The sequence below is a fragment of the Saccoglossus kowalevskii genome, chromosome 6 (genome assembly GCF_978046115.1).
Source record: "Saccoglossus kowalevskii chromosome 6, keSacKowa6.1, whole genome shotgun sequence".
Classification (NCBI taxonomy): Eukaryota; Metazoa; Hemichordata; class Enteropneusta; family Harrimaniidae; genus Saccoglossus; species Saccoglossus kowalevskii.
Genome location: NC_140646.1, coordinates 13,555,602 through 13,627,690, shown reverse-complemented (window position 1 = coordinate 13,627,690; position 72,089 = coordinate 13,555,602). Strand labels below are relative to the sequence as shown.

At 35.1% G+C, this 72,089-nt stretch overlaps 2 protein-coding genes across 2 annotated transcripts; both read right to left on the bottom strand.

Annotated features, from left to right (window-relative positions):
• Positions 1 to 13,108: 13,108 nt before the first annotated feature.
• LOC144356785 (glycine receptor subunit alpha-2-like) lies at positions 13,109 to 35,629 on the bottom strand. The gene is made up of 9 exons (XM_078011501.2): positions 35,353 to 35,629; positions 19,666 to 19,844; positions 18,284 to 18,351; positions 17,618 to 17,835; positions 17,285 to 17,367; positions 16,953 to 17,087; positions 16,526 to 16,755; positions 14,372 to 14,506; positions 13,109 to 14,128 (listed from the first exon to the last, which is right to left on the bottom strand). Exons 1-9 carry the CDS (start codon positions 35,454 to 35,456, stop codon positions 13,877 to 13,879), a joined length of 1,404 nt encoding a protein of 467 aa, XP_077867627.2. The 5' UTR covers positions 35,457 to 35,629; the 3' UTR covers positions 13,109 to 13,876.
• A 10,918-nt stretch (positions 35,630 to 46,547) lies between these two features.
• LOC102810175 (glycine receptor subunit alpha-4-like) lies at positions 46,548 to 65,143 on the bottom strand. The gene is made up of 9 exons (XM_085500573.1): positions 65,025 to 65,143; positions 60,057 to 60,169; positions 59,673 to 59,740; positions 56,146 to 56,372; positions 54,113 to 54,195; positions 51,781 to 51,915; positions 49,183 to 49,412; positions 48,424 to 48,546; positions 46,548 to 47,487 (listed from the first exon to the last, which is right to left on the bottom strand). Exons 1-9 carry the CDS (start codon positions 65,141 to 65,143, stop codon positions 47,194 to 47,196), a joined length of 1,392 nt encoding a protein of 463 aa, XP_085356699.1. The 3' UTR covers positions 46,548 to 47,193.
• Between the last annotated feature and the right edge of the window lie 6,946 nt (positions 65,144 to 72,089).

Below are 72,089 nucleotides of genomic sequence, written 5' to 3'. Positions count from 1 at the left end.
TCACTGTCTAATATAAAATACCTAGATGTAACACATTACTGTCTAATATAAAATACCTAGATGTAAGACATAACTGTCTAATATAAAATACCTAGATGTAACACATCACTGTCTAATATAAAATACCTAGATGAAACACATCACTGTCTCATATAAAATACCTAGATGTAACACATCACTGTCTCATATAAAATACCTGGATGTTACACATCACTGTCTAATATAAAATACCTAGATGTAACACATCACTGTCTAATATAAAATACCTAGATGTAAGACATAACTCTCTAATATAAAGTACCTGGATGTAACACATCACTGTCTAATATAAAATACCTAGATGTAACACATCAATGTCCAATATAAAATACCTGGATGTAACACATCACTGTCTTATATAAAATACCTAGATGTAAGACATCACTGTCCAAAATAATATATCTGGATGTTACACATCACTGTCTCATATAAAATACCTAGATGTAAGACATAACTGTCTAATATAAAATACCTAGATGTAACACATTACTGTCTAATATAAAATACCTAGATGTAAGACATAACTGTCTAATATAAAATACCTAGATGTAACACATCACTGTCTAATATAAAATATCTAGATGTAACACATCATTGTCTCATATAAAATACCTAGATGTAACACATCACTGTCTCATATAAAATACCTGGATGTAACACATCACTGTCTAATATAAAATACCTAGATGTAACACATCAATGTCCAATATAAAATACCTGGATGTAACACATCACTGTCTAATATAAAATACCTAGATGTAAGACATCACTGTCCAATATAAAATATCTGGATGTAACACATCACTGTCTCATATAAAATACCTAGATGTAAGACATAACTGTCTAATATAAAATACCTAGATGTAACACATCACTGTCCAATATAAAATATCTGGATGTAACACATCACTGTCTCATATAAAATACCTGGATGTAAGACATCGCTGTCCAATATAAAATATCTGGATGTAACACATCACTGTCTCATATAAAATACCTAGATGTAAGACATAACTGTCTAATATAAAATACCTAGATGTAACACATCACTGTCCAATATAAAATACCTTGATGTAACACATGACTGTATAATATAAAATATCTGGATGTAACACATCACTGTCCAATATAAAATACCTAGATGTAACACATCACTGTATAATATAACATATCTGGATGTAACACATCACTGTCCAATATAAAATACCTAGATGTAACACATCACTGTCTAATATAAAATACCTGGATGTAACACATCACTGACTCATATAAAATACCTAGATGTAGCACATTACTGTCTAATATAAAATACCTGGATGTAACACATCACTGTATAATATAAAATATCTGGATGTAACACATCACTGTCCAATATAAAATACCGAGATGTAACACATTACTGTCTAATTTAAAATACCTAGATGTAAGACATAACTGTCTAATATAAAATACCTAGATGTAACACATCACTGTCTAATATAAAATACCTAGATGTAACACATTACTGTCTAATATATAATACCTAGATGTAACACATCACTGTCTAATATAAAATACCTAGATGTAACACATCACTGTCTAATATAAAATACCTAGATGTAACACATCACTGTCTCATATAAAATACCTTGATGTAACACATGACTGTATAATATAAAATATCTGGATGTAACACATCACTGTCTAATATAAAATACCTAGATGTAACACATCACTGTCTCATATAAAATACCTTGATGTAACACATGACTGTATAATATAAAGTATCTGGATGTAACACATCACTGTCCAATATAAAATACCTAGATGTAACACATCACTGTATAATATAAAATATCTGGATGTAACACATCACTGTCCAATATAAAATACCTAGATGTAACACATCACTGTCTAATATAAAACACCTGGATGTAACACATCACTGACTCATATAAAATACCTAGATGTAGCACATTACTGTCTAATATAAAATACCTGGATGTAACACATCACTGTATAATATAAAATATCTGGATGTAACACATCACTGTCCAATATAAAATACCTAGATGTAACACATCACTGTATAATATAAAATATCTGGATGTAACACATCACTGTCCAATATAAAATACCTAGATGTAACACATCACTGTTTAATATAAAATACCTGGATGTAACACATCACTGACTCATATAAAATACCTAGATGTAACACATTACTGTCTAATATAAAATACCTGGATGTAACACATCACTGTCTAATATAAAATACCTAGATGTAACACATCACTGTCTAATATAAAATACCTGGATGTAACACATCACTGTCTAATATAAAATACCTAGATGTAACACATTACTGTCTAATATAAAATACCTAGATGTAAGACATAACTGTCTAATATAAAATACCTAGATGTAACACATCACTGTCTAATATAAAATACCTAGATGTAACACATCACTGTCTCATATAAAATACCTAGATGTAACACATCACTGTCTCATATAAAATACCTGGATGTTACACATCACTGTCTAATATAAAATACCTAGATGTAACACATCACTGTCTAATATAAAATACCTAGATGTAAGACATAACTCTCTAATATAAAGTACCTGGATGTAACACATCACTGTCTAATATAAAATACCTAGATGTAACACATCAATGTCCAATATAAAATACCTGGATGTAACACATCACTGTCTTATATAAAATACCTAGATGTAAGACATCACTGTCCAAAATAATATATCTGGATGTTACACATCACTGTCTCATATAAAATACCTAGATGTAAGACATAACTGTCTAATATAAAATACCTAGATGTAACACATTACTGTCTAATATAAAATACCTAGATGTAAGACATAACTGTCTAATATAAAATACCTAGATGTAACACATCACTGTCTAATATAAAATATCTAGATGTAACACATCATTGTCTCATATAAAATACCTAGATGTAACACATCACTGTCTCATATAAAATACCTGGATGTAACACATCACTGTCTAATATAAAATACCTAGATGTAACACATCAATGTCCAATATAAAATACCTGGATGTAACACATCACTGTCTAATATAAAATACCTAGATGTAAGACATCACTGTCCAATATAAAATATCTGGATGTAACACATCACTGTCTCATATAAAATACCTAGATGTAAGACATAACTGTCTAATATAAAATACCTAGATGTAACACATCACTGTCCAATATAAAATACCTGGATGTAACACATCACTGTCTCATATAAAATACCTGGATGTAAGACATCGCTGTCCAATATAAAATATCTGGATGTAACACATCACTGTCTCATATAAAATACCTAGATGTAAGACATAACTGTCTAATATAAAATACCTAGATGTAACACATCACTGTCCAATATAAAATACCTTGATGTAACACATGACTGTATAATATAAAATATCTGGATGTAACACATCACTGTCCAATATAACATACCTAGATGTAACACATCACTGTATAATATAAAATATCTGGATGTAACACATCACTGTCCAATATAAAATACCTAGATGTAACACATCACTGTCTAATATAAAATACCTGGATGTAACACATCACTGACTCATATAAAATACCTAGATGTAGCACATTACTGTCTAATATAAAATACCTGGATGTAACACATCACTGTATAATATAAAATATCTGGATGTAACACATCACTGTCCAATATAAAATACCGAGATGTAACACATTACTGTCTAATTTAAAATACCTAGATGTAAGACATAACTGTCTAATATAAAATACCTAGATGTAACACATCACTGTCTAATATAAAATACCTAGATGTAACACATTACTGTCTAATATATAATACCTAGATGTAACACATCACTGTCTAATATAAAATACCTAGATGTAACACATCACTGTCTAATATAAAATACCTAGATGTAACACATCACTGTCTCATATAAAATACCTTGATGTAACACATGACTGTATAATATAAAATATCTGGATGTAACACATCACTGTCTAATATAAAATACCTAGATGTAACACATCACTGTCTCATATAAAATACCTTGATGTAACACATGACTGTATAATATAAAGTATCTGGATGTAACACATCACTGTCCAATATAAAATACCTAGATGTAACACATCACTGTATAATATAAAATATCTGGATGTAACACATCACTGTCCAATATAAAATACCTAGATGTAACACATCACTGTCTAATATAAAACACCTGGATGTAACACATCACTGACTCATATAAAATACCTAGATGTAGCACATTACTGTCTAATATAAAATACCTGGATGTAACACATCACTGTATAATATAAAATATCTGGATGTAACACATCACTGTCCAATATAAAATACCTAGATGTAACACATCACTGTATAATATAAAATATCTGGATGTAACACATCACTGTCCAATATAAAATACCTAGATGTAACACATCACTGTTTAATATAAAATACCTGGATGTAACACATCACTGACTCATATAAAATACCTAGATGTAACACATTACTGTCTAATATAAAATACCTGGATGTAACACATCACTGTCTCATATAAAATACCTAGATGTAACACATCACTGTCTAATATAAAATACCTTGACGTAACACATCACTGTCTAATATAAAATACCTAGATGTAACACATCACTGTCTAATATAAAATACCTAGATGTAACACATCACTGACTCATATAAAATACCTAGATGTAACACATCACTGTCTAATATAAAATACCTGGATGCAACACATCACTGTCTAATATAAAATACCTAGATGTAACACATCACTGTCTAATATAAAATACCTAGATGTAACGCATCACTGTCCAATATAAAATACCTAGATGTAAGACATAACTGTCTAATATAAAATACCTAGATGTAACACATCACTGTCTAATATAAAATACCTAGATGTAACACATCAATGTCCAATATAAAATACCTGGATGTAAGACATCATTGTCTCATATAAAATACCTAGATGTAACACATCACTGTCTAATATAAAATACCTAGATGTAACACATTACTGTCTAATATAAAATACCTAGATGTAACACATCACTGTCTAATATAAAATACCTAGATGTAACACATCACTGTCTAATATAAAATACCTGGATGTAACACATCACTGTCTAATATAAAATACCTAGATGTAACACATTACTGTCTAATATAAAATACCTAGATGTAAGACATAACTGTCTAATATAAAATACCTAGATGTAACACATCACTGTCTAATATAAAATACCTAGATGTAACACATCACTGTCTCATATAAAATACCTAGATGTAACACATCACTGTCTCATATAAAATACCTGGATGTAACACATCACTGTCTAATATAAAATACCTAGATGTAACACATCACTGTCTAATATAAAATACCTAGATGTAAGACATAACTCTCTAATATAAAGTACCTGGATGTAACACATCACTGTCTAATATAAAATACCTAGATGTAACACATCAATGTCCAATATAAAATACCTGGATGTAACACATCACTGTCTTATATAAAATACCTAGATGTAAGACATCACTGTCCAAAATAATATATCTGGATGTTACACATCACTGTCTCATATAAAATACCTAGATGTAAGACATAACTGTCTAATATAAAATACCTAGATGTAACACATTACTGTCTAATATAAAATACCTAGATGTAAGACATAACTGTCTAATATAAAATACCTAGATGTAACACATCACTGTCTAATATAAAATACCTAGATGTAACACATCATTGTCTCATATAAAATACCTAGATGTAACACATCACTGTCTAATATAAAATACCTGGACGTAACACATCACTGTCTAATATAAAATACCTAGATGTAACACATCACTGTCTAATATAAAATACCTAGATGTAACACATCACTGACTCATATAAAATACCTAGATGTAACACATCACTGTCCAATATAAAATACCTAGATGTAAGACATAACTGTCTAATATAAAATACCTAGATGTAACACATCACTGTCTAATATAAAATACCTAGATGTAACACATCAATGTCCAATATAAAATACCTGGATGTAAGACATCATTGTCTCATATAAAATACCTAGATGTAACACATCACTGTCTAATATAAAATACCTAGATGTAACACATTACTGTCTAATATAAAATACCTAGATGTAACACATCACTGTCTAATATAAAATACCTAGATGTAACACATCACTGTCTAATATAAAATACCTGGATGTAACACATCACTGTCTAATATAAAATACCTAGATGTAACACATTACTGTCTAATATAAAATACCTAGATGTAAGACATAACTGTCTAATATAAAATACCTAGATGTAACACATCACTGTCTAATATAAAATACCTAGATGTAACACATCACTGTCTCATATAAAATACCTAGATGTAACACATCACTGTCTCATATAAAATACCTGGATGTTACACATCACTGTCTAATATAAAATACCAAGATGTAACACATCACTGTCTAATATAAAATACCTAGATGTAAGACATAACTCTCTAATATAAAGTACCTGGATGTAACACATCACTGTCTAATATAAAATACCTAGATGTAACACATCAATGTCCAATATAAAATACCTGGATGTAACACATCACTGTCTTATATAAAATACCTAGATGTAAGACATCACTGTCCAAAATAATATATCTGGATGTTACACATCACTGTCTCATATAAAATACCTAGATGTAAGACATAACTGTCTAATATAAAATACCTAGATGTAACACATTACTGTCTAATATAAAATACCTAGATGTAAGACATAACTGTCTAATATAAAATACCTAGATGTAACACATCACTGTCTAATATAAAATATCTAGATGTAACACATCATTGTCTCATATAAAATACCTAGATGTAACACATCACTGTCTCATATAAAATACCTGGATGTAACACATCACTGTCTAATATAAAATACCTAGATGTAACACATCAATGTCCAATATAAAATACCTGGATGTAACACATCACTGTCTAATATAAAATACCTAGATGTAAGACATCACTGTCCAATATAAAATATCTGGATGTAACACATCACTGTCTCATATAAAATACCTAGATGTAAGACATAACTGTCTAATATAAAATACCTAGATGTAACACATCACTGTCCAATATAAAATACCTGGATGTAACACATCACTGTCTCATATAAAATACCTGGATGTAAGACATCGCTGTCCAATATAAAATACCTAGATGTAAGACATAACTGTCTAATGTAAAATATCTGGATGTAACACATAAAATACCGTGATGTAAGACGGCACAGCGCAGCATAGCATACCCATTAGTGTATCATTGATACTTTGAGTACAAACAATATTTGTGGTTAATTACTCTCACGACAGTGAACCATAGTTATTATACTCCATACAATCCCTCACTGTATCATCGACCGGTCACGTGACACAATATTCTTGTAACATATCTCCATGGCGTGTTCAAATCTCTCGAGAAGAACAAATAAGCTGCATGATTAGGTTTGTTTAAATTAAAGAAATTGAAACCCTTTTGATAGAACTAAACACTTTCGTCTAAAAATCAAATACAACAATACATTATTCTTTTATGGCCAATCTGATCACTTGCATGTTACTTCTGTTTATAATAACTACTGACCGATCACTGCACGTATTTTACGCAATTCGGGTGCTTACGCGGTGTGTGCGTTTTCCCCAATCTTTTGAACTCGAGTAATGAAATAAAAAACATAATATTTTGAGGAGGAGAAAACTTGAAAGTGGAAACTACCACAGCACTGTTGGATGTTTGTTATTTTGTATCTGAGCCAGTCCATTGATCGCCCAGTTACGTGAAAAAACAGAGGCGTGATCAATGACATGTATTTAACTACATTCCCGATTCACAAATCCTTGCGTTTAAATCAGTATATCCGAGTGTAAACTAACGCACTACGCAAATCGAATATAACTAGAAACACCGTCGAAGTCAGGAGAAATCGAGCGCCGAATAATAGATTGATCTTCACTTCTCCCCATGTTGCAACTGCGACAAATATTGACCAAGGCATCACGATATTTGGATGAAAATATCCGATTTGCAAAAAATAAAACGCATCTCTGAAATTGATGTTTGCCCAACGTGTGGTAAACGTTGTATTTTAAATGTTAAACGGTGTCGGATATAAAAAGTATGTAAACAATTGCACGCATCAGCAGGTGGGATAATTTTTATATATGATCGATATGACACTGCAGCTCTAGGGGGTGTGTGGTTTGCTTGCATTAAGGCGATTGAAACATTATTACTTAGATTGGAAAAATTACATTGCGGCTGTCCCTGGAAGGTAGCATAAAGATTGAATGCAGCTCGCCGCAGGGAGAAGGTATAATTTAAAAAAAAAAGACGAACGGTCGTTGGTGAGAACTGTTTCTTAACGGTGACGTCACTCGTCTTCTTCTAAAAAACGAATAGAATTTCAAGTACGCGTGTGTGATATTTTGTTCGATTACGTCAGTGCCGAAGCAGGCTCGTTCACGCATGACGCACATTGTCAACTAAACATATTCCACAGATTTGTATAAAGTAACACCACATTGCCAAGCGTGCACAATACTGAAAGTATAAAGTTAACATGTCAACATTTTGTGTTATATCAATGCATACTTAGACGATCATTTTAGTTGTTTTATAACAAGCGGCTACGAACAAGGACGACAAAATGGCGGATAATTATAACCTATTCGTACGACCATACCACGTGACAATGAAACCCGCAAATGGCCTATTCTATGGACTATGATTACTCGTAATTGAGTAAATATACACACCTTCAATACAAACACAATGTTATTCAAACTCAGATTTCATTGCAAATTAGTGTATCTAAAACACTGATACGAAAAACAAATTAGCGTACCCAAATGCGACGAGGTTATCTGGCCTGAATATATGAAGCACGGTGAACACGCAATTAATTCATATTTTGATATATACTTTTAAAACGGCTATTTAGCGCGTCTGTTCCCGTCTACGTTGTGAGTGGGAGATTATAAAGCACGTCTTTAATGCAGGTAACATGCGACGATACTCGTAGGTGAGTATATGAGATATTTACTCTGTTTGATTGCCAGTCTATTTAATTAATTGTATTGTAAATTACTATAGTAAACAATTACATTAATTCATAAGCAAGGTTTTAAAATAACAATGAATACGAGAGTACATCTTTTGACGACAATAGTCGTGGGGTGTGCCGGGTGTGTGTGTTGCGAACGTGGTTTTATATGAGATATGTGTTTAAAATTCGAGGGATGATTTGATTCGTATACTGCATGGAATGTTACGTATATGATGTGTATCCTGCCCTCAACGGTTGGCGAATGACATTCTTTCTGGCGTTTTGACGTGTTCTCGGTGGCACACTGGTAAGTATCTCTGCCCGATGATAGCCTGCTATTTGACGTACTATGGTAAATTACATAAATTTTATTATCTGGTATCTAACTAAAATTTGCATAAGGCGAGCTAATAGTTGCATTTGATTATATTTGAGTGTAAAAGGAATTAGAGGACCTAATATACGCAGTGACGGGTGCACCAATTGTTATCAGCGTTTGATAAAATAAGCCAGCTATTGTATAGTAACGCGGAGTTTGCTGGGTGAGATCATTGCCTACAGCGATACAAATGTGTAGTTAGATCATCGTGTTTTGACCTAAACTACATTATACTCTATCAATTTTAAATTATATTCAGATAGAGTTCGAGTGTGCGATCTAACACGGTGTATACATGAGTGAGTGTCCGCTAGCACTAATGCCTGAACGTGTTGATTATTTTAGTTAAATTAACTTTAAATCCAGTACAATTCCATCGTAGCAATTCAAACCAAATCAGATCAGAAGCGAGCGGTCTTCGCCTGGTCTATGAGGTCAATTTCTTTACGTGCCGTCAGCAACGGAGTAGAGAACATGCGCCTGAGCGTCGCTGGCTGGCGTCTTGATGTACCAGCCGTCTCCTTGACTGGAGAGTGTCTCCCTTGATCGTTCACCAGTTTCGTTGAATATTTACTTGAAAACTCCCTGCTATTTAGACGACTTCCCCGTTCCAATCTTGGCTGAGTGAGCTTTGGGGACGAAATACTAGTAAGTGCTGGGACGATGGACGTGTCTGACGGTTCTGTGTAGCAGCCTGTTACGAAATTGGGAACTTCAGTTTTCATTCTGTCGTTGGCGGCAGTGCTCATAGATTCGCAAATGCGCACCGGTGTTTGTGGCGAAGCTAAGTCTGGTGATACGTCGTTGTTGTTTTCTTCTGTATCTAGTGCCTGTAAGTATATAACAGATATGCAGAATGTAAACATTAGATTACTTACAAAACAACGATGAAGCAAAGAGACGGTTCATAGTGTTTTTGTTAGAGATGTTTTTTTTCATATAATCGTCGAAGCTCAATTTTATCATTGAATAGTGACATCTCTTAATAATCAACTGTATATGGTTTGGTTGCTGTAACCATGACAATTCAAGATGCGTTCGTTTTAAAGCGCATCAGTATTCAGCAGCAAAGCCACTGGCCCTGCGGTCAGTCACCTTGTAATGATGAAGAAAGCGAGGCCAGCGACATTCTTTTCTTTTGGAAAGTGGCTAATTGGTACATAATTACGAGGACCTGTTTCTAACAATAACTCGCATTGTTAAAGTACCCGTTTGTTTATTGTACGTCGATGTCATTGTATAGTGGCCTGGCATTATATAGTCGATTCCATGGCCATTGACATCTAAGTCATCGCCACTTGTTTACATATGAGATATATAAGTGCAATGAATAAATGAATATAGCCTTCGTCGCATCATTTGACGATTTTTTATGATATCAGGTTTTCATAGCATTTATTGATAAGTAAATTATAATGTCTATTTCAAGGAGATTAAGACCGTTTGGATCGATCGTTTTAATCATGATGTACTAGTGATTATAGTCAATATTTTTTCACATTCTATATGATTGATTTGTTAATTATATCTTAAATAAATAAACACCGCCTTACCATGAATGAAGACACTTTATTTTCAACTACGTCTATTTGGCGCCTTAGTTGAATACTGCCTTGGGAATCTGCCCTGGAAAAGGAAGACTCTGCACGGCCGCTGGGAACGTAACTTGCGTCAATCGCATTGAACCGGGCGATGGTTTTGTGTAACGTGACTTTATCGTACATATGTCCTCGTTTTTCCATACCACTTTGGGCTGAAAACACGTCATCATTACTCGGTATTGCCCAGGTATCTTCATACGCATTCTCTATGCTCGAGCTTGAGCTGCTCCTACGCCGTTTTTTCTGCATTTTATAAAACAGTAATTTGGCGTTCATTTGAAACTCCCCGTTTAGTTGTCGTTCTCGGGCTTTTTTCTGTTTCTCTAAATCTCGGAGAGTGTTTTCCAATATTCGTGCCTGATTTTTCCTCTCTTTTCGACAGGATGGAGAAGTCTCACTCCAGTTGCTTACTGTGAAACCCGTTTTGTCACGACGATCCATGGCGCACAGAGACCTAGTGAGCCACCTTGGCGAAAATTAACTCAGTACTGTATGAGAAGACGACTCCCTTGCCAATTCATTGAAATCATGACGGTACAAGTGACCTAGCTCATCAACAATGCCACTTTCAAAATAATGCACCACCGCGAACAAAATAAATGAATAGACAGAAAGACGCAACAAGGCCAAGTCATCCTTGGGCAAATCAGTCATGATTTTTCTTAACAATCGCAGCCTATTCTGATGGTACCCCAAGCGACTAATTATTTACTTCTAGTTCCAGCATGTTGCATTACTCATCAGCCACATCGATTGACCTCCTCGGATAGAAGACCGATAGTTGACCATCAACAGAAATTAGTATTAATTGTATTTCAACAATTCAATGTATTAGGTTCTTGGAAAATATATTAATTGATTATGGACACAGACATTTTTTTATTCTGTCTGTAAATGCAGTTTTTGTAGCTGTTGTCCACAAGATCCAAGTTCCTAAGTTTTGATTGTGATCGAATTACCACTGCGCAGCGGTGAAACATTACATTTCTATCGGGTGCTGGGAAAAATGGGCCGTCGATCTCTGTGTTATTATATGTGTTTTACTGGTTCTATCAGTGTAAAAACACTCCCGCGTTCACATGTTTGTAGGTAACTACAAATTTAACATTAATATAATTAGAATTTTCAATAAGCTGATACAAGGAAAACAACAAAGGAGAAATTATTAAAAATTACACGTTTGAAATAAATAAGTCGGCGATAGAGGGCGCTAAACATCGGCGCTGGTGTTGACGACATCATAATTCGAACAGCAAAGCATGACGGGATTTATTGCATCGTATGCAATAAATATCATAGTAGATAAGCAGCTCAATGCGTCAAAGTTACGTCACGCATTTATCACGCAGATTGTCGTCATCAGATCTGATTCTTCCAATCAGATTAAACTCGTAATTTTAACAATTACTGCATTTAACACTACACTATTTCTTTAAACTGAGAAAGCATATTTTGCCTTGTTTTTATTTTTTTGCAAAATGTGATATTGCACCGTACATACTTATTTTTAAACTTAATTTATTCACGATTCCCACATCTGTGAATGGTCGCCTGGTTATCTCCGAAGTTAACGACAAATAAGCTCTTCCGAGTTGAATGCATCTCGGATGACATCTCGGATGACACGTAGTTCACAAAGAAAAGTGTCAACTAGTGCTGCGAAATCACCTCCCCTGATTTGTCTCCGGAAAGCAGTGAAACCACTGGCATGCATGATGGCATAGTGGCTAGTGCCCGACGCGTACATGGTACCACGTGACTAGAATTACCTGAAACGCGTCATTATATTACAGAATATTGAAACGCCTACATCCCAACATGAACCACGATCCAAACAATCCAACTACCATACACATGCTTAGTAGATTACCCCGACCACCTGAAATGACCCACCCACTAACAGTTAACATAAATAACCAAATCAACTTTATTACAAAAGATTAAAACAAAATATTGCAAAACTTAATTGTCATAATAGGGACAATGTTAGTACTGATTTTAGTCACGTGCTTTTAAAGAATTAGCAGTGAAACTATGTAATCACTCGCTTGATCAATCGAACAATCAATTATTATCATTATTCTAGTCTTAGAAACCGATTCAAAAATCCAGGAATAATTGCACAATACGCAAACGTATTGCTACATGTTCTCTTCTACCCACGAGATGCTGATTTGTTCGAGTTACGGATATCGAGTTACGAACAAAAATGACCACGCCCATATTTTAAAAACCACATCCACTTTTGAAAAACCACGTCCAATTTGTTTTATTTTGTTTCAACGTTTTATGTTCCCCCTAACTCGAATTTCGGTTAACTTAAAAGATCGAGTTACTAAATGTGGACGGTCAACAAAAACAAAAATGTATATTTCCCGTAACTCGATGTTTTGCGTGGTTATATGGGCGTATGATGTTTTCGTAACTCGATGCTCGTAACTCGAACAATTCAGCATCTCTCTAAGAATTCGAGGTAAAACGTGCATGAACCGCATTCTTAGTCCGTCAAGGAGGGCGCCCTCATGCAAATGTTACAACATAGCCGCGGTTTAAAAACAAAGCGGCAGGCAATACTAGTATGTCATCAATGATGTCCTGAAACGCGTCGCTATGGTCCGTATCTTTGCATTACATCACTGAGACTTGATTGAATACGCGAATCACATGCGACTCACAGCTCCGCTAGACGGTCGTCATAGTAACCGTGAAAACATACTGGCCAGTAGATAATGTTGAATAACCCGAAAGCTACCGGAAAAAGTATTCTTGAAACCTTGTCAACTGAGCGGTGTCTGACTGTTTTCACCAACCAGGAACGGACGTATTCCGTTTTACTTGCGTCATCGTCGCCATCTTTCTTTCTATCTTTCATCTGTATGCCCTCGTTTAATGTGTCCATTTCAACATTGTCTATGCTCTTCTCCTGTTTTAGTAAATACAATGAGTGAATGGTATAGGATATTTTATTTGACTTGCAAATGTAATTAAAACTATTATTTTCAATAGAAAATAAAGGTGATTCACACAAAAATCCACAAACATGATAAGTTTGAGGTTTTTTATCGTTTCGATAGCCAAAAAGTGTAATAAATGCCGAATATTGACATTCGCGAACGCTTACGTCATGAAAAAAATCGGTATTTTATTTTAAGTGTAATTTTCTTACCTTAGAGGCTTTCGACAATTTGTTTGCCTTCTCCTTCCTGTTTTTTTCTTCGGTGAGTAAGTAGTTGACGAGAGCGAATTCAATCAATGCACCGAACACAAAGCCCAGGCATGCGGTCATCCAAACATCTATCGCCTGCAACAGAGGTAAGAATTATGTGCGTTTATAATATCAATGCCCTTCAGTCAAACGATTTGAAGACAGCAAGTTTACAAAAATGACCTCACGTGTTGAACAAAGATAACAGCGAGTGAAGGAATAACCATATTGAAACCATGGGTATAACACCGTACTGACAGTGAGAAATATAACGTGGTTATTGTAACCGCCTTCAAGTGACCCTAATAGTAAAATTATGCTTAGTATATAGCTATCCAGAGTTCACCTTTTCTTTTTTACTAGTAATATGTATGCAGCAACATTTACGTTATATTTACTGTTACTTAAGATACCGTAAACAAGACCCGCTTTACTTTTCAGTTTTATATAACATATTAATATTCGCTGGGAGGGCGGGACTAGGATTCCTACAGCGGACTACATCAACCGATTCACGTTTATGAAGAAAATATAGCTATAACAGGATTATGTGTAGTGTCCTATTAACATCGGAATTGGCATTATGGATCACTCACACAAAACGAAGGTAGAGGACGATAAAACTGCGAAACCACTACGATTGACGCGGGATATTGGTGGACACAGATCACTTTGTAATACGACACAGTATCACAGAATAATTACTTCGTAAGCCGTAAATATTTATGATCTACCATTTCATATACAAGCCTGTATATAAATATCCATCGGATTAATTATACTGCTTTAGAGTGCGATTATGTTCTGTTTATTAGAATTAATTTGAAATAGATGAGTGTTACAACAAATTATAATACCCTTTGCTGTTCATTATTGAAACGTTATCTTGTCAGACAATACCTGGGTAGTGCTTGAGGTCAATGTACGAGCGTACAAACAAGACTGTGTTCGCCATATACAGTGCTTTTTCCCAATCTTTTCACGAATTGCAATAATGCACAGTACGTCATCTTTTATTTAAGGAATAAAGGACGACGCGCAGCCCATTATTGCGTGTTATATATCACCACAGTCAGAATATGACGTCATCAAAACTTTACATTATCGCACGATAATGCATATTTAAAGTGAATTCGTTTCAACAAAAAGCCTCCAAATTGAACTAAATTTGTTTAATTCTGCCTATTAATAGTAGTGGCAATTTATAACTACAATAATAAATTCCTCGCAGCGTCATTTTGGGTCTAAACCAGATAATATGTTCGGCTTCGCTTCACACTTTAACTTGTCATGGACCATCCTTCTTATCCAATATAATGCTGTTGGGGATTTATTACTTTTTAATTAGTAAGGCAGGGTTTATTATTCAAGGTAATATCACTGTCCGAGCCTTGTTGTCACGTATTAACGGCGATGCGGTGTGCATTATTATTGTCATACCCTAAAATGCCAAATAATTGAACAACAATAAGTGCCACGGGACACTTGAAGAAAATAGCGTGCCAAAACACGCACAAATGTTGTAGGAGAAAATGACAAAGATGTATAAACGTGATGCTTTTGTTGTTTATAAATGTAGGCAAATATTGGACAATCTTGCTCGTACGTTTGTGCTTTGTTTCCAAGCAAAGGGAGCGTGCCGTTGCAGCGCACGGTATTATAATCTCTCAATAACACAATTAATAGCATTGTGCTATGCGGTTAGTCAAGCCATCGGTTGGCCGTTATTGTTACATAGCACCAGAGAAAACATTCACTGCTCTCTGGATTACCTTGATATAATAGGAGACCCGTGGCAAGTCACCTCGTATACCGGTACATTGCGTCGTCGCCGTCGGTTCAGTCGTTAGGACATGTACGATGTGGAAATCGTATATACGGTGCAGCCAGAAATAGGGTTAAGTAAGCTGTACTTACCTATGGTGTATAAACATAGGGTGAGAAGAACGGTGGTAATATGGACCATGCTAACGTGTCATGTTACTCGTTGCGGTTTAGTTCAAGCGTTTGTGTATTGGTAGAGATTATTAGTCGGGTTTGGGTTGGAAAAGCTGGTGGCAGCACCAAGCAGATGGAAGCGAAGACAGCACGTAGCTTGCTGACTGTTTGACGTACCTTGACGTACGCCACTTTTGGCAGCCCTGCGCGTACACCACCAGATAACGTCGTCACTGTCAGCACTGTTGTAACGCCAAGAGTAACCCGGGCGGGGACGCTTTCTGGATTCAGCCAAAAAGATATCCACGATATAATAACCATAAGAAAAGTAGGAATGTAACTCTGGATTATGTGGTAGTCATATATACGGTTCAATATGAAATAGACACGGAGTGAACTGAAGACGCCTGTGAGTGAAATTAACAATGAGGAACAAGAAATAAATACCACACGACATAACTATTCATTGCGAATTTTTCCATGATAAAAAACAATAGAAACAGTGTCCTTTGTCATATACATGTACTTGTTCAATACATATGTATAATAACATAATGTATAATTTTTGTATTTACACAATATTAATGCCATAGAACCTGCTTACCAGTTACGTATGTCGCATTAAACGAAACGTCTTTGAACTGCGGGGTAGCAAACTCGGCGATTAGAATTTCATTATTCAGTTCTATTGGATTGTCTTTTGCCCACTTTAGTTGGACGTCGTGCGTTCGAAATCCAACTGCAAAAATGGAAAGCGGGGAGTGAGTCAGTAATCAAGATAGATACATAAATTATTTGAATGCATTAGCCATGTGAAATTAGAGGACGTAATAACTTGATTGATACAATAAGAAATGTCATGTCGGACCGCAAAAGCAGATACCACGGATACGACCATCATCGCATAACTTAACAAAATCATCGAATTTTACTTACAACTTTCCATAGTTAAATGACATATCTGTACATCCATTGGATACTTCCGCAAATTCATGTTACAGGCAAGAGTGAGACTAACTCTACAAGGAAAGAAAGCAAAAGATTTTCGGGTTACCATTTCAAGATATCGTAATACGTGAAAACTAAACTAAACTAAATTAAACTAAAAGCATGCTTGGAAGACAACTATACATGTGCCACAGCTTGAACATTTTGATGATCATAATTAACTTCAAGTCTAAAAAAATAAAAAAAATAAATTGCAGGTATAACCATACACATATTGAACTATTTTGAAAAATAAGAATAACGCAATCGTTAAGGGGTCACCTCATGCTCAGAAGAATGTCTCCCCCGGGGTAGATGCGCAACGCTTCGTTCCTCACTGTCAATGAGTGCATTTTACCATCTTTCTCGTTGGTAATGTACATATCTGGAACCCACAACAAGTCAACAACTCTAATGTCGACGTTAAGACTAGCTGTGTGATTGAACTTCAATCGAGGGTCGTTCCATTTCTGACGGATGAACGCCATTATGTTATAGTCCTGAAAGAGAAGAGATAAGTTATTAACGTGTTTAGCACCGAGAATTTGTTATAGTTATCTATGAAATCAGTGAAAAAAATCTATTGGAGTAAAACTTCTCCTTTATTAAATCAAGGGGGGTAAACTTGACCTTATTATCAATCTGGATGTTATATTTTGGGAGGACTGTACTAAACGTGATTGATATAAATCTCGCGAGATCTCGTCGCACATCTAACTGGATATATAAATAAGTGTTGTAGCTCCACGCCAGAGTAGATGTATTGATTTATCGAAACAATTCACGGCCTTATTAGTACATTCCCAATTCTCACGTACATATTTATATATGTCACTCGTATTGGCGGAAAGCTATGTATTGAAATAGACGGTTTAAATAAAATCAGTTGGATAACATTAGTTGGCGTAAAAGCAGTTCTGAAATAGAGATATATATTGCAATGTTTACCATTGTAGCTGCAACCGTGCTGAAACCGCTAATAATGTACATATTTGTCTCAACTGTCGTGGGTGGACCTAGAAAGTTCAAATATTCAATTACAATTTAGTTACACTTGACTTATAAAACTAAGGAGTCTGTTTACGTAATATTCTCTGTTGTTGACACCGCATACACTATATCGACACTATTATGAGAACAATGCATGTTCGCAATTGTAGGAGTACAAAATATATTCTTTTTGTCCCGTATGCAAATTAGCGCCAACAGTAACGTGAAAATAAACAAATGCGAGCCAGTTCATTTGATGTTGATTGACTTGGTAGTCATAGATTTATGGCGTTGCATGTGATGTTGCATTGATGAACATACAACAAGACGGTGTTGACATCCGGTCATACGACTACCCGTGCACTCGCACCGCTCACCGTAACATGTGGGTCCATGACTAGGACGTAAAAGCAATCCCCCCAACGACTTGATTACAGGCAAAAACATATATTAGTTTTTAACGTTGCCCATATCATCAAAGATGAAAGGGAAAGGTATATTAGAGAAATTAGTCTGTCTTTGTTAATTATCGTGTACACAATAACTTTACTAATTTCATTCCAAACTGTGTCAAACTTGATCACCAAATTCATCACGAAGAACCATGTCCCTTAATGCTGACTTTTTCTACTTGACTGATTACTGGTGATACACATTCAAAGGTTACCGGTCCCAGAAGAAATGCGCATTGCTGTATGTGTTCAATGAAGTAAATCATTTATCTTGTGATCATTGGTAATGTATCCCCCAAATCCCATAGGAATACTAGACTGGGATTCAATGCCAACTCATGGAAAGAGCTGTTGCACCATCTAATACACATTTTCAAACTTTTGATCAAGATCTGAAGCCAATACAAATTAATATACTCTGTTTATGGATATTTCTACTTTGTACATACTTGTACAAAAGACACAAAGTAAACTAAAAAAATATTTATAGTAGTGATTTCCATCCTAATACATGTATTCCAATTGTCTCTGTCCATTTTTTCACTCCTTCTTGTAATAGAACACTCTAAAGTCATATTTATTTATTGAATTGATTACCACCAGTTTGTTTGTAAAGTAATTCAGATTTGTTAGTGTCTCATTTCAGAAAAAAATGTTGCATTTATACGAAATCGTAAATAATGCAAGATAACACGACAGTTTCAATGCTAAACAATGTTTGTAATCAAAATTAATTATGACAATGCATATTCATATTGAAACAAACTATGATAAAGGACATAATGTTATATAACAAAGGGCAAGATCAGCTAACTATTTTTTACTTCAATTTTTGTCCATAGGCTCATTAATAAAAACAAATATACAATACTACTATGTTACACCCACCGGCTGCATTTGGTCGTATCCGCCCGTCATATTTGTTAAGCATTTCATCCAACATATTTGTCAGGTCTATATTCATGTCTAAGTGCTGGTCGTGGACATCACCATGAACTTCATAACTCGGTTCAGTTTCCTTTACTGTAGTCTGGTCTTGTTCATTGTCAATCGCTCCATGTGCAGCTCTGTTTGGATATTTTAACACAAAGAATAATTGTAGTATATACTTTTTATTTTGGATAATTCAGTTGAGCACATTAATAGTCACGATCTACGTAAATACAAACGAAACAAACCTATGTTGTGTTTAATCTTACTTCAAAAAACTTCCTTCGCGGAAGATTGTGAAAATGAATCTGTTTGTACAATGACATCCAGTGTGATTTGAGACGCGCACGGGACATGGATCAGGGAGGGTGTTTTTTGGTTCACACTAAACAAATTCTAATTTTAGCTCGAGAAGTTATTATTATTTCGAACGTTGCACAGCTGCGTTCTCAAGCCCAGTGCGTATATAATCCGCGAATAGCAACGGCTCAGTAAACACATCGCGTCGCATCTATGTCGAATTCTGGTTGAAATCGCGTCTTGAATTTAAAACAAAAACATTTCAACATTGAATCGATGTTGATTTCAGATACTCGAGAATTTGTTGTGTTTACTGTAACTCAAGCATTACCTTAAATTAGAAAAGTTTCACCATTGAATACCTAGATCTGGACTAGGCTTGGATAATTGTAACCTGCCTATTTATGATGTAATAAAAATAAATTGAATGCTATTCAAATGTGTTGAAGCGTTTTCAAAAGAACCGCAAACAGTCTTCGGTTTTACAGATATTTACGAACGTGCTTAGATTTACACTTATAATCCAATGAATCCCTGATTCATATGACACCTAAAATAATCCGGGATATACAATTTTAGTTTTGAGAAGTAAAAATAGCTCCCGACGATTAATTGAATCTCCTTTAATGGTTGATTGATATTTAAAGACAGCCGGTGTGACACGGCGAAGTGACATTTCTGTGAACTTGACAAGTCTGATCGCGAGGAAAAATATCACTTGCGTGTCATTTGTCCATTCCATTGCATACTTTATTGTCGCAAACATGCGACAGGAATGGCGTCAAGTTGAGAAAGCTTTGCAAATACTTTAAAAAAATAAAGAAACATAATTGTCTCATGCGGGAGTTGAGTTTGGTGAGAAGACATATTAGGGTCATTGTTCGGTTCAATCAATACATGGGTATGAGGGTCGGCAAGGGGTATTATCGTAAGCTGTAATCAATTGTTTTTTCAAGTAATAATGTAATTTAAATAAATAAAAAACGTAAATTCGTAGACACGGGCAAGGTGTAAAATGTAATCAGATGTTAAATTCGCCCGTAATTTGTACAAAGATCTTATTTTTTGTAAGCGTATAAAACATTAAATGTCACAATTCCTACGTTATTTCCAATTTTGATTCTTGAACACGAATTATCAAATATATTATGCAAATGTAAAATGTAATTAGGAATTAGGTTTTTCTGTAAAGTGTAAAAAAAAACATTTTTTACTATAAATGAAACTTTCATTTTATTCCCTGTAAAACCGTAAAATTTCGTTTTTATTTCTTGTAATTTGTACCAGCTACCCCCCTTGTCCCCTAGTATTAGTGAAGATAAGTCATTTGCATTTTTTTGGAGGTTCGCCCTCTTGGACTGTCTTCTGCCAGTAATTACTGCAGTTTTTCGGAAACTGAGCCTCACAAATACATTGGACCATTACAAATAATGTGTTGTTGGTTGGCAAAATTGGTTGGCAAAATGTTGGTTGGCAAAATAAATAATGCCATGAGTCTAGTACCTACCTGCTTTCTGTGTTCATAAATTTTACCTTTCTTACTACAGTGTTGCGTAAATAATAATGTTATTTATGGGTTTGTCTGTATTCGTCCTTGAAAATATTTTATAATTCGTCACAGAGCAAACGTTTTACAGCGGTTTAATTCACGAATCTGCAAATCAATGAATTACGGTTGAACTAATTCAATTTGAAGTGTAATGCAAGTATGGTTGTTATGCCTCCATTTTTAATTTTTATGATAACTGATTTTTTTTACACTACTTCAAACTTCACGACAAGTTTTAAATTATACGAACCGTGCACACTACTACTACCCTAGTCCCAATTTCGTCCCCAGTATTTTTAATTCTAAATAATTACACTGTTGCATGTAACAAACAACTACGTTCATATGGCGAGTCTATGGAAACCGATTTCACACCAGTTCCTCATCAATAGCATAATTTAATGAATTTTATTAATATTATATTCGTAATCTACATTTCGGACCGTGGTTTGTTGATTCGCGATTCGTCGATTTGTGAATTACTTAATATTGAATTTACTGTCCCAGAGAACACATAATATTAGACAAAATATCATCTCAAAATAAAAATGAGTATATATATATACCTCGGCCGCTTATCCGATACACCGAATTGAACCACTAAAAGTTTTGTCATTATAAAATGACGTCAGAAATCTAGTATGTACGCAATTATATGCATGCATGTTGTTAAACATAAATATCATGACGTGACGGTATTTAGACGCCGATGTTAGGAATTCAGCTGAGTGCTTTAGAATATTACACAGCCCGTTATGTTCGATTTGCATTCTACCGTAGCCGTTATTTGTCTTCGTCTGTCTTTAATTGAGTTATTTCTGTCAAACGCTTTTAAAATATCATCTAATTTAAGCTGACCGTCTTGCCACAGGCATGATAGCAATCAGGGTTGAACAACAACTCTCGGCTTTCAACAACTCTTGCATTGAATTGCGAGTTTTTATGACCTGTCATTTATTGTTCTTTAAATATTGTATTAAATTTAAATTATGTTATTACCTCCCTCATCTATACACCTAATACAGAAACAAATTAGAAGTAGATAAGAAGGGGAATTCCAATTCTCCAATCAATTCATGTTCATGTCAGTTACTCGAAATAGTGTGTGTGATTATATTCTAAGTGTGTTTTATGTACCAACACTTTATAACCACTCACGGCACAGTCATCATATATGACCGTCGCTCAACACATTGAATTATAAATTAAGATTGCAAAGTTGTAACCGTTAAAGTTGTCTTAAGCATGTGACATTCTTTCCATTCACATTAAAGGCGTGTAATCTCGTTCGAGGCTGGTTTTTAACGCGCATGGTCTCATTCACTGTCATTTAGGAATAGTTTGAATGTCTCTGTAGTTATGAAAGAATAAATACATGTCTTTGACCAGGCGGCGCTTTGTATCGGTATTTGTAAAGGAAAGTACACGTTGCGTTACTTTTTTTTTGTCATATTTGAAATCTAGCATTGCCTAACATTGGGTGCATTTAGGTCGCTAATTTTGCCCTGCCGCAAAAGTGTGAACATGTGAATAATTTGTCAATATAAACAGTTATTATTTCCTGTTAGCTGATTGATGTAATGCGACGGCTGATATAGATGATAGAAAACAGGTTTATAGTTTTATAAAAGACCCGAAACCTGCAAGTATTCAGTAAATTGTGTCTAGACAATCCAGTACATCCAAATAAAGACTATTTTTATTGAATATTTTGGTTCCGCTAGGGGGCACTCACCGTGTGCATTTACAAATTAAGTAAAATTGATTTATAATTGAATGGCCATCAAAACTTGGCGAGGTGAATGAAATTGATGTTGCAACCGGGTCTACAAATCTAATCAATTGTTTTTTTTATATTCATTCGAGCGAAGACCGAAAACAGGGACTATGAATCGATCTCAATATTTGTGTTTGTGTGTACAAGCGTTTATACATGTGTCCGCGTGCCTCAACCTTATCTCAAACATGCCTATACCTATTACATTCAGACTTCGCACATATGCACATGTATTCGTTGTACCATCAAATTAAAGATGGCCGAATGGTGGCCATTTTAACAAATCTGCGAAATCAAGTACTTCTGTCATTCTGCAATCCGATTTTGATAGTACAAGAAGAAACTTAGGTTTTGTTTTTAGATCGGATTCAAAATGGCCAGGGCAGTAAGATTGTACTAGTCTACCGAAGGCTGTTATAGAGACATTACTACCTGATATGCATTGATCAGTTGCAATCTAACTTTACAGCTACTTTATACATCATGTCACACATATTAACATGCGGCTTTCTTATTTTATTTTTATTACTATTCAACCAACGGGGACCCTGTCATGCCGTGACATGACTTGTTAATATTGCAGCAGCTTTTCAGAGCATGACATATGAGCAAGGCTTACATATATTTGACTTTTAAACGTTAAATGAAATTGTATTATACGCGTCTTACAGGTCTTAATTGCCCGACTACCATGAACAAATATCTGTTTCTGAAAAAAATAACATCACGTATGAGGTTTGTACTAAAATTATCATATAAAAGGTTTAATAGATTGTTCAAAGACGTTTAACAAAGCAACATTTAAAAGCAACATACATTCACGTCAAGTATATATAAGAGAGTTGTTAAAGCGCGCTGGTCGTCGCGCAGTGCGTGTTCGAATTCCATGTAAACAAACAATGTATTTTACACACGTTGTGTACGTTGCTATGAGTCCCATATCGAGTAGCATGTGTCGCGACGATAACCGAACCTAAACGTTTGCCTCAGTTGCAATGCTCCCATGAATCGTTAATTAAATAACGAAGGACGCCACGCTATGTATTGTATTTTATATGAAACTTAAACCGAGGATATATACATATTACAACAAGATTAATTGATTATCACCATGTTTCCAGGTTTCAACACTGTTACAGACATTTCGTAATATAAATGGAAATATAGTTCACTGTTAGTTCATGGCTAGTGTCACGGTGACTTCAATACGAGACGTTCGTCGTAGTAGGTTAATTAGGAATTTGAAATTAACTACGACATTAGAAATGCCGAACATGTTAAGGCGTGTGTGCGTATATTTGAAATTCACCTCCCACCGACTCTACAAGTATAGTGCATGTTCTGCGGGTAAACACAACTGACCGACAGTATAGTCGTATTAATCGAAATCAAAAATGTGTTATTGAACAGATTCCATTTTTTTGTCGAAAATCTTTCGGAATTTAACACATAACGTTTTAATAACCAATTGAGCGATGGGAAACGTGTAAATGCTTTTGCGATTTCGCAATGTGCCGACCAAAATGCTACTTATTTTTGATGGTTACACTTAATATATTGATTTTGGGATTTAGTTAATTTTAAACGTACGTGTGTTATTCGCTGTGATAAAACAAATGTGAACCACGGCCAAGGCCCATACATTTGACGACCTATCTCGGACCTCGGTTTCGATGTGGCTTACAGTATTTTTGCAATTGTCAGAATGTTAATAAAGCACTAGCATTGAATTGGGACAATATTTGATTACACGGTGACATATGATTTCCAACCCATTATACACTCAAAATGCACCATGTGAAAGCCATATTGTTGAAATAATCTTCTGTTAAAATATAAATAGCAGTGATTTCACCAATAATAATATAAGCAGATATTGCCAGACAACTTGACAGTTCAAATGTATTTAGCCGACAAAATTTCGCAATGTTCTCTCCGACGTTCGAACTACGCTTGATGAATTAATATGTGACATATTATATGTGACATGCTATGTAAAACTATTTATTTTTGAAATTATTAATGCTTTGAAAACGTACATAGTCAGGGCAATAGTCGTCACTAGGCACAGTTTAATATCAATGCAATAAGAACTGCTTTTGAGTATCCATGTACGAAACACGCCTTTGGTAATATATTGAGAAATATTTTGTATTAGCTATGTGAGCTATGATAAGGTACACGGAATGAAGATAAGTCAGTGCACGGTGCAGATTTTTACATATAACAGATCACTCTGCACTGGTAATGATAACTTTACCCAATTACACACAAATACCGGTTCCTGCTTCTGTAACGAATGCAGCAGAACTACAACATTTACCCTCCCCGGGTTTGGCAATAACAACCTAATCATCTGTGCTAGTTGTTGATGCAAAACTCTTCCCCAATCTAAAAAGAAGAGTCATTACATGTATGTACTAGAATATTTACTGTGATAGGAATGTTTTTTAATGAACCCCGATTACATTTGAATGTGCATTGTGCAGTATTATGTCAGTCTGCCTTGCCTTGCTTTCTCAGCTTCTTCCGATGCAATCTACAGGTTTATGGACATGTGATACAGTATTATCTGAAAGCGGCACAGTTGTGGCAACACACACGGAAAGTCATTACAATTTAGTTTGTCGTAACTAATATAATATATAAATAAAACATAATATATTGCATAACAGCCGCCCGTGCATAGACGGATTATCCCATTTTCACGAGCCTTCATAAATTGACAGTCACAGAGATTGAATAACATAAATAGATGTACAGTTCTTCATTGTTGCTTACATACTTAGCTACGGCCGCTGCCAATATCTAAAGAACGTTGTTCAAATTATCTAATATCCTACAGACCCATTAATGTATTTTCAATCCATGTCAGAATCTGTGATAATGAGAGAACGTGTGCAGATGTTACTAGCAACCGGGATAACAAACACAATGAAGCTTTCAAAATCTAACATGCAATTTTACTTTTCGGTACTGGAAGTATCATGAATATTCGTCAATAATTTTTTGTAATAATTAAAGATTTTTCGCGAAATTGCCGTTTCCATGACAAACATGTAGCAATATTAATAAGAGAAAAGATTGGGCTTGCCAGGGGCAACTTCTGCTGACAAATTCTGAGATTCTATCCATACCATTTTCAGTTATAAATGAAAAATCACTCCAGATATTGTTGTTTGGATGTTTGGACGTTTGGATGTTTACTACAAACAAACACTCAAGAAATAAACACCGAAAATAAATGATTTAGCGTGCTTAATTAGTCCTCATTAGAACAAAGTCAGGAACTTATGAGTCGACCTGTGTACGTGTGTTAGTCCGTGTGTTCGTGTGTCCATCCATGCGTCCGCGTGCCTCACCTTTATCTCGAACATGCCTGTACATGTCACATTTAGATTTTGGACATATTCACATGTGTTCATTTGACCATAAAATTAAAGGTGGACGAATGTTGGCCATTTTAACAAATCAATGAACTCAAGAACTTCTGTCATTCTGCAATCGGATTTTGATCGTACAGGAATGGACTTTTATTTAGATCGGACTAAAATGGTTAGACCAGTAAGTTTGTACTAGTCTACCGTCGGCTGTTCCAGTTACATAATCTAACTTTACAGTTACTTTTTACGCCATGTCACACATATTAACATGCGGCTTTCTCATTTCATTTTTTTTACTCTTCAACCAACGGAGACTCTATCATGCCGTGACATGACTTGTTAATATTGCAGCAGCTTTTCAGAGCATGCCATATGAGCACGGCTTACATATATTTCACTTTTAAATGTTAAATATGTTACATGTTTGAACACTTTTAGACGTTAAATATGTTACATGTTTGAACACTTTGAAACGTTAAATGTAGTTGGAAATCTACACGGGAAATTGACACTTTCTATTCACGCGGATAAAGTGAACTTAGAGACAACTACCTGTTTCTGAATGAAATAGTATCAAGTATGAGGATTGTATTGAAATTATCACATAAAAGGCTTAAGTTATTAGATTGTTCAAAGACGTTTAACAAAGCAACATTTAAAAGCGACATATATTCACGTCAAGTATATATATATATATATACATGTAATAGAGTTGTTAAAGGGCGGTGGTCGACGCGCATCGTGTTCGAATTTCATGTAAACAAACAATGTATATTCCACTAACGTTGTGTACGTTGCTATGAGTCCCATAACAGCATGTGTCGCGACGATGACTGCAGCTCGGCCTTTGTTTCAGTTGCAATGCCCTCATGAATAGTTAATTAAATAACGAAGGACGTCACACTATGTATTGTATTTTACACTTAAACCGAGGATATATATATATTTATTACACATCTGTCACCGTAACGCCATAAGTTACAGCGTGCCGTATTTTACGGGGTAATTTCATCCTTCCATGTTAGGAAATGCGAATTCGAAATATGAAGTAATTACGCGCGTAAGCGTCCTCTAATAATAAAAACAAACATGACTGCCACAAAGGTTTGACCGGACTCCGCAGAAAGAAGTTCGCTGATTTCTGCATTCCCATGATGTATCCTTGGAAGGAAAAGATGTATAACAATAAGGTTATTACGAGGATACCTCAAAGTATGCACCGTCGCATCGACCTCCACTGTGCGTCGGTCGATACCCCCATGTACTGTCTTCGTGCATACCTTGAGGTATCCACGTAATAACCTCACAATATTACAACAATATCAGTTGATTATCACCATGTTTCCAGGCTTAAATACTTTTAAAGACATTTCGTAATATAAATGGAAATATAGTTCACTGTTGGTTCATGGCTAGTGTCACGGGGACTTACTTACGGAGACGTTCGTCGTGGTAGGTTAAATAGGAATTTAAAAGTAACTTTGACATTCGTAATACCGAACATGTTATGACGTATGTGGGTATATTTGAAATTCACCCCCACTGATTTTAAAAGTATCGTGCATGTTCAGCGGTTTGAGACAACTGACCAAAACAGCAGTAATACGCGTCATTCGATAGTAGGTAGAATGGTCGTATCAGTTGAAATAAAAACAATGTTATTGAACAAGTTTCATTCTTTTTTGGCGAAAGCTCTCGAAATATAACAAATAGCATTTTATTAACATTGCATCATTGGCACGTACCAGTAATAATGCGATTTTGTATCAGAATACAGGGATATTTTATCACCGTGTGCAAGGATTATTTAGTATTTTTATATATGATTTCACTATACGGAAGATATTCAATGCATTAACGAATTAAGTGGTAAAAGCGTTTGCAATATCGCCGGTCGGCTGCTTATTTTTGGTGGATATACTCGGAATCCGCTTACAATTTGTGAAAACAACTATGAAATTTTATCTTTACAAGGATACATTTTTCCAGTCGAGTTGTTTCTATATTAAATACTATAACAAACAAACAAGCAACCAACCGACAAGCCACAGTCCGTTCGTAGCGCTGTATTTACCATGGCTTCCATTTATTCAAACAAAGTGATGTTATAATTGCGTGTGTATTGTACAATACTGTGTGATACAACTTGTCTTTGTCTACGTATACCCGATTTTCCATATTTTTTTTCAACGTGTATTATTCGGTGTGATAAAACAATGTAAACTACGGCCGCGGTCCATCTATACATTTGGCGACCCATCTCGGACCTCGCTTTCGATGTGGCTTACAGTATTTTTGCAATTGTCAAAATGTTAATAAAACACTAGCATTGAATTGGCACAATATTTGATTACATGGTGACATATGATTTCCAACCCAGTATACACTCAAAATGCACCGTGTGCAAAAGCCAAATTGTTGAAATAATGTTCCGTTAAAATATAAATATCAGTGATTCCACCAATAATAATATAAGCAGAGAATACCAAACAACTTGACAGTTTGAATGTATATTGCCGACAGAATTGGTTAATGCTCTTCCTGACGTTCGAACTACACTTGATAGATTAACATATTTGTATGTAACATTCTATGTAAAACCATTTATTTTCGAAATAAAAATACAAAACTATTATTGCTTTGAATACTTACAGAATCAAGACAGTAGTCGTCACTCAACACAGTTTAATATCAATGCAATATGAGCTGCTATTGAGTATCCAAGTATGAAACACGCATTTGATAATATATTTAAAAAACTTTCTATTATACAATCTTTTAAATTGAGTTCTACTCAGCTGTGTGTGTGTGTGTGTGTGTGTGTGTGTGGGGGGGGGGGGCTGTTACAAGGTTTGCGAAATGAAGATAAGTTCTACATGAGTCAATTAAGACTGTACATCTCCAGCTAAGCAGATAAACATGTACGCAGTGTGTTCATTGTAGCATCACCAATGACGCTGATCAGTAGAATGATATTTTGCTGACTTTAGTCAGAGCACGATACAGCTTTCACTTATAACAAATAACTCTGTACTGGTACATACAGTAACCAAAAAGCCACAGGAAAGACTTCGGATTTTATAAATTATGCTGTATCGAATGATAGAACTTACTCTTTAACTATTCCTAATCTTTGCTAGTACAATTGCGACTCTGCTAGGCTATCTGAAGTCTGCTGCTGCCTGGAGCCCATGATCTGAATTTGCCATGATAACTTTTCCAATTTGCTTCTCTAACGTATGTAGCAGAACTACAACATATTACCCATGGTCTTGGCCGTAAGAAGCTGATATTTTCAGCAAGTGACCCTCACGATGTTATTGCAAAAACTATTTCCCATTTTATAAAGATGAGTCATCACTTGCATGTACTAGAATATTTACTGTGATAGGAATATTTTGTAATGAACCCCGATTACATTTGAATGTGCATTGTGCAGTATTATGTCAGTCTGCCCTGTCTTGTCTTCCTAGCTCCTTTCGGAATCATACTGTGATCCTAGATTCTACACATGTTTGTTTGTAACGAAGATTTGAGTTATATCAATGTTCAATAGAAATATACTATCTAAAGTGTTTTTATTGTCCACTAAGTTCTGATGTCATCTACACGTTTATAAACATATGATACAATATTATCTGAAAGCGGCACAGTTATGGCAACACACACGGAATGTCATTAAAATTTAGTGTGTCGTAACTGTTCAATGTTTTTCATATGCCATTTAAACTTGTAATATATTGCATAACAGCCGCCCGTGCATAGACGGATTATCCCATTTTCACGAGCCTTCATAAATTGACTGTCACAGAGATTGAATAATATAAATAGATGTACAGTTGTTCAGTGTTGCTTACGTAACTATCGCTACGGTCACCGCCAATAACTGAACAACGTTGTTATCTAATATCATACAGACCCATTAGGACATGTTCAATCCATCCATGCGATAATGATAGAACGTGTGCAGATGTTAAAGGTAGCCCTGCGTACAGTGCTGTGTGTACGGGGACGCGTTTGGTTGATAGATGTCCTCACCACAGCCCTAAGAACGTCCATAGACAAAGTTTGGAACTTTGAAAAATATAACTTTTTTAATGAAATAATATACCCAGGTACCAAAAATGATGATCGATTACCAGATATATCCAGAACTCCTAGTTCAGAGTACAATTGTGGATGAAATCGGCTACTTTGCCCTAAAAACAAACGCATTCTTTCGCGTGAATGAAATTAAATATGGCGGCGTTTGGTGGACAATTCCTCCGGTACCTACGCGTTTACAAATTGTCAGTCTTTACTAGTCGTTTTCTTAAAGACATTTCAGTTTCAGATAACTTTATAATGGTTGTTACGATAACTATCGTCATTTCAGCCGATTTCGGCTGGAAAACTACTTATTTTTAACTTGCGCACCAATTACGGTGCGCTCCCGGACTTTGTCTATGGAGGTACGCAGGGCTGTGGTGGGGACATCTATCAACCAAACGTGTCCCCGTACACACAGCACTGTACGCAGGGCTAATGTTAGAGGCAACTTCGATAACAATCACAATGAAGCTTTCAAAAACTAACTTGCACTTTTACAGGGTCGCGCCTCTTTTCTTGTTGAACCATTGCAGTATTGGCAGCTGTCGTGAAAACAAGTACACGGCTTCGTTCTAAGCTAAACATTTAAAATCAGAAGTTTTAATCAACCAATAGATTAACCATATATTACAGTGAGCGTTGTTATTCAGACACAGCGTTCAGGGTTGTGACGTTGTACGATACACGGTCTAGTGCCTCTACTTATTTCATAATTTATTCTTCGAGCTCTAATGTACGATAATATTACACTATTAATTTTGTTTAGAAAATTCTGTTTTCTATTTGTATATTGATAGAATGTGCACCGACGTCAACTACTAGTCTGGTCTGTGCAAATATCGGAATAATCCGGTTTGTTGAGAGTTATTAATAAAAAAAAACTGTTCTCAGCAAACTTTGTGAATAGAATCGGTTTTGACAGATCTACATTTACCAGAATATAAGAAAAATAAATTCAACAGCGGCTGTGTCAACTGTTGAGTACAGTCAGTACAGTAGAGTGCACACCAATGGTATGATGATTGTGCATTACGTCATCAAATAATATGTCACAGGTTACCAGCTGTCTCCACGAGCACACGCTGCAATTGTCATAAAAAAGACGATTCAATTATGGCTAGAATGATATTGTCCATCCAACCATTTTAGTAATTTACTACTATGGCAACACATTGACATATTTACAAGTATTGAATAGCATAAATGAAATTTATATTTTATTCTGAAATTAATAACTCAATGTAGACTGGCAAAGTTGGGACTTCTGTTTTGTTTTAGCCTTTTTAGCGTGATCGCGAAAACTAGCGTGACCGCAAAGGAATTCTGCCGCGTTAGTATTTGCGACCAAGCTAAAAGGACTTAAAACAATTAATTATTTCTTTTTGTAAAATAAAAAAAGGAGTCCCATTTGCTATGCATGCTAGTGACGAGTGCAAATCACGGATCTTACTAGAATGTGCAAATAGTATAAGCTGTCCGCTGCTTCATGAGAGTAACGTAAAACTAATCGAATGGCAACATCTCGTTACAAAATTCCAGTGCTCGAAAATGTTATTCAATATGCATGTCGTGATTATTTTTTTGATTTTAAAATTCAATTTATTTTTTTTGGCCCGGTGAATATAAAATGTTATATTTATAGAGTAATCTTAAAATTAAGTTAGTCCCGCAATAATAAAATAACAAATAATAAAGCCAAAATATTATATCAAGAAATCAATCCGGATTCAGTGGCAACAATGCCATCACGTCCACACATATTCGATTGCATATTTGCGCAAGCGCAGAAATAAAAATCAAACCTGCAAGGTCGGTCAAGCTAAACCCCTCAACCAACAATAAATTAGCATGGTCTGTCCGGATAAACAATTCAGGTTGAAATCAATTTGCAGTTGTCACACTGATGAAAACGATCACCCACCTTTACCGGCTATTTCTGAACACATCTAGCATGGTAATTCAACAATAAGTAAATTCATAGTTATGATTCAACCTATTGGCCTTAGTTTATATTGCATTTCTTTTTAATTAGGTGTTAACTAACACACAATTGTTCTTAATAAAACAATAATTTATATTGCACAACATTTAAAAAAATTACCACTCAAAAAAGGGATCGCATTTCACGACTGAAATGAGATTACCCTGGATTATCTGAGATCGATGGCGTCTGCTCCATAATGTCAGCTTAATTGGTGTTACACCTGTTATAATCAACATGATAAGCATTAGTAACATATATTTCTTAATTAAACCTTTACATGCAAACTTCATGTGTTTTTCTTGATGGAGAAAAACTTCCCGTTAAATTGGATTGTTTAAAACGCATCCAAAACAAAAGTGTCATGTTGAAGAAATCGCCAAACCCTAATTATCGAGATGTTTGTTTTTGGAAACATTTTTAGTATTCCGTGAAAACATAATCTCGGTAAAAATTAGTTTTGCAAGTTTGGTAGGAATATACAACAGTTTTAAGTGTTTAAATATCTGATAAATTTAATACCACCGAAATGCACATTTGATACTGAACACATCATACAATATTTACGAGAAAGGTGTTTATCGAATATAATATGTTATTAAATGTGTACAGTGCAATACAGTGAAGCATAACCCTATGGAATGTATTTAATATAACAGTTCTAAAATAATTTATGAGAGCAGTTGGTGTACAGATTGTTGATTGACACATTGGCCGCCAATATCTATAATATCCGAAATATTGTATGCGAATATTTAACCAAATCTATAATTATAGTACATGTTCAGAGGTTGGAGGCACTAATCGAAACACTGACACGTGTCATTAGAATGTAGGTAAAATTATCGTAGTAATCAAAAACAATAAATTATAATGACAAAACACACACACACACGATTGTATGTGATGACGAAAGGATCTCGGAAGCTAATGAACTCTGATTGGTCAGACTATACCATTGCAACAATGATATGTATCACAATTTAAGACAGCAATATTTTTTAATAATATTCGCATTCGTGAGTCAATACATTTATTTATAATCCGGCTGAGCGGTCATATATTCAGTTTGCTCGAAGAATATATACAGGGCGTAGGGATTTATACGTCTAAAAACAAGCTCTCTGATTGGTCTGACTGTTATGTGTTTGGTAGCCAATCAGGCACAGTTCTCTAAGTAGCTTCGCATTGACTACAGTTTGTGAAATTATTTAACAACTTTGACATTTTACCCCAACCCTGAGTTGAATTCAATATAAATACTTGTACGATAGAATTACACTACTACTAATTTCACTAAAACCTTTATTTATTTCGCCGTCTGAGAAGGCACAAATAACTTTTTTTATTCAATCTGCGCGACCTTCGTCATCTTTGTAAATAATTCGTCGTCTAAAAAATTATCAGACGAGCGCTTGAAGAAAGCTTACCAAAGTCATGAAAGTGGAATAAATTTGGAAGGGAATATATATTCTAGAAAGACAATACAAACAATGAGAAATCCGATATCGACCCCTAGACAACACTTCGCTGAGGTCAACAGAAATATCTTCGAGGATAGAAATCAGTATATATCATATTTTGTTCAGATATGAACTACAGATGCACCCTCCCGACATATGTAAAAATTGTAAGTCCCCTGCTGGCCTAATAGTGATACGGTAAGTATTGTCTGTTGACAGAATTCCGAGACAAAATTCCAACACAAAAACTCAATTTCGAAGCAGAGAATGTTTTTAGTGAAGCTAGTGTGGATATTTTCATTATTATTTGCATTTATCGTCTAGAAATTAGAATAAATATGAAATAAAAAAAACACACAAAAAACACACAATTGTCAGATGCTGTAATAAATAAGCTATTTCAGTTGAAGAAAACTATGCTATAATATAACCAGTATGCTGACGTTCGTCAAAATGTTAAAACAATAATTACATTAGCGCCCAAACCCTATGTGTGAACATGCTTAAAGCAAAATATTGGTAGAACGTATAACCTTTACCAGTTAAAATAATTCTTAGTTATGGTACAACATTTTCCTGATAGTGATTTATATTTATTTACTTACTGATCGGCGACTAACAGAGACACAAGTGTCGGTGCTGGCAACATAAATGACATTACACAAACTAGATTGTAATAACTACCCCGCTAATAATAAACAACAACATAATGCGCCCTGGTGTTTGCCCGTGTACTGTAAATTATACTGGAATACTACCATCAAAAGAACTCCCATCGCTTTATGTCTGTTATTATATTCATCGAACACAATATAGTCAATTATATAGTAGAGTCTGGGAAGTATTCATTTTTTCTATGAATAATTAGCTGCTTCGTATTCATGATGTGTTCAAAATCGTGCAGATAAGATGATCCAATTACATGTAGAATACACGGAACGATATTAAGTTAAAGTAAGACGGAATGTATTTATATATATGTGTATATATATTGATCATATATCATGACTAAATAAAAAACAAAAACATGTGGGCCGAATACACAATTAGGCCTCACAGAATAAAGTTATACGTCGCTGTATGCAGTTGAGAGAAATACTTACCTTGCGTGAACTCCCAATGAAAAGACAGTAGTTGAAGTAACCAAGAAGATAAATAACATCACCAAAACAGTCGAAATAGAAAGATTACAGCCGACAGCCATCATAACTTGCGAAGGATGACGATGATGATGATAATGCGAGAAGCCGACGTACAGGACTCGTACATCTATCGATATGCAGTAAACACTGCTACTAAATGCTAATAAAGCAAGACTCCTGTTTTTTATATCAGACTAACACATATACACGCAGCTGATGGCGAGCCGGGAGTCACGTGGTGCGACGTATTGACTGGCTACGCTTATTAAAGCCATGAATATTGCGCCATCAAACCGACATGATTATATTAAGCGAAATAGACAGCTCGCTGCGAGCAGAAGTGTTACATGTTAGATTGTGCATAGATATCATGTCACGATTTCTATTCAATAAAGGTTATATTAGTACCGACAGTACAACTTCCTAGAGGTTGTCATGTGTAACGACGCAGCGACCATGCGATGTATTTAATGAGCTTTCACAAAACGACATATTTTCAAACACGACATGTCGACGAGGAAAACAACATTACTCTGTTGATTTTTAAATACATAGTATTAGTTCATCGTTTGTAAATGACATCACATAAATCAAAAGATCGCCTGAGACGACACACACCCCCACACTGTACAAATTAGGTTATCGTCAAAAATTGTATATCCAAGCACAGTCTATCTTAAATAGAGGGACTGTGATCCAAGCTACGTTTTTGGTAATTTCGACCTATATAACATTGACACCCAGAGTTGAATTCACTGATGTTAATATTACAATAAGTTTGCGATTCACGAAGTAAATTTAAATACAAAGTATAGATAGAAATTATACCGGATATACTAAAGGATGATCACAGTTTATTCAAATGGCGATTGAAACGAATAAACGTGCATATTTTCGCAGATTGCTTATGAGGAGAAATTCCATTAGTGTCATGACAGAGGTCGTTCAACCTAAAAGGTTTAAAATGATAGCGCATACTATAAGAGTCAGAGAATTTAACAACACAATTTGAAACGATTTTTGTCGATAAATTTTACTCTTGTTCATAAATATTTCAAGACAGTGACGTATACGTAATCAAAATATTTATGCAGCTTCTCGTGAATTTAAGACCGGATAAGTATGCATTTTGTCTACCGGTCGACTGCACTATGCAATGGTGAAAAATAACATAATTTTAGGTTATTTTTTGCCCGGTATCTATGAGCAAAAATTCACTGTAATAATTTTAGCAATACTGCATTTGACTGTTGTGGCCCGGCGTGGTACGCAATTAATGACAATTACTATCGTATTTATCTCTTCATTGAAATGGCCTAATAAATTGACATTTAATCACCACAGATATCTCGTACAAACTAACACGAATCCCTTCGCAAAACTTGAATCCCTTGCAATCAATCAATCACCCATACAATAATTCTTTTCAGATTAGTTGGCTAATACATGACGTCATATTTCATTCCTTTGAGACTCGATATCATTGTCGCTTTAATTATAACCGACAACTCATATCCCAGTGTGTGTCTGCAGGGCATGGATCGACTTCAGTTAACGCAGGTTTCCCTCTACAATAAGTATGAATTAAATGTTAAACGTGTACATGTTAAAGTAATAATTTGGCCTCCCGTCAGTTACACGAACGGACTGCATATTTGACCTACATACACGATAATGGAGAATGTTACACTGCGATGAAACACGTACTAGTAGTTATGTATTATCTGTGTTATATAATTGAATATAGGCAATTCTGCAAAGTATCACCACCGCTTCTCGAAATAACCGCGAATTTTTATATGAATCAATTTATTTTACAATTTAAACTAATTTTGATAAAAAATGATTATTATTATCCTATTCTATTAAATTATTATTATCCTTTTTTTGGTTATGGTATTTTTGAAAATTGGAATTTGGAGTTATTGTTTTCTTAAAATTTGCATATTGTAATTGTAAACAGGTAGACCCGTCACGCAAAACCTACAATGGTTAATTTATTTGCTAAATAGAAACATAATATATAGCTTAAAAACCAATGACCGACATATATCGTTTACAAACTAGGTCAATGGGCAGCGTGACCTTCTCATAACCGTTGAGTGACTAAGAAGACCTCGACCTGTTTAGGAAACCTGACTTGATTAAAAAGTCATACTTGGCAAAGGACTTTTGTTTATTACAGCGATCGGTAATATACAGCGTGATTAAACCAATCAGTGATAACGTGACAACTGGCGAATGTTTGCAATAATACAAGTCTCCCCATATGGCTATTGGCCATACTTTCCGCTGTAAACTTTAAAGCAGCTGGACTGAAAGTGTAAATGTTTTTGAAAAAGCGGAGAATCATTTGTTGATGGAGGAACAATACGTTTATCTTTCCCACTACTTTACCTTAAATTGAAGAAGCTAGTGCATATGTAATGCCACGGTACGCCAGAGAGTGATATCAGATCACACCCTCACAAAATCCCTTGGTCCCTGGTGTTACCTATATGTAAACCACATTTATTAAAGCCAAAACTAAACCGCGATTTGCTATTTGCGATGTATTAGCATAAACGTAGCTTAAGGTTATAATACAGGCTATGGTAGATACAGGTTATATAATCTGTAATACACAAACCGTGATTAATATAACCCTATATAGCGTTGCAATTTAATTAAATTGTAATTAAATCCTCCATACAGAGTTATATGGTAATCACCCATAAAGCAAATCGCATACTTTGTTTAAGGTTACACTGTGTGTATTGTGCGGTCATTATATTGCGGAATAACCGCTAACTGTGTCGGGGTCTCGGGTTTTCTATTACATAACCTGTAAACCGCTACTGTAAATCAGACCGTGGCTAAGACAGTGCAGAAAGAAGATGCAACCTCCATTTTTTGTGCATTATTGGTTAAGCTTTAATTGAAACCGCAATAGATATTCGAAACTATAACAATTAGGCAAATCCATCGTTTTTTGACTGATTTGAACTACAACGTTTTTAACTAAGGTTGCGTCAGCGTGAGAATGTGTACTATGAGGGGAAAATTCTCTTCTCAGCGGTTCTCCAACCGGATAGCGTCGGTTATATCGTAATTAGTTCCAAATCACTGAGTCAAGTTCCGTCCAGGACCTCGCATGAGCCTAAATGATGACAGATATAACACAGCCATTCACTAGTAATCAGCTAAATAAGTCGGTCAACAGATACGCGAAAACTAATTCATGACAGTACAATGTATTTGTAAACAGCTGTGAGTACTATTTAGTAATAATATGAACTTGTGTACGATCATTGTATTGCGTTTACTGTAAATATGAGATGTCTTTAGAAAATGTGGACGTCAAACCTAGGCTTTTTTTCATATGTAAATGATATGGTTAATCAGTATTCACAGTCTTGAATTTGGTACTGTCTGGATGTTTCGACAAACCGAAATTTAACAATAAAAACTTTCTCGAACCAAGACATATATTTAAACAGTCAGCTCACCAACCTCAATGATGAAGAATATTTACATTAAAAGAGTGCCTTTGGCAATAAGCATATGAAATTTAATGCAAATGCGTGTAATAAATCTTACATGTAAGGTCGCCATAGTGATATCGTGTTTATCTGTTATCACGTGGTAATATTTGGAAATGAATTACTGCGAAACAGTGATCAATTTTCAAAAGCAATAATATCAATGAGTTTTTGTATCGGTCAGAGTTTTTAAAGGTTACAAACATTACCAGTCATTAATTGGAAGCCTTTAAAAACTATTGTTTAGACAAATTCGTGGTATTATTTTTGCCTACATAAACATCAAATTTAGATTCATACAAACAGGTATAATTTAAATTGAAAGGTTATGAAACGCATGTGAAAGTGGGTCCGACACGTTTTGCGCCTATAATACACACCATCAGTCCCTAGAACTGACCATAGGAGTTACCCATGATGGTAAAAGTAGAGGGCGACTGCTAGAAACCAGGAGCAGAACTATTGAAATAAGACCGAATGTCCGAAGCTGAGCAGAGTTTCGGTCAACCTGTGAGTTACAGTGGAAATCTCAAATAGATGACGCATGTGTTCTTGTGTATTATGTGTACTATGTTTTATCTCATATGTTCACTTCTATTTCAAAATCAGTAGTCGTAATTTGTGAGCGGTTTTTTAATAAGACTGAGGATTCTGTATCATTGGCATTTACGCTCATCAAATACTTTATATAGCTAATTCTACTACGATTAAGAAATAGTCATCTTTGGTAAATCACCATATTTATGGTTTTTCCGGTAACAGAATTACTAGTTGTGGAGTCAATTCAAACTGTGGATGTTTCACAATCCATGAAAAATTAAAGAAATTACTGTGAGCGGGGAAGCTGAGGGTGGTAGAATTTGAAATGACGCGTTCGCTTTATATCACGCGTATTTTAGCTGACAGCCGAAACTTACAACAATATCAGAAATGATATAATTTCTATTAATAACTTTAAAAATCACTAAACGTCTTGAGATATTTGCGTATTTTGTGATATTCAGCCACAATGTTAAAAGGTCTATCTGCTCGCCTGAACCATTCAGATGATCTTGGTTTTTATTACATAGTATAGATATATATAAAATTAGTACAGTGCTTTATTGCACAGAATTGACATGATATATGAAATGTAACCACTTATCCAATTACCTTAACTAATAAATTACCTAAAGAGAGTTCGATATCGCAAAATCACGTCGTTACTTTGGTTCGTTTGTGAAGTTCCCGGGTAATTATAACAAGCAAAAGTAACTTCACGTAGTTTCAGAGTAACAACAACTATCCATTCCGCGTGGTACCTTACGATTGCCAGGGTTCGTCGTATGAACTACGACCGATTAAAACAAACTGCTTCACCGTTCGCTACAAATAGCTTTTCCATGTTACATATGCGGACCAAAATAATCTCAGTCTATGTGCAACCTGTATAATACAGATATAAGGATCTCCACACGTCTGTAATTATTTTGGCAAATGTGACCACACTCATTTGAAGCTATATTGTGTGTTACATTGTCCTTGTTAATATTAGTGCAGTGATTTTCGTTGTATATATTTCTTTCTCCTGGTTAATAGTTATGATTTGTTTGATTGATAATTAATAATCGAATAAAAAACTTATGTCCATGTAGAAGGCCGTTTAAGTTCGTTTCTTTATGGAAATATGTAGTAAACTATGAATTTAATACTGATAGCATTTTACGTACGTGGTTCACCCAATTTGCACGTACAATGAGTTAACTAGACAGACATGATTCCGAAGATTTTATTTTATTTTATTTTATTTTATTTTATTTTATTTTATTTTATTTTATTTTATTTTATTTTATTTTATTTTATTTTATTTAATTTTATTTTATTTTATTTTAGCAGTTGATACAATAATATAAAAATATAATACACAACTAATTTAAAAACAGCTAAGTGTATACAAATACCCCGCCATATACAAGTGTACATTATAACCACTGCACCACAAACTGTCTGCTAACCAGTAATTAATTATTGACAGCATGGGTTCAAACATTATATAAACAATATTAACCAATGCATTTTTGTGAAATATAATATACAGACGTCTAAACGAGTTTAGATAAAGAAAACTGTTGAGTAATCTTGAGTAACACGTGTCAAACAGTTAGAATGGCAGATACCGGGTGTGTGTCTCATTCTCCCTTATGTCCGATTTCCGATATCGTGATGTACAATGTAAATAGAGTGCAATTATATTGAATTTCATTGAAAATAGATGATTATTTTGCTGCGGTTATGTTTTAAATTAACTTTAATTGCATTATTGAATAATTTTAACCGTAGATACAGAGCTCATCGTTCACGCCGTGGATCATCACAGTGGAATTGCAAACCCGAGCCAGACGTTGTAATGTTAATTTACATTTATCGACGTTTAAACTGTAGGGTTGTATAATTTCGGCGTCGCCAAGGTCACGTGATTGTCTTCGACACACAACATACAATATTATGTGCTCAACATAATCAGTATGTGGAACAAAATGTGTTAGTAACTGTCACGAGGACCCACTTGTAATTATGTAATTTAGTATTTATTAATTCATTGTTATAATATAAATTGATAACAACCCAGAGGTAGGTTGTATAGCCCAATAGGTAGCCGCATTTGTCACTACACGTAGATAAAGTACCTGTTATGTGACCTCGAGGTCGCACTTGGACAATGCTGGACGAGTATCGGTGTGATGAATGAACCGGTGTCGCGGACCAATTGGGATTGAGACAATTAGCCAAGTGATGTCAGGGTATTTAAATACTGAGACAGCTGGGTGCTGGGTGCTTGGTTGTTGCTGCTGGAGATCTTGACCAACGATCTACGCTTTGTACTCATAGTTGCTGTCGACATAGGAAGTAAAGTAAGCGAAGAACACCGAATAAACGGCAAGGTAAAGACTATGTCTAATTATAGTAAATACGTACTGCGTGCGTGACTCGAACCGGCGCTCGCGTACGGCACCTAACCGCCTAGCTTCACGCCACTACACGTCTTCCCCTCGGCCACCGGGCATCCCCAAAAAAGGATGCTTAATAACCGAGCTTATTACGTGCAGAGACCTTGAAACCCGTGCTGTGTGCCATGCTGTGTGGCGCGTATCGCGTGGACGGGTTTCATGTTCTCTGCACGTAATAAGCTCGGTTATTAAGCATCCTTTTTTGGGGATGCCCGGTGGCCGAGGGGAAGACGTGTAGTGGCGTGAAGCTAGGCGATTAGGTGCCGTACGCGAGCGCCGGCTCGAGTCACGCACGCAGTACGTATTTACTATAATTAGACATAGTCTTTACCTTGCCGTTTATTCGGTGTTATTTGCTTACTTTACTTCCTATGTCGACAGCAACTATGAGTTTAAAATTATTTCTCAGTACTTATTCACTGTTACAATGCTGTACCATTACTTTCACCATCCTACTACAGCCAGATCTGAAGGCCTTTGCCGCATTCTGGCCACGCTGTGTGGCGCGTATCGCGTGGACGGGTTTCATGTTCTCTGCACGTAATAAGCTCGGTTATTAAGCATCCTTTTTTGGGGATGCCCGGTGGCCGAGGGGAAGACGTGTAGTGGCGTGAAGCTAGGCGATTAGGTGCCGTACGCGAGCGCCGGCTCGAGTCACGCACGCAGTACGTATTTACTATAATTAGACATAGTCTTTACCTTGCCGTTTATTCGGTGTTATTTGCTTACTTTACTTCCTATGTCGACAGCAACTATGAGTTTAAAATTATTTCTCAGTACTTATTCACTGTTACAATGCTGTACCATTACTTTCACCATCCTACTACAGCCATATCTGAAGGCCTTTGCCGCATTCTGGCCACGCTGTGTGGCGCGTATCGCGTGGACGGGTTTCATGTTCTCTGCACGTAATAAGCTCGGTTATTAAGCATCCTTTTTTGGTGATGCCCGGTGGCCGAGGGGAAGACGTGTAGTGGCGTGAAGCTAGGCGATTAGGTGCCGTACGCGTGCGCCGGTTCGAGTCACGCACACAGTACGTATTTACTATAATTAGACATAGTCTTTACCTTGCCGTTTATTCGGTGTTATTTGCTTACTTTACTTCCTATGTCGACAGCAACTATGAGTTTAAAATTATTTCTCAGTACTTATTCACTGTTACAATGCTGTACCATTACTTTCACCATCCTACTACAGCCAGATCTGAAGGCCTTTGCCGCATTCTGGCCACGCTGTGTGGCGCGTATCGCGTGGACGGGTTTCATGTTCTCTGCACGTAATAAGCTCGGTTATTAAGCATCCTTTTTTGGGGATGCCCGGTGGCCGAGGGGAAGACGTGTATTGGCGTGAAGCTTGGCGATTAGGTGCCGTACGCGAGCGCCGGTTCGAGTCACGCACGCAGTACGTATTTACTATAATTAGACATAGTCTTTACCTTGCCGTTTATTCGGTGTTATTTGCTTACGCTTTGTACTACCCTGCAAGCGGCGAGCAGTACCACCACATACTACCATAGTCTAACCCGACGTTGAACATCAGTCTGAAGTCTAACTGGGAAGGAAGCCTTGGCGCTGTGGGTGAGAAGGAAGAGTTCAAGTCGCTAACTACCGTCGCTGGCTTCTTATAATTCACCGAACGACGCCGCCGACTGGCACTGTTCGACGCACGTTGGTGCGTGGCCGCGTGTTGTGCTGAACCTCTGCAAAGGCGGGCAATACCGACGGAGAGAACTGTAGCAAGCATACGTTTTGTGTACCTAATAAACTATGGTTTCACGTAATTTATGAGTAGTGTCGTATGTGTAAGACTGGCCGGTGTGCATTATTGCTGCTTATATGTGCATATAGTTATATTGAACTCTACTGGCGCCCATCAGTCTAAATTATACCTGTGTTACACGAATTGTGTAATTTTATATTGGTTAAGAACCTGCACACGAGGTGGTAAAAGTATTGCATACTATTTGGTATTGTGGTTAATATTTTACCCTGTGACCTCATGACAAACCATGGTACCTTATGTTGAACGTTTGTCGTTGGACTCAGTGTGTGCTTTTTGATATTACGTAGTACCAGGAGGTACAACACTCATGCAAGCAATAGATGTATGTTATTTTAGTCGTGTTACCGCCACCGGATTTGTAATTTCTCCATTCCGATAAGTCCCCATATTACAAGCTTCAACATATACACAAGTGTATTGGTCGAAGGTATTTGGATGAACGGTTTCACATTATTTAATTAGTGGCATGATCGATCTTTCATAATTGATTAATTAAAAATTAGAATTAGAAACTGACACTAGAGGATTTAATGCATTGTCCCTGTGGTTAATTTTCAAAGTGTCCGATTAAAAAAAAAAATAAGAATGAGACCGATATCTCCCATTTATTGATGTTAATTGTCGGTTCCAGTGTACGTACTGAAGAACTACCGACACCAACAAGTTTCTGAAGATGAGTCGTCGATGTTCGAATGCTCGGGCGATTCTAGGGTCACACATTTCGAGTGAGAGAATGTTTTAAGTTTTCATAATTGAACTATTGTAATACGGCACAGAACTATACTTTAGACTTCAAGTTTTCATATAATTAAGTTTATTCAAGCTTATTGGTGTTTACTTTTAAAATTGGACAGAAATGAAACATTTCTAGAAATCTATTGTTTAAATTTACATAAAGTGTGACGTGAACATTGCCACATCAGTATGTTATGCCGCTTTTTTGCATAGGCGAACGATGGAGCGATACACAAAAAATAAAAACTGCGACATTGTTGATAAGTGACCGCTCACTACTCGCCTACTAATTTAGCCAAGTAGTGCGTCCGGTAATTCATGACCGCAAAACACAATGATGTGACGTCATGATCGTGATTTAAATTCGTGTATATCATGACCTGAACCAATGTGGCGTTGATTTTGTACGAGCTCAGAAACTCTTCTCATACGTGAATACATAGTAAATACGTACAATGCTTTAAAGGATGGCGTAATACTTGTCCTAGTGTTTTATAGCAAACTAGTACTCCGTGAAATGGGGCAGAGTGAACTGTTGGAAGGACTCAACGAGAATCACCGCATTCAAAAGTACTAAACTCTCACAAAATGTCTGTCTATAAATATGATTTGGTTGTCTGATTTAATACCTATTACGCGGGATATTCTGGACTATGTTTCCCTCTACAAGGTAAAATGTCTCGACATCGGAACTTCATAGTGGGTGTGACATTATGTATTAAAATAGTCTATATACCCTACCCTATACGTTGACACCAGCATCAAATATAGTTCGAATATAGGTAAAACGTTTTAAAATTGTTAACCTTTATAAGTGAAATTTTCAATTGCCAGTGCTGACATATATAGTACATTTTTCTACATATATATATTTATTCTGATTTAGAACTACGTGACAGGACTGTGTGACCATCTTCCTAAAACTACGAGACAGGACTGTGTGACCATCTTCCTATAACTACGTGACAGGACTGTGTGACCATCTTCCTAAAACTACGTGACAGGACTGTGTGATCATCTAATCATAGTAGCATTATAGTAATTTAATGCACTATCCTGGCGTCAATCCCTCGATTACAAGCACCTGCGGATCTTCACCAAGGTTTTCCCAAGTCCGCATTAGTCAGTGAATAAATCTCGGCCAGTGGATTTAGCCTTCCTATATATTGAGTCTGTGGTACACTCATCCAGAGTAGGAGCTACCTTTTTAGGATTTATCTTCAGATCGGATACAATTTCAACTTGGGTTTACCTTTCATAAGTTGGATGCTAAAAGCATTTTTCTAGCGATGACATTAAGAATCTTGAAAAAGTAAACTATAATTACAAAACAATAAAATTCATCGTATTAACAATTACTCAGTGATTTAAAGCGGGGGAGTCGTCACCCGAGCATGCGTCAGATTGCCATAATGTGTCATTGTTTACAAACTAGCCTCTACCCATGAGCCTTTGCGTTTTTAGCGTTTGTTGTTTTCGTCATTTGAATTAGCGAATCAGTTCTCTCGCTAAATTCGCCAAAAAGACATGCCCGCAAAAAAGACATGTTTTTCAGTATATAATGTACCATAAAGTCAGTATTTTTGATTCTCAAATACATACAGTAAAACTAGATCGAGTTACCGTTACCACGTGCAACAGATATACTAAAACGTCATGGTGCTAATAGAAAAGCAGGAGAGTGGTATGACCTCTCAGTTTTATTGATTACGTAACCATACAATTATATCTGACGCAAAATCCCGTCAGGCTCATTAATTTAGAAAGACAATGACCTCGAAATCTTGATCCCCATAAGAATCGCACGGTGCCTGGTATTGTGACTACATTTAAACCTTGGTGGCGTGTCGAGAAGTTTTCTGGCCTGGCTTCATTCCAGTAAAATCGCTCACGATTTGATTTATGTTTAGTCGTGTAGATGATTTTTTTTTTCGATGACGCTAATGTGCTTCCTCATTCAACTGTCACAAATACGTGGAGCCATTTAGACACAATATATCTAGATACATTTTGAGAACGAATCACGTGATCCAGTCATCCGGATAACTCCTATATTAGTTTTGCCAGTAGATTATTTATATAAAAACCGTTGCATATGTGAATATTTTTGAAATTACCTGAAACAGTAAGATGAAATGAATAAAAAATCTTTATTTCCATCAAAATGGCATTACTTATACATATTAATAAATAGCTGTTTTTTGCAAATATATCTTCACTCAAGTAATAAGTTATATTATTTTGCACATTTAAAAATGATTTTATAAATGTATTATAGAGAATTGTTGTGAGACACGTATGCACGACTTGATTAAAGTGTTACATTTTTCAATTGTGCGTTATATGCCACATCTCACCACATCCCCCTCTTAAATGCAGTTACTGCTGGAAATGTGAGATTAACATAATGGCATGGGATGTAAATAGCCGCATATACAATACGATTCGACAGGTGTTATATATAGCAGAACTGGAAAGAAGCAACGCCTCGTAAACTCAACGAGAAATATTTTCAATAATGCGAATCTGTCCAGGGCAGATTCACTTTGAAACCTTGGGACCCTGGATCACTCAAGCAACAACATATCGCTCTACTGGCCGTGCAAAGATTTTTTCCCGGAAACCACCTTATGTAAATGAACCAAAAAAAAACAGCACGGCAATGTGATTTTCTTTGCATATACAACAAAGACACAGGATATACACTGATGACACTTTTCGCATCCTGGCTTGACACTGAAAAACAGCGCAACACAGCCCCCTTGAGCCATCAAAGACTACTGTGTTTTACTGCAAATATCAGTATGAAGTGCCTGCGGGGGCAGTTTCTCCTCGCCGTAACCATAGAAACACATTGGCCAATATACAGCATTGAAGACAATGAATGAGAACGGGAACACAAACCGAGCAATTCGATCTATCAGCCGCGGTGTTAATTTTGAAGGTACCGTCATGTACGGGGTAGGCGAGTCCGGTGGCTCCTCTTCTCTTCCGGCTGCTTGCTGTGTAAATGGACTTGACACTAAATTTACCGGTATTTCAATGCCACCATTCCTGCTTCTTTGAGATGCCTAGAATGTTTGAGATTGATAATGGAATAAGATTAGAATGTAAAAATTCAGGAACCTTGCCATGACAAATTTGTTATATATGCACGAGTCGTACACCATCGGCACAGGCGATGTAAGCACATAATGTTATGGGTGCATAATAGCCTCAATATTTCTATTTTTCTGCGTACACCGTATAATTTAATAAGGTGATAGTCAATAATCCATAGCTACATTGAAGGATGGACGCCCTCTAGTGTGCACACAGTATCAAATCTCTTTTATGATAATTAGCAAACTTCATTAAGTATTTTGGAGCATTACATTATTTTCACCAGACTAAGGGAGCCGCAGAAGGTTCAACAATTAGTATACTACCTGCGCATGTTCTTGGCCGCTGTCATTATGCGTGCAATACGTATACCCATTGCTGCTGACAATGTGGCAGCTTCGCCTGCATGTCGCCATGAGGTGGCGATGTTTAATATAATAGACAGAATAAACTTACCACACGATTTTTTTTAACAACGTAGATTGCAATGAAATTCTCGAGTGTCTGGAGGTCATGTATACATTATAAAAAATGTATTCCATCAATGCGGGTTATTATATAACTTTGTCGTTATTTATATCACAGTCGTGTGTATGTATTGCGTGCCTGCAAATGGGGCTACCCCGTGAGCTGCTTACGCAATGAAATGCAATCTTAGCGTAAACTATCTGGAGACTTATTCTAATTCATTCCTTTCACGCAACAACTCGTAAAACAGAACACACGGCACTAACACATCTCGAGAAATGACATTTACGACAACTGCGGACAATACAATTTTAGCAATCATGACAGAATTATCGTTCGCCAGAGTTGATTTTGAATATTGATAATATCAATAATTGTATACGCAAAACTGATAATTATCCTAACACCGGCATAAAATTTAACACCGCAATGCCCACCTTTTTCTTGAGTGACTTGGCTTCTTTCTGTCGTTTTTCCGTCAGTACGTAGTTTACAAGAGCGAATTCCACAAGAGCAGCAAAGACAAACGCTAAACAGGTTGTCATCCAGACATCTATAGCCTACAGAGAAAAGATACACCTGCTTTGTTATGTGAAATACAGTTTTTCTGTGTATTGTAGACTCATTTTCCCGCCAATCGTGTGGTTTGTGCGTTTTTCCTGAATTGAATTGAATTGATGTAATTTCATTTGGTTTCCACTTCACGCCAGGTTTATGTAAACAATACGATCAGCTCCGAGGGGTCCGACGACGAAAGGTCCGTATAACATACATTTGTCCCAGTCTTTCATTTACGGCTAGCATGACAGCAAAATAATTGGCCATCCTAATCATGCTTCTGAGTACTTGTTATTGTAATTCCTTATTTAGTAAAAGATCGACTGTGCAGTACACAATACAGTAGTAAATTAAGAAGTGTTGTATTAAATATATCGCAATTGACAGTAATTATAAATACACAATAATTATATAACAAATTATAAATAAATTAATTTGTATGATATTTTATCATGATAGAAACAATAATTTCAATCAGGTAAAATGAAAATATTATTTTAGCCGCAAAGATAGCAACATTCGTTCGAAGCTCGTGTACATGCGCCGTATTTACCCAAATGTACAAGCGCATGCGCACCGGCGCACTGAATTGAAAAAAATACTGCTCTGTTAAATCATACCATATTCTTTTTATTTACCTTAATGTAGGCCACCGGTGGTAAAGTCTCCCTAACGCCCGTGCTTTGCGCTGTCATCGTGAGTACGGTGGTTATTCCCAGTCCCACACGAGCCGGCGACGCTTCGGGGTTGATCCAGAACGAGACCCAAGACACCACAACTAAGAGGATGCTAGGCACGTACGTCTGAATAAGATGAAAATCGAAGATTCGACGGAGGAAGAAGTAGACTCGTAGACAAGAAAATTCACCTGAGAAAAAAATCACTCAATATTATTTTTGTTTAACGACCACGTGAATACGATCGTGTTTTATTTGGTTTCTTGAAACGTGATATCATAGTACTTCTTTAGTCATTATTTGTTTATGTCGTATCAATAATGTGTACTTGTCAAAAACACCAGGCAGAATACTAAGCTGCGAGGCGGGATATTGACGTAGTGTTGTCGTGGAAGAAGTGTGTTACGCTAGAGTGGAAACTTTTCAATTATTCATGAAAACGAAAAAAAAAAAAAAAAAAAAACACTCAGAGCTCGTTACATGTACCATAATGATTTTCACCAAGTCATTTGTTTTTAATTTGACCAATCTACTGCAATTATTCAAATTTTCGTCATTATCTGTGAAACCTTTTTTTTTTATTTAGCCGAATTATACATTTTTGAGCAACATGTAATTCAACAGCAAGAACGAATAGCATGGCATTTTCCTATACAAGAGCCCTTCACCGACGTGCTGTTTATGAATGCGCGTCTCCGAATTCCTTGGTTGTACTATTATATAAATGCTATAATATGTACTATATTTGTTCGGCGGGTGGACTGTTGCTGTTAATGAAAACCATAGGGTAAAATGGACTAGATGAACATAAATATAAGAAACATAAATATTTGGCTAATTAATCATCATTGATCAATAAAAACTAATATCTAGAATAATTTGCTTGTCGATGTCTAAATATGGTTCTTAACATGATTCTGATATATAACAAGTTCACATTTATAATTCATTTTTTTTGTTAATATATTATACGATGTTTTCGATGGATAATTTGGTGGCCACTTTAAAACCATCCCATAAAATAACATGACCTTCGTTGCCATAGCAATGAATTAATATATTATTTAGCGGGTATCTTTACAAAAGTGGAATATTCAAGACGGATAGTCTGTTACATTTGAATTTTCCAGAATGTAAGTAACCTAGCCATAACCATGCATTAAGCTTAAACTTTTTTTTATAAAACACGAATATATTCACATATAAGCACACATTTTAATGAAGCTGTATTACGATATGATTGTTAGCATACACGAATCGCTTGTGTATAAATAAATAAATAAATAAATAAATAAATAAATAAATAAATAAATAAATAAACAACTAAGATTTTGAACCAAGCGAGCAGCAAGATTACTTTGAATATAAACTCAATCAACATTACACGCAAAGTGAATTCAATGTAAATTGTAAATTGCTTGGTTGTTTAAAAGCGCACATCTATTAAGTTCCATATTTAGCTTGTCATCAAGAGTCGCTAATTACACTTTTATTGTTAAAGCCCTATGTTAAATTATTGATTTAGTTTAATAAGCACGAACGCGGCGATCCGAAACTTGTCCTACATACTCCTCCTTACACGCGAGGACTTTATTTGACTTTCAACTCGTTCACTTTTAAACAGAATTAATTTCATCCCGCTATTTTTTCAGATAAAATTCTCATTCGGTGGCAGTGTTATTGATTGTCTGTCACGTAAAACGATAATGTCGTAAGTTTCAAGGGGGTTGTAGTAATCAATTTCACCATCACTCAGTCTGATAAACTGCAAATTCTTTCTTTCAAGATAATTTCAATCAGGTTAACCGTGAGGCTGCTTCGCCGAGGTTGAAAGTAGTTGATGTTGCTCCTGTACAGTTCGCTGTAAAGAATATGTGATAATTCTCACATATTTTTAACACTGCGCAAACATACTCGACATTGCTTATGCTATTCACTTTGCACGCCGTTACAATTATCACGAACAAAGGGAAAAGGTAATAGAATTAACTCTATAATCCAATGCCAATCTTAAAGATTATCACTGTATTTGTTAATCTAAGTGAAGAAGTGTAATTTATTCATGTGATGCTGTTAGCATTGTCAGAGAAACAAAGTTTAGATAGAATACGTATATGCTATTATTATACATCTGTCACCGTAACGCCACAAGTTACAGCGTGCCGTAATTGTGCGGTATTTTACGGGCTATTTTCATCCTACCATATTAGGAAATGCGAATTCCAATTATGGAATGATTATGCGCGTAAACATCCTCTAATAATAAAAACAAACATGGCTACCATCAGAATTTGACCAGACTCCACACAAAGAAGTTTGCTGATTCTGCTCTAAACATTTTGAATTTCGGCATTCCCATGATGTATCCTTGGAAAGAAAACATGTATAATAATAAGATTATTACGAGGATACCTCAAAGTATGCACTCACATAGAACAGAGTCGATACTTCCACTGCACTGTCCTCGTGCATACTTTGAGGTATCCTCGTAGTAACCTTTTATTATAATTGCAACATCAATGTATTTACGGCCACTCTCCGACACACAACAACACGTACCTGTAGAATACACATTGACACACTGTACTGTCTTTATGTCATGGAGAACAAATTCAGGTATTTCTATTTCTTCATTTTTCAACAATGGCGTTTCATTCTTCCATCGAAGCACCACATCATGCGTCCTATAACCATCTGTAACATATATTTATGAATATGCATGATTTGGGGATGATAAGATCAATTTGTATTAATACCATAACACTGCCCATATATTGGAAATCACATGTCGCCAGGGAAAATGATTGTCCCTTTTCCCAATGAACATGAATAATAAATTAAGGTTATGATAGGAAACGAACAAGTATGTGTTATGTATAGAATTAGTGACTAAATTGAGAAAGTTAATAAAGTGAAAGGGTAGCATGGAGAATTAAGAAAATATATGTTATTCCTGTGTCCTGGTTTAACCGATAAGAGTTTACAGTTTACATATAAGTCAGTCTCATTTACCTACTGCCATTATATGAACGGCGGGGGCGACACGCGTTCAGAGTTGGGTACGACTGTTACATTTTAGTAAAAAATACGTTCCTAATCACCATACCGTGCCATTCAGAATAATCAACGATTATTTTCTATTTTGATTGTTTCCTTCAAATTTTATATTTCACTGGCCACCTCGGGATTATATTCCATAATTAGATTCTCAGTATGTTAAGACACTGCATTACAATATTGCATTTGTTTATCGTGTTACCCCGCCACACATTTTCACCATGAAAATAAACATATGTTCTTCTATTTGTCTCTTTCTGTTTTTCATTCACGTTACACGTAATGTTTTCTGCAATAGTACGAATTGTTTTACCCTGACCCCCTTACTAAAGATATTTTACAAAGAAAGACAAATATTTATCTGCAGATCAGCGAATCGTGCAGTCCATCATACTAAGTAATTTCATTTTTCGAATTAATTATGGAACGAGAACGAATTTCTTCTGGGTGACCACATTACATTTATTACGTAAATGACGTCTGAGTAGATTTTCAAGCAATATAAAAAGCAGACATCAGGTGCGTAATGACAAATGACTGAATTTACTTTTACTAAAAATAATACGATGTAGTTATTACAATTGATATTCCGAATTCATATGTGACGAGGAATCATTTTTGTCCAGGGTTTTGCATGTCTGGCTCGTTATTAAATGATTATTAGATTTTTTTCCACTGCCCATAGCCGAATTGCAGTTTCATATTTTTTTATCATTTGAAGTTCAGATTGAGATGTTTCTATGAACTTCACCGATTGTGTACAAAAGGAATCTCTACTGAAAATGGTTGCACTTTATGAAATAGAAGCTTACAAGAATTTAGATCGTTTTCAAAGCTCGATACTCTACTCAAATTGGTACACTTTAGAACGTGGGCTTTATAGTGCTAATACTATTTAGATTACGTATGCTTCGTACACCGATATCAAAGGCAATTTACTGTGTGTACATAAAACAAGTAATAAACTGTCTGGAGACATATCATGGTGAATGAAACGATCACCCATCAAGTCCGACGGTGACTGTGTATTGCCTCAGCTGTCCGTAATGAGAACCCAGTAGTTTACATAGCTTGGAATATCAAAGTTGAATTGACCATCTGATAAAATATACACACAGCCGTGTACCTCATGTACATGTACATGTACATGTACATGTGGTATAATTGTGCAATGGAAAATATCTCCGGAATTTTTTAGATGGCATAACATAGCACTGATAAATGAACCACGTTCATATGTTATTCAACTCGTGTACAATCAATCAATATGAAGAACAACTCATTGTATTTGTCTAATGAAATATATCAAGGGTTGTTTCATTACATGTACATAAACTCGTACATAACATTATTAGGTATAATCTGATTATGAATTACCTCTTTATTTTTTTCCTTTTTCACTTATGAATATTTGGTATTTTCAAAACACTCAAATCATGGTAAGTACGACCTTTACTCTGTTAACGCAGATGGCACCAAACCGCGATCCAATGTGATAATAAATAATGAATCTAAATAATGAATTTCTTTGAAGTTCAATTTCAAGCTTAAACACATGCGGCCACACACACATTCCTTTAACCTTTAGTCAATTTAAAAGTACAGGATAAAAATTAATGCGAGTTCGACACTCTACAATGATGTTTTTCCTAATGTGCTAGATGTTTTATCTGTTATACGATCTTGTATCGCTTATGGTAATTCTTCGAATCACGATCGATTGGAATATGGAGTACATATGATGTTTTTTTCTATTCGGTAACTAATTATATATCACGACTGGTATAATGTATACAAATGCTGGTCATCGACTGCATCAAAATGCATTACTTACAGCTTTCCATTTCCATATGACAAACTTGACTGTCCATGGGATATTTCCTCAGATTCATATTGCAGGCCAGGGTTAAGCTTAGCCTGAAATTGAAATCATTATAAAGTGTGATTAACGCGAGTTAATGGAGCGTGGATCATGTATAATGCATGGTGATGAATGCTACATGAAAGCATCGCATTTAGTTTTACATTCACAACAGGGAATGCACTTACATAGAAGAATAGATGATATATCGGCCTTTACCTCAACTTTACCCTACTTTCTCAAATAAATACGTATTACAGATATACAATCCAACAAGTCAATTAAATATTAGCTATCAATAAGGTTTTATTGTCATTTTTTTATTTTGTGCATTTATCAGCATTACTACTGGAACTGTTAGATAAATTGATATTTTGTACAATGTAATACAATTACACTGAAAACATTTCAATAGTTAGGGACACGTTTTAATGTAAGTTTCAGTGTTACCATCTAACTTAGATTATGTAAACTACAGGAAATCACTGTGACAATGTTGGATTTGATTGTTTCACTGTTGAATACGGTTTTACGACTGTAGAATTACGTACGCATTATAATCCTGCAATTAGCAATTATTCAATATATAACAACCAAATGATTGCCACAAAAAATCCCTGAAACGGAATGCACTTAATGTTAGGAACATACCAAATTGAAAAAAAAACTAATATGCAAATATTTACTGTCTTTGATATTCCGGGAGTGAGTCTTGGTAGATCTTGCGCGATATTAGGTCTTTTGAATTAAACAGTAAATATTCCCCTAATGGAACTGGTTGAACGCCACTGTACATCAGGCATTGAGTTTTTAGATGTTTAAGCCCAAGGCTGTTAATTAGAAGTCAAACACACGCACGGTTAATAAGGTACCTCAATTTGTAATCTACGAACAAAGTACAGACAGTCGCACCTTTCTCATCTGGTGAACCATATTCTTACAATAAAACCGCAATAAGTGAACATGATAATACTCAATTTTACAATATAACGTGCTGAATAATATAAAGATTCTTGACTTTCACTCTGTGGCATGTGACATGATTTATATCTACAACATATATAACATATATAACGTACAATTAACATTGTATTATTATTAATAGCTTCAAGAACCGGAAAGTACATTTCTCCAACAAAATTCAGTTTATAACCATGACCTATGGGAGTTCCTTATGGTGTTATCGCATGCGCTAGTAATACAGTGTTCAGTCACGCAAATATCCCGATACGGATATACGTGCAAGATTTACAGAACACAAATTTCGGTGATAGTACACGATTTTCACATCGAAATATCCATTAGTGAAATCTTTAGTTGAGTGAATACAATAGTAGGCTCATATTATTCATTCGGAATTCTGATAGGTCAACGTGTAACCAACATACAACAGATCGTCTGAAACTTTGAAATAGAATTTATATATACATTTTCTTTTGAAAAACTATTTAAATGACAGTTGACATCAACAATATTATTAAAAATTCTATTAACTATTCTGTGTATATTTGCGTGTATTGATTTGAACAGAAACATACATAATATCAGTGTTTGAAATTACACGGGTGACTATTCAGTCAGGCTGATGACAATTTTAAGTTTCTAGCCTTGTGGTCGGGTAGATTGTTTGAGAAAATAAATAAAATATTACTTTTTACAAAAATCATAAAATGGCTACTGATATATTATTGTTGTCAAAATTATGTACCTAGAGATCTGTTGTGATCTTTTTGACACATGCAACATGCAAGACAAGTATAAACAACAACAATGCATGAACTATGCGTGATTTAGCGAACTCTCGCGTGATTTCTGTGAACTTTCACAACCATTACTTGAATGAAAGTCACTGCAGTGACACTGATTGAATAAAATATAATGAAAACATAAACAGGGCTGGTAATTTTTTTAGCATTTATACCTGTTGTCATGTTGTCTGGGGTAAACTATTATTAACAAATTTCAAACACTGTCCATATATATAAATCATTATAGTATCATCTTACCTTAAGCTGTATAACACATCTCCATTTGGGTATATTCGAAGTGCTTTATTTTCCACTGTTATATCATGAAGTTCACCACTTTTCTCATTAATTATATACATATCGGGTACCCATAGGTTTTGAAGAACCCTCTGGTTGACGTTAAGGCTATACCTACTTGTACCGTTAAATACAAGACGAGGATCGTTCCAGTATTGCCGAATGAACGCCATAATGTTATAATCCTGCTATAAACAAAAGTAAAATCAACAAAAACAAAACAAAAGTACAATCAGAAAGGGGGAAACTAAAACTAAGTTCCACAGACTTTATACAGACGCATCAAATAATAATAAAAACAAAACAATATCATACTGCAACGAATCGTTCTGGACACATTCTGAGTAACATAAAATAGACCATAGAAATAGCATATCAAGTCGTAATACTATTTGTTTCTAAATGTTACTTCTTTGTGGATGCGCAATACCTCGTACGGGTCCGACGATTTTGCTATAAGGCTATGATGCTCACTTGAGCGAATAAGTGCTGATGAGAATCGATTGTACTTTCGTTCACCTTTTTGGATTTACTTAATATCTGTAATTTTATTTACCTTTTTTCAAACACAAAACGTAATTCAAAATCAATTCTAGTATTTGCTATTCATATTCTGGGTTCAATTGATCATGCCGTATTTAACAATTGTATGCATAAATTAAAATATTCTAGCTATTGAACATTGGTACAACATAATTTCCAATATAAAACTTACTATTTGCATATTTGATTTGGCTATAAAGAGCAACGTGATTTTCTGCGTTCAATTGTACTTCAAACAATTTCGTGACAAATTTCGACAAAATAACATAAGTGAACATTATTTTAACAATAATGTAGTCAAATTTAGATTCCCACTCATATAACCGCATTTCAATATTTTTATAAAATGATATTTATCGAATTCCAAGAAAAAAGGAATAGTATTGTATTAGAACCTCATATTTAATTTAATTTTTTTATTTCAACAAAACAATCACTTTATGGAATAGATTGTAGTGCTTAATTCTAAATCACTACTTAAACTACTAGCAATAAAGTAATTGGAAAAGATCAAATGATTTTGTTCAATTCCCCCAAATCCCAATTCAAATTCCATTTATAATATGTTATGATATTAATATTTAGTTGAAAGATTTACCGAGCGAAGAATAACAGATGGTACATGGGTAACCTAATAATATACAATTGTATATTATTTTTGTGTTTTTTGTTTTACTTTCACTTTCATAATAATAATAAATGCATTATATACAGACAACGAATTTTGCACTGTATAATAAATCAATTTAAATTCAATTTTGAAAAAAATCATGCTTAAGTTATTGACAGTGTTGTAATGTTAACATGAAACTCGATGAACGTAGAAATAGTTTTATATATATTTTATGTGCATCAGCCACCAGGTTCAAATTGTAATAACTGACACATTCTGTAAAAAAACCCGACACATTTTGTAATAAAATGACTGAAACATTTACATTACGTCTATTGTGTGCAATTGACTGACGGATATAGATTATTCAAACCAAAATCCACCGTTTTATCTTTTCAGTCGATGGTTAATTAAAGCGAAATATACTTATAACATCTTTAGAAATTGTGTGTGAGATCACTAACATTCAGTTACAATACAAACAACGCGCATTGATAAACGTAAAACGTTAATAGATAATAATGATAATTATAAGTATAATAATGAATGAATTCACGTTAATGTATGTCTGGTACTGGTAATAAACTAGCTAATATTTAATTTTATTTAACGCAGTATAGTTGTTGACAAATTTGACAACTGGTCGTTCAATATCGCATTTACTGTTTTGTTGTACTCTGTTCTCAGAATTCACTACAATTTTGCTTCTGTTTAATCACTATGTATTGTGCTGTGATACAACACATACATATTATTAATTGAATCGAAGGTCAAAGCAGTACAGGTTGTAGTCATGAATACCGATTAGTAAGACACTTTGGTATTGATTAACTTTAAACGACAAAAACACATCAATGTTGACCGAGTCGAAGGGTTATGGGTTTGAAATGTTCACTTATGATGACTGGATATTCTACATAAATCTAGTAAATCGAATTATATAATATACAGTTAATCGGAAACATCTTTTGATCTGTGATTACTGAAAAATAATAATCAAAATATAGTTATATCTTGTACTATATTGTATCACATTTCAGATACCAGAAATCAGACAGACTGCAAACCGAACTGTGCCGTGACAGGTAATTTGGTTTCAGGGTTGACAACGACTCATGACATTAATTGGTAAATCAACACTGACTGACAAACGAGTTTGTAGAAATTGATTGTATTTCCCAAGGCATTTTTGTGAGTATTGTTAATGGAATAGTTTAGTAGATACATCATAAATGTTTAAAGGACAATTATACTGCTAACATTACTCAGACAAAACAAACTAACGTGCACGTTTTTTTTCGAGCTCAAACGAATATTTCAAGTATGTGACCTATGATGAAATGGGACGTGAGGTTTGTTTAAAATATTTCCGTAATACGCGTTCTTGTTTGTGTATATCATTTAATCTATTAATTACTAAACATTGGAAAGATATATTGCGTTAGACTCCGTCAGGACATACGAGTCAGACCAGGGCTAGGTGGTATCTATGTAGAACTCCCTAGTCACGTGTTCAAATACCACTTTCCTATTTAACATGCTATTTATTTATCATTGTGTTAGGAGACATATATATTGGGAAAACATCAATTAGTGACGTGTCAGTCGTTATTATTATTGCATTGTGTATTGTTGATGACTGATATGTTGTTATGCCAACTACCGTGTACAATACAGTTTCAACGATATGCAGTTAACTGATTCGCCTGAACTACGTTTGTGAGATAATATATTTAAAAAAAACATTTGTTTTTATTTTCATGGCATGTCCACCACTATCTATGTTGAATACAAATGATACAGGATGTGTAAATGACAACTAAGTTACGTGAATTATATTCTATGATGGATTACAATAGTCAATTTCACTAATATAAATTTTACGATCTTACTTGGTTCAATAATGCACACTGACAACACGGAGGACTGCAACGACTTAGAATATTAATACAGACTATACTTGCAGTTGATTACATATTAACCATTCCGATTTAATTTTAGACGATGAATGAAAAAACAATAGTATTGTGAATGAATAGAGGTATGGACTTGTGAGCTATTAATACATTTTTTTCTATGCTATCGATAAAAAAGCCATTGCTCGACACGTCTAGCTATGTTTAATAGTCACATAGGACTACGATTACCAAATATTATCTTCTATATATTAATACTCGATATCGTTTTGCATATTGATCACTAGTGTTGCGTCATGAGAATCATTACTAGCATACGCATGGTGTTGTTCGATTGAACACCGGGCGTACTTGTATACAAACAACATGATGCCAAGAGTGAAATAATTCAACGCTAAAGTATCACCGAAACTTACCATAGTTGTAGTGATTGTATCAAACCCACTCACGATGTACATATCATAGTCCACATTAACGGGGGGACCTTAGTGAAAGGAATTTTGATTACTCAATATTGTATTCACAATAATAAAAATAATAATAACAACGTATGGCATATATCTACTTTTTAAATGATAGCCTGAAAATAAAAATATCTTCGTCTAATGTAGATTTTGCCACATTTCAAGACTGCCATGTTAAGTAGAATTCTGATATAGACATTATTACCATATCTTAAATAACCATATATCGAAGGTTTCATCTGAAACGTGCTCAGGTAATAAATCACTGATGACATAAATCACTGAATTTTTTGCACATATCATATGATATATGTAATATAAACAATCACAACATACCATTTGCGCCTGGTCGTATCCTCATATCATAGCCCTTCAGCATATCGTCAAGCATCAATGTTAAGTTGGCAGTCTTCTCATACTGGTAGTCGGACCTCGCGGTAGTCGCGATTCTGAAATGAGTAATACAGTGAAGTAATATCGACTAGTGTGCACTGTACATTGCTTGATGTGAATGTCACCACTGTTTACATACAACAAGTATTCTTATGCATTAGATATCTTTCAATATAAACAATTGATCGTAGGCGCAGCTCGTTCGATTTGAACAATTGCATTCTCTTTTGACAGTACACAAATGCAAGCAGTAAACATAAACTCTTATTAGTATCTTTTGCCATATTAATATATACATTAAAATGAAAACCGTGGTTGATGATATATTGATCCGTTCAAAGGTTGAATGAATCTGTAATACGCTTAGACATGATATAAAGATGATTGTGTAATTATGTCTAACGGGCAATACGACGGAGATTAAAAAAAATATAACAACTGACACAGAAGATGAAATAGGGATTACACGTTACCTTGGTGATATCAATCTACACGCCGAGTGTTATTGAGTTGAAATACAATAAAATTACAATATAACACTGTGATTGTCCATCTGTCGAAGCTTAAACGTCATGCATAAACTCATTTTTTTTTCTCAACCTCTTTAAAGATACGTAATCCCTTATTCATAAACTCCGCCAAATCTATCACATAAATAGAAGATTCTAAACAATTTTTAAGGGATGATATATCAGACCATATGCTAGGAGTGACACATGATTCTGCTATTATAATATTTATAGGAGTCCATATATATATATATAATGTGAAAATGTCTATTTGTCACAATTATTGTATTTACACACTAGCATTGTTATTGACTATTTTTTCAATGGGCACCGTCTGTTTCACACTAACCGACAGATGACACGGTTGGTTGTATTATTTCACTAATGTATATTACATACATTTAAGTCTAATATTAGAAACGTGAATGGTGCATTGCATAATATATCATGGAACGGATACAGCGTACTATTGCGACACGGGCCGTATTTGACATTCAACCAAACATGCTGTTATATCAAAATAACTCCTAAGTATCTCTCTCACATTATCAATGTACATTAAAAATAATGTCGTGCTTCATAGACTGGAGATTTTATTTATATTTATTAATTTGCCACGTATTGATATTAGCGACAAAACACACACACAGGCAAGTAACACCATTCACTGTCCCACACAGGTGACAGATTACAATTAATTTTGCTGTTGCTATAAACTGGTTTGAACAATAGCACGTGTACATGAATCAACAGGGAATTGTTAATATAATGTAATGTATACAATTATTAATAATACACATTTGCTAAGGTCAAGGAAAGAATCGTACTGTAATAAATCATCGATGTTCTGTGGTGAGACACGGCATCCGGAATGAACAAAACCATCATGCCGGAAACCAAACTAACTAGATTTATATATTGAGCTTGTGTAGCTTCACTGTGCACGAGATTACATCATATTTAACACTATTCTCGTAAATAAATATATTTCGTAGCATCCAATACTCATATTATAACTGCAACACAGAGTGTTAATTTCAAACAGAAGACAATTGATACGAACAATACTTAAAGGTTGGCGGGTAATAAATCAGTAATCGGCGCTGCAATTTCCTGCCTCAGTATTTCTCCTTAACCGGAAAATGTCCACTGATCTTAAGATATGTGTCAACGAACGCAGACATGCATTGTCAACGATGCCTTGTGTATAGAAAGGACAATTGTCGCAGTTTTGGATGCAGCCTTTAGACCGGAGTGCTTCTAGTTAACCTATGGCTTACAATTTGCTTTTATGATTGGATTTTATGTTGCAGTTAAAGTGAAACGTAATACACCACATTTTATCTGTATTAATCCAAGTCACACTAAGTACAGTTTTAATTCAGTTGGCAATGTTTACTCTACAGCGTTATTACTTGACCTAATTTTAACAATTGACGTATGAACTAATGTATTTTATTTGCTTTCCCAATACGCACATACAAGCCAGCAACTCGAAGGCATGTCGGTTACTGTTTCTACTGTCAACCCGTTTCATAAATCATGTAACGACACGTCTCTGTTATTAACGTGTGTTAATCAGAAACTCTTAGCCATTTATTTTTTATTATAAACGTGCCAAGTTCATAACTAGAAAAATATTAAAAAAAATAAACACTCCATTTCATGAAATGCGACAATATTTCGATTTTACGTCATCTGCCTATAGAGGGATGCGAGCCATTACAATAGGTCGCCCTACTAATTTTGTGAAAAAGATTCCGATTCTGTGAACTCACACCGACTAAGATCACCAACCACATCGAGTATATAAATGTACAAATGAATAGGGACAAGTAGGTTTTATCATAATTGCGGTGGTGCACGGGAACCGACATATATACCACGTTGATCCACAGTGAGTAATATTTTATAGTTATTAGAACTCAGTATGCTCTACAGAATAACTCGACACACACATACATAGTAATATTAAAAAAAAAATAATTGTTATACTCACCCCATTGCGTGTAGAATGGGCGGTGATAAAAGTATAATTATCACGAGAAAATTGTAGTTAATGACATTAAACATCTCCATGGTTTCCACCATTCTAGTCCACATTGTACGAAATAGTCCTGTTGGAACACATATAACAACACAATAAGTTACGTTTCAATAGCAGTGCGCGTTTAAAGCAATCGAACGTAAATGGGTTATATGGCCAATTGTGTATAGATGACAATAAAAGTAAGACTCCTTAACATAGTGCGAATTTGTTCTGCCAAACAGCGTGCTCAATTTGCATGCGTGAGTACTACATACGGGAATTGTATAAGTACATTATCATATTCAGAGCTTAATATCCATAATATTACGGAACAGATGACTGAGATAATATCCGTAAAAATGAAATGTATTTTATTATAACAAACTCATATGAAAGTAAAACAGACTGGGAAGAGCTCGGGAAGAGACCTGACAGGTCACATAGGCGTGGCGCTATAAAAGATGATATATAGTGGAATCAGTAAACGTATTAATGTGAAATAAACAACGTGCTCCTCTGATTTAATCTCTGACACAACTATAATATATCTATAAGCCTATTGTGTACACGACACAACGCCGCATAATCTACGCGGCTAATACAAACAGCGACATTACATTGGGTTTAATTTGTTTTAATACAACGCTGCGCACGTGGGTTCTTTGTGAGATGTAGCTGTGCTACTCAATGCAGAATGAGAACGAGTGTTTGCGTTGCATGTACATAGAACTTAGATCAACGCGTGAAGGTGGATGATGTAACCTATCGTTGCCCATTGTAATGATTCATACGAATTATTATACATGTTATCACGATAAAGAATGTATTACGAACATGCCATTTACTTTCGTTAATAATTTCAATCTCTTGTTAATGGTCCCATCGAGGTATAAAAGGTTGATAAATATAACATTTATATTATGTACCGTGACGACTTCACGTCACCAACCATAATGCTTGCATTTTCATTTCCCATAAATACTTAACTAATCTTGCGTTCAGGGCTTTACTAACCCATAGCAATAACATGTACAGCTGCTGTTGATGAGAAAACTTACGTCAGCCATATGCATCTTGTTTCACAGTAGTGTCATTGCTCTTTATTCACAAGGATTGTGTTAGACACCCGCATCTCATCTACTTATGCAGATCGTATTTATTTATTTATTTATTTATTTATTTATTTATTTATTTATTTATTTATTTATTTATTTATTTATTTATTTATTTATTTATTTATTTATTTATTTATTTATTTATTTATACACAAGCGGTTCGTGTATGCTAAAACATATCTGGTATATCGCAATAAAGCGTCTTTGAAATGTTTTATTATATCAGAATTAAATGTGTTTTTATAAAAAAAAAATAAAGCTTAATTCATGTTTCCGGCGAGGTAACTTGTATTCAGGAAAAGTCAAATGTTACAGACTATGCGTTTTGAATATTCTGCCTTTGTAACGATACCCGTTAAATAATATATTAATTCATTGCTATGGCAACGAAGGTCATGTTATTTTATGGGATGGTTTTAATGTGGCCACCAAATTATCCATCGAAAACATCGTATATATTAACAACAAAACTTGAATTATAAATGTGAACGCACTAAAATTAAGAAAGATACAAACCCACGGCAAAGATATTCATTTAGACATCGACAAGCCATTTATTCTAGATATTAGTTTTTTTGATCAATGATGATTAATTAGCCAAATATGTAATAATAATAATAATAATAATAATAATAATAATAATAATAATAATAATAAGATTTTAATTTATTACACCATAATGAAAGTTAACAAATCATTCTAGGCTGTTATGTAAAAAAAATAAAAAAACAGTAACAAAAATAGAAGTTAAAGAAAATTTAGATAAATGCAGTTTAAAATGGCAAATTATGTACGATATGTACATGTCTATGTGTCATGTTTCATGAAACAAAGTTTTAAGTATTTAGTCAAATGCTTGATTAAGTTACGTTCTTTTGTATTAATAATAGTTTTGAATTTGTTTATATTTATGTTTCTTATATTTATGTTCATCTAGTTCACTTTAATGTATGGCATTCACTGTCAGCAACAGTCCACCCGTCGTAACTTCGCGATGGCTTAGACTAGTAGCTCTATAACGCCACAGACATCATCACTGTTCATGTATTCGCATGGCAACGGATTTTAATTCAATTGACAAAATTAACTTACAAATGAGGGTGAATGTAATGATGCTCATTTACGATAGCGATAATATTGCGCGTTTATGGGCCGATTACTATATGATGAAACTGTGTCGTGACGAAGACGATGGTTTTCAAGATATTTAAACGAGAACTCGTCGAACTATACATGGTTGATACCACAATCTACTCACCTTGCCTGTGCCGGCACGTCCTGTGTATTACCTACAGGAATATATTCGTAATTCTTGTTATAACTAACTCCATTCTCCCAGGATTCGAAACTCATCAAAATCATAACAAATATGTCCATTTGATTAATGCATAGATTGGCCGAGTTGGGTGGGGAATTACACCTGTATATGTTGGCGCCATTAAGTCAGTCAGGCAATTTGGATGTCAAGACATTAAAATTATCGGCATCGCTAATTTATTTGAATACCCTGCAAAGTAGTATACATTAAACTCATTTTATTAAAACGAAGCTGTTATAACCGGACCACGTTTCTCGATGCCGTCGGTTATTTTGCGTTATATAAATCTTGCAATTGAATAGACACGTGCATCGATTTTGTGATTGTCGTTAATGTCAAAAGTAAATTCATCACGACGTCGTGTCAATTTCGTGATGAATGCCGGCAGAGTTAGTGCGTACATACGGGTCTACGTCAAATCGCATACAATATAAATACGAATAATGTGAACTGCAATTAACAGTGTAATACATTTCACACGTGTTAATATGCAGTGCAATCAATTTGCATTATTGAGGTCACGAACACAAAGCGAAACGTGTCCATGCAATCGTAATATAAATAATTGATTCGCTTGCATGTATATATTACTAGACATATTCGTATCACCAAGATATACTGCATGAAATATTTAAACATTGTTTTCGTGACAAATTTCGTTGATAACGTCTGGTATTACGACATTTTATATTTTGCCTGGCGCGAGAAATTTACAATATTAGTCACGAATGATCTGTTTATCCCATGCGAAACTGTATGAGCAAAAAAATGTGACGAAAATAACCACGGGAAAAAAGATTGCCTAGAGTAGCGACTGGGAGCTGTGAAAGAAGCGGAAAGGACAATGCGCGTAATTCAAGACGCGTACTTTTTGTTGTTGTTGTTGTTGTTGTTGTTGCTCTGGATGTAAATACACGTATATTGGATGCGGGGATTAACATCAAATGATTTGTATTGCCAAATAATATATCTAAAATTAACGAATTCAGAATATTTTCATTAATATGAATCTGCAATATAATGTGAACAAATTTGAATTTTCACATAAATAGAATATCCACAATAAAGATTGGAATCGCGCCATGCTGTTACGCGAAGTCATCTGGCTGATTCCACCTGTAGCGCTGCTTTTTGCCGAAAACGAATAAAATATCGGGAGTCAAAATATTAGTTTTGTTGTCAATATTTCTGGATTCGTAATTGCGTTCTGTGTGTCGTTGGAATTTCTTGACTCCGGATCAAACACTAACGCGGAGACCAGAAGATAACACGGTTTCAGAAGATGCCGAATGGCCGCGTAGATCGGAAACCGACAAATATTTAGACTTAAACAATGGGACACCGTGATTATAACGGCTGCTCATATAGTAAATATTGACATACATCAGATAGAAGCTAATAGATGAAATGTGGAAGGTTTTTTCATTCGCGTCCGATATAATATCTAGTATTTTTCCGATACCAAATTGGTTTATCTACTTTGAATTTCTGTAGTTTCAATTTTCTGAAATTCCCTGTCAAAACTTTTAGGTACATTACAAAGAATAGTACAGATGTGTATTCAATTACCACTGGATTATGTAATTGAATACAGTTCTATCATTCTGGACAGTCTCACTACTGTGTAATTAAATACTTCACTTCACGGGATAATATAAATGTTTCCCCGTTGTAAATTTTGCTTCTGGTTATATATCTTCTTTTGCCAGCAAATATCAGCAATATACAATTTTGTCCTGTCTACTAAGTTTGTTTGTATGAAACATATTTGTTTAAATTAGTTTTGGATTTCAAACATGAAAGTGGGGACACTGGTAGTAAATTTATTACTTTAGACAACAAGTGTAGTCTATGACAGTGAAACAAATTTGAGAAGTTTCACTTGACTCGCTTCCTCAGAAATTCAGTGCATCTCCCTCTAAGTATAAATGATTGAATTCTATACATACACATGGCACTAACAAAACATCGGACATATACCACGTTTTCAGTACATAGATATATGTACTTATTAGCACATATTGTTTATTTATTTAAAGCACACACACAGTTAAACATGGGTGACCTTTGATTTTTTTTATCCCTATGTGTCGTGTGATCCCAATTAGGTCAATATACAAAATATGGGTCAGGTCAATATAAAGAGTCTAATCCATTGATCAATTAAGCTGTATTCCACCAAGGTCAGTGTTAATTATACGAGTGGTGGTATATTATACATATTTATAGGCTATTATAGCCATCCCACGTGACATTACTTGATAGTAATGATATCATATTGATTTGAAGCTTAAACAAGCAAGTAGTTTAAGTGGCAGCTATGGGAATATAAATATTTAAAATTCTTCCTCGCTCTACATGCGACATTGCGGCTTTTGTCAATCGTATTCCGTTTTTAGGAGTGCCAGTTGTTTTTCATTAATGTGTGTGTATACTGTTTTTTATTGAGGTTTTGGTAAGGCTTCATATAAGATAATTCTAACACTAATCTACTAAATACCATCTTTTACTATGCAAATCAGCTATATGATTTTATTAGGGTCCCAGTCCGTTTGAGCCTGATTAGGTCTTAGAGTTTTGGCAGAAATGGCCATATTTGAGACATTTGTTTCTGATGAGTACTTTAACCAACGAAATTGATATTTTGTGTGCAGCATGTACAGCAACGCTTCTTACAAAAAAAAGATGTGTAACATGGTATAGCCGCCATCTTGGATTTTCAGCAAAGTACGTGACCGGAACTTAGGGCATTTGTTTTCATGAATGATTCAAGAATAAATTTGATATTCGTATGTGGCGTGATAAAGCTTATTATGAGAAAAAATAAAACAATTTAAATCATTCACATGACCACATTTTCGGCAATTTTATCTCATGGGTGCCTTCAATCGATCAAATTGCTATTTTTCATTCACGTAACTGCCATCTATCCGGCAAGACTGTCAACAATCATTTTTTGAGTGTACTTAAAACGCTCAACTTGATGAAGTTCAGTCAACCCCGATGAAGTCAAGCTTGCCCAGCATCCTCACATGGTTTCATAAACAATTGGGATTTCATCAAAACTGGAGGTACGGTGTGATTTGAATGTCAAAACCCGCAAAAAAACAAAATGCATTTCTCACATTTTCGGGGATCTAGGAAAGCAGTTTCAAATGATCAATATTAACACTGACATATAGGCTATGGAGCCACATGTTGAATCAAGTTCAATTGGCATCCTTTAAACTTGAACCCGACATAGTTACTCTGCAGCTTTAATTGTTATTTATATTTAACGTCGCATACTGTGATATTTAATTGTAATTTATTACGCTTGAGTAAGTGAAGCATTTGATTAATTCATTAATGGAAAACCTAATCACCATTTATCAAGAATTAGAAAAGTGTGTGTATGCTTCACTCTGTCCATAGCGTATAATCGTTGGTGTATGAGTGCGAATTTATTGTTACAATTCAGTGGTCTGAATATGCTGCGTGCAGTAGATACAGCATAACACGTCAACATACATTTTTACTGAATATGGCGTAGGAATCATATATGGTTTTGGAGTAGTGTGTGTTTGATATTAGACTTTTCAATTTCACTTCCTGTCTTCCGGTCAATTGTGCATTTCAAGAGAAAGCGTTTAATCAAGATAACCGTGCGTGAGTGCTCGGTATACCGATTCTATTTAGTAGGTGTACGTTTAGGTTAGTTTAGTTTAGTTTCCAAAGCCATAAGCAACCATTTATAATTTATATGATCGTCTTTGTTCTTCAAGATAAATTACCAAGTCTAGACTCATAACGTAGTATACTCAATAAATAAATAAAGAACACCAGTCGGTAAACAAATTTGGCCCAATTGCCAATAGCAAAATTGAAAATGGGCTGACATTTTGGGAATTTGACAAATGTGTTTATGAAATATGTATTTGACGGAGGATTGACGATAATACTGTGCAAGGTGTAAAAAGATATTTTTGGTGCGAATATAGTAAAATTTTAGTAAAATGATTCGTTATTTGACAAACGCAGTTGCAGTCCTCATCGAATACTGTGTACCTATCTGTGCATAGAAATACAGGAATTTTCAATTTCAAAAATAAAAAATAAATTCAAGAATCGGGCAAATAGGTTTATGAATGTATCTCATAGTTTCACGTTATAGTTCAAAAGCGACACTTTAAGAGATAGTTTTGGCGCCAGTACCACATTTCATCGAAAATGGGAAGAAGTGGCCGTGAAAAACAAACATCCACGCACAGCACAAAGCAAGATTAAGAGTATTTGACGTGTACATGTACCAATAGGTGAAAGTCGTCATAACGCAACACAACTATAACAGTGTTGGCAATAGTATTGTCCTCGCTTTATGGCTTTGTTAAATATGGTTGATAAATCACGCATAAACTGCCTACGAGTTGTAGTTAACGAAAACGTGTGAACTGATAGAGTATGTGCCAGATATGTACTGCCCATCTCTCGGGAAATTTATAAGTAAATTCAAATGTGAATAAAGAGTGTATGTAATTAAGCGTAAATACTTTTTTGTTTTTATTGAGATTTTACAATCAATTCATCGTAAATCATCATAAATCAATATGTTGCAACAATATATAATATTGTATAAACATAAACATTAATGTACTATTGTCAGTTTGAATCAATTACCTAGTGTTGTGAAATATAGAAGCTATGCATAATACAACATGGAATGATACTATAGGTATTATTATATAATTCTTAGCACAATGACGTATATCCTCTCTGAAATGCCACATCATTATAATTATTTTAGAATGACATTTCATAATTTCAGAAATGCTAGTGAATTTAAAACAAAACATATCCTATATTATTAACCACATTGCGAATAAAAACATTAAGTGTAGCACCAGTCATATAGTCTAGTGGGATTTCATGGAAATGTGCATGTTAAGGGCATTCTGGGGGTAAAAGTCGGGAACCAGACTTTTTAGCATAATTCGGGTGTACTGAATCCGATAAGCCCGGTTCCCAAGCGAAATTTTAGTTTTTTGAAGGTCTAATTTGCATAAACAAAGTAGCCGCCAAATTTTCAATTTTCTGCCATATCTAGGTAACTAGGCAAGCAATCGTGACATATAAAAAGACCGTACCTATGTTTTCATGGTTCAAGGAATATGATGAAAGCATTTTTGATATAACCAACTTAACACAATACTCATAAATATGCAAATTAGCTGCCGCCATTACTGAAAATCGTTTTTCTCCTATATCTCTGTAACTAAATAAGCAAACACGTCAAATGAAGTGTCTCTACCTAGGTTTTCAGAATCAGGGAATATTTTAAAGACATCTATAGAGCAAATAAATGAGTAATAAGTGCCCAGGCTGAGTAAAGGAGGATTTACTAACTCAGAAGGCCAATCCTTGTATAATTCGAGTTTGAAAAGGGGATTCCCAGATGCAATTTCTGCAAAGAGATTCACTGAATCAGGTTTCTCACCTGATGCACTATGATTACCTATGACATATTATTGACATGTTAGCTTCAGTGCCTTCCCATTAGCTTTACAGTGGTTACTCATTGGTTTTGATGATGAGTTGAATTAGCCAGATTTTCTCAAATCGATTAATACTCGAGACGTAGACAGAGGTTATCCAGTTCTATTTTTTTTAGTAATCTGAGGGATAGTATCACTTCTCTTTTCCTATAGATTGTAGGGGTCTATTCAGACTTATAATAACGCCGACAATTGCGACTTGGCTTCAACCAGACATTAATTGGTTGTACCAGATGTCCTTCAAAAGCTGTATCAAACCAGCATAAACTCTACAACAAGTGAGCCGGTATTCACATACCCTGTTGACAAGACCTGGTTTATGAAAGCTGTAGAGGACAGTGAATCGTAAAGCAAGCCGAAGCAATGGACATGGCTTTTTTTTCTGCGACGTCAAGATTCCAACATAAAACCGTCTTGTCACATCAACGGAGCCAGAGCAAACTGCAGTAGGGTATTTGCCTATAATCCTTGCTCCAGCTAATGAGTTAGATACACTTAATACAGTTGTTAAGAGCTGCATAGCAATATCTGCACATTTCGATCAGGAGCATACAGTCCTAACAGTAGATCAAGCATTATTCTGCAACTGAAATGGTGTGTTGAGGAATACCAGGATAAACTGTGTCCTCGTCTTGGTAGACTACATACCGCAATGAACTTCCTGAAGGCAATAGGAGATCACATGGCTGGATCTGGATTAGCTGAAGTGTGGCTGGAAAGTGGTATACTAGGGGAGGGTGCCATACAGCTTGTCATGTCAGGAAAGGCATACAACAAGGCAATGGGAGCTCACAAGCTTATTGTGCAAGCTCTGTGGAGGGTTCTTTTGCCAGCATTTGTTTCATTTGCTGAAGAATTGGACAAGAGTTGTTTCGATGCTGTAGCTGCAATGGTCGCTGATGAAGATATAAAAAAATATTCCAGAATTAATAGCAACACTAAAGTCTGAAGGGTTTCAAAAGCTTCTTGAGAATTTTGTTGAGAGTAAATCCAATGATGTGAACTTCATCTTCTGGTGGGACTACATGAACATGGTGACCATAATCTTGCAGGTTACTCCAGCACAACGGGAAGGAATCTGGGACCTCCATCTCCACTCCTTTAGTCTGATGTTACCATACTTCATGCGTTATGACCATTTGAACTACGCAAGATGGGATCTGGTGTATATAGCAGAGATGCATAAACTTCCAGAACCTGTGTTATCGGAGTTCCAAAGGAGCAATTTCGTTGTAAAACGTTCAGCTGAAAAGTTCAATCAAGTAGATCCCGACCAAGCCATGGAATGGATAAATGGTACTGGAAAGAAAGGAGGTGGAATCATTGGTTTTACTAAAACAATATCGGCACTTTGTAGATAGACTCTTTTATACAACCTGAGGTCTCAAATCGCAGCAGAAACGCATGTCATGTACAACCATGGTCCTGGCAGTAAACGTGTTCATAAGGAAGTTACCAAATCACGACAGAAGCG

Coding starts and splice junctions, on each gene's coding strand:
- LOC102810175 (XM_085500573.1), bottom strand. CDS start 65,143: ATGGACATATTTGTTATGATTTTGATGAGTTTCGAATCCTGGGAGAAT. Junction 60,170..65,024: donor GACGTGCCGGCACAGGCAAG/GTGAGTAGATTG, acceptor TACTCATTTCAG/AATCGCGACTACCGCGAGGT. Junction 59,741..60,056: donor GATACGACCAGGCGCAAATG/GTATGTTGTGAT, acceptor CCTTTCACTAAG/GTCCCCCCGTTAATGTGGAC.
- LOC144356785 (XM_078011501.2), bottom strand. CDS start 35,456: ATGATGGCTGTCGGCTGTAATCTTTCTATTTCGACTGTTTTGGTGATG. Junction 17,368..17,617: donor GACATTCTTCTGAGCATGAG/GTGACCCCTTAA, acceptor CTTTCCTTGTAG/AGTTAGTCTCACTCTTGCCT. Junction 14,507..16,525: donor CAAAAGTGGCGTACGTCAAG/GTACGTCAAACA, acceptor CCTCTGTTGCAG/GCGATAGATGTTTGGATGAC.